This window comes from Ylistrum balloti, unplaced genomic scaffold (genome assembly GCF_031769215.1).
Source record: "Ylistrum balloti isolate Yb309-2 unplaced genomic scaffold, AGI_CSIRO_Ybal_v1 Utg370564, whole genome shotgun sequence".
NCBI lineage: Eukaryota > Metazoa > Mollusca > Bivalvia > Pectinida > Pectinidae > Ylistrum > Ylistrum balloti.
This window is the reverse complement of record NW_026782354.1, coordinates 68,797-132,743: the sequence shown is the minus strand read 5'-3', so window position 1 is coordinate 132,743 and position 63,947 is coordinate 68,797. Positions and strand designations below refer to the sequence as shown.

Here is a 63,947-nt window from a genome sequence, read left to right as displayed (position 1 = left end):
TCAATGACATCAACCTGATGTATAACCTGTCTAATGCCTCCCTTCCTGTCCAGGAGAGTCAAACTGATATCAATGACATCAACCTGATGTATAACTTGTTTCATGTCTCCTTTCCTGTCCAGGAGAGATAAACTGATGTCAATCACATCAACCTGACGTATAACTTGTTTAATGTCTCCCTTCCTGTCCAGGAGAGATAAACTGATGTCAACCACATCAACCTTACGTATAACTTGTTTAATATATCCCTTCCTGTCCAGGAGAGTCAAACTGATATCAATGACATCAACCTGATGTATAACCTGTCTAATGTCTCCTTTCCTCTCCACGAGAGTTGATGCCAGTGACAATAACGTAGCGTACAACTGTTCTCTTCCTATCCAGGAGAGATAGCTTATATAAACTATACTACATTTACTATAAACAACCTTTACTTCTCCATCACCCTGTCTCTTGTATATTGTCAGCATTCGCCCAATTAATTATGTGTACTTATCGACCTCATTTATTAACTTATTAGTCAATAGTGTTTATTACAAATGCTTCATGGTGCAGAAATATTATGTATGTATAAAACATGAGATGAAGGCCGTGAACATTTTTTGTTCTCAGTCAGCTACAAATGGAAGTTATCAATAATTCACTTGATATATCTTGCCTGGTGTACAGCTTTGAGAAACAATTGTATAACAGGGATTGTCTGGTGCAAGTATATTTAACCGGATCTGACGTCATACCGTGATGCTTAGTAGTTCATTAAGTATGATATTATAGCATGACCCATACATATAAAAATCATCTATTGGCACTAACCTTATAACTCGTATGCAGTTTCTTGATTATTCCTATGATAAGCAATAAAAACTTAACCCACTGTTACCTCAATAAATACTTCAATGGGATCTTTGACATGTCAAAAAGTAGTATAAAAAGTGAGTTTCCCTATGGGAATCCGCTTATCCGGATGTCCGTATTTGTGAGCACGGGCATATAGTAACTGTAGTGCTGAAAATCACTTTCGTGAACCTGATCTAGAAATGACTTTAACGGACTTTTATCAATATCTTATAACGTGCTCTTTCTACTTAATTGTTTTCAAATGTTATATAAAAACATTATGAAACAAATAAAATATTTTCAGCGGCGTGAATGTTTCTTTTTATTTGTTTAGTTTCGTTGGAATGCGCGCGGTTGTCGGTCTATAATGAATTTACCTTTTCACGTGACTTCGTGACGTCAGACTAGCAAAACCAGCATGCCGAAAGTGTAAACAAAAGCAAAACAATTGAGGTAACGCATATCAGCTTTCGGAATTATTCGCGGGGAAGACTTAGACTTCGAAGAAATCCCCAGGCACATGGAAGTACTTCCATATCAGTTTGAGCCTAGATTGAACGGCGGTGCAGCAAATTCGGAAGACGTGAGGCCAAGTGACAGCGAGGAAGCGGCAGGCGAAGGTTCCTGGAGTCCAATGAAATATGACATAGCCGAAGTTGGTCGGAATGTGCTATAACTGATCTTCAGTACGATTGCTAGTCACATATCGATTCAGAATACTGATAGGCAGTTGACAGACCCTTGATATGTATATCATACGACTTCATCTTAGATAATTTAGGCATACTGCACCTCCTGTACAATGCAGGTATACTAGCTTAATGAGCTTCTCCTTGCTAGTCAGAAATCGGCGGGGAAAAGAACGCAGTTTATCTCATTTAGTGTGAAAATATTGAAAATAATAGAATCAATTCAACAGGGCTCTGTATTAGGTTATTGAAGTAATTCGTAAAATCGATTGTTTGAAATGAAATATTGGAACATATGTGTTCATTTCCATAACTACCACGAGACATACAATCATATTGCTTCACAGGTTCACAGATTTGCCCCCGAGACGAAAAACCTATATCAGATTATTAGTCTAATTTTTAAAATGCAGAGTGGTCTGCGTTATTCAAAATTTTCACCACAAATAATATTGATAATGCAGAAAGGTCTGTTTCTGTACGTTTAAACATGATCTATCATTACCAATGGCATGTGCTATTTCAAATCATCACCATCAAATAGAATATTTACGTTGCAAACTGATCTCCGCTTCTGCATGTTCATAAATATGTATTATACTATAACACTTAAAGAAAATATTGATTTGCGTTGCTCTCAACATCTATTTTAATTGGTCGTTTAAACAGGTGCGTTATCACGAACCTAGTATCCATTAGATCGTTACCATACCTATCTTGAGTAAAAGACTGAGCTGGTCGGCAGAGGAAGTATTCCCCAGGTACCGAATATGTACCATTACGAAATATAAGACCACGTTTTGACACGATTTGATTTCACTTATGGAAAAGATGGATGTAAAAGTGAGAAAACTTCGATTTTGGATTGACTTTGCCATGACATGGTGGAATTTATGCAACGTCATTGCGGGTAAGTGTTTTCTCCCTTTGAAAACGACTGAATCAGTTACACCTATAAGAAAATATCGTTTAACCTTAAGGAGTTGTTTGTTTGCTATGTTTGTTTTTAGTAATTACTTGTTTCATTTGTATTCCTTTTTTCATTGATTTGTTGAAGCTAGATTTACATTTTTGTTTTCCTTGTACATGCCAATACACAGTCTTTGCCTAAAAATCTCTATTGTTATGAATGTTAAGATTGTGCCATCATGACGGTTGCGATTTTCATAGCAGTTTTAAAATATTCTTTATAAAGGATTATCAATGTCAAAATGCCCTTTCAGTAAGCGGTGAAAATGCCAATATGACATATGCCTATCCTGTGTGAACCGCTATGCAATGTCTGTAGGTAGATTATGTTTATTAAGTGGAATACAACTTAAATGCGACAAATTTCCATTAACATCTTCCTTTATTTCTGATTACGATGAGTGATCATAACTGGTGTGTGTTTTTATGATATCAAACACACCATAATAGTTTTATTTTTATTCTGAGCTGGTAACATGCGATAAAAGAGTGGTCTGGGGAACTGCGGGTTGGATATTGATTTATAAGTAGTCTAGAATTATTTCCAAAGCCTATACAGGACATTGAAAAACTTTGGTATCTTTGGGTGTTTTGGTATAGATAAAACAACAGATTTGACTATCTGATCAGTTGAGAATATCCATTGAACCAAGCGACTTGGCGTTCTCCGATTCTTAAAAGAGCAATGAATGCATATATTTTAAAAGTTAAAGTTGCCGATTTATAAAATCTCATTATGGTTCAACTCGAGAGACCTCTTATATTCTTAAACACGATACTCATATTCTATCATACCGTTAGAATATGTATTTTTATCTCACATTGCCCGGAGGGCAGATTGAGCTTGTGGCATACCGTGGCGTAATGGATATTGCCAAAATTTGGAATGATGTATTTTAGGTGAATTGGAATCAATTGCCTATAATAGTTGTTCTTGAGCCTTGGGATCGCGAGGAACTTTGTCTAATAATGGAAATAGATCAGTTTCTTTTAAATCGTAATCCTCCTGTAACAATCATTTGATTCATTTTCCAAATTCGGTCTGAAGCATTTTTAGCTGAGTGAAATAAATTTTGTTTAAACCTTGGACCTAGGTTCCCTGGTGCGGGCCTGACAGAGGAAATAAAGCTAATTCTATGACATCTTACTCTTCTTGTAAGAATGATTGAATTTTGCCCAAATTTGTTTAAAGTATTCTCAGATAAAGGAAAATCACCTTTGTATCAACGGTAGCTCTCGGATCACTGAGGCAGGAGGGGCAGGGTCCTACAGGGTAAATTGAACAAATTCTTTTAAATCCCACGCTTCCTGTAGGAATGATTTGATTATGACCAAATTTGATGTGAGGCATTTTTAGGTGAGGAGGCATAAATTTCGCAAGGTAGGTGATAAAGGACTCTCGTCTTTTGCAACGAAATAATACGAAAATATGATTATTCATGATAATAAATTGGAGGCTAACTTGATAACATTAGCATTTTGGACATTTGAAGTTGTACTATGATGATATTGATAACGATTTTCATATGCATTGTATTTTGAGTATCAATGGGTTACAGTTTTATTTCCATGTAATCTATTGTTGTCAAAATTGTTGGGAAAATTAGCGGGAAAAAAGATTTATTGTCAATACAAATGATTGGACCGAAAGTAACTTCATCTCGGATATATTACAGAATTGTGATTATCAAATGCTTCACCGTGGAAAACCTACCAATGTATGTATGTATGCTTCGTTATTGATAATTGTCTAGAGTACACTACGTCTCACTTAGGGTCAGTAATATCCTTTAGTCAGGTGTTTATTTCAATCAATGCTTTAGTGTGTTTGTTCATTTCAATGTGTTGTCATTAGCTGCTGTTAATTTCTATATTCAAAGAAGTTATCAACGTGGAAAAACGTAGAATGAAGGTCACATTACGAACTTTCCGAAACGTGCTGAGACATATTGTTTTCCGGTGTCATTAAAAACTGTCAACACTATACAGAAGTACAGCAAAACTCGAATATAACGAACACGGTTTGTAGATTGTTTGTATACAACGAACTTGAGACAATTCCCCGCCTACACCACTCTATATCATTTGTTATATAACCACAGGTACAGCAATTTTTATAAAGAAATTTTGTTCATAAGGAACTCATTTTAAAACTCCCGTTACTTGTTTTTCAACGATTATATAATGAATCGCTAACTAACCACAACAATGTTCTTCACGCATCATTGAAATTTGTGTAACGATATAATGGGGCTCCCCATAGGGTAATATTGAAGAGTTTATTAAATGGATAAATTAGTAATACTCTCCAGTGTTGAATTGGGATTTCCTTGTGATACCTTTGTTTGCACGGGTAAATTATGCAAATTACAGTAATGACTTCGCCGTTGACACTGCGGATAAGGTACATGATAATTTTAGCCATTGATGAAGGGAGATAACATTAAAAAAAATACAGTGGTGATCACGAGGATGAGGGCAATCTCCCTTTAACAAGAATTCGATCCAGAAGCGAAGATATGAGAGTGAGAATAAACACGTGACTGTTTTTCAATGATCGATTTTGTCAGTGATGACAACACCCTAGTTAATACTGCTGAAATTTCTGAGGACGTTATCGTGACATCTGTTTTCAAACAGGATTTTGTGAGGAAGACGAAGAACAATAATCGTAGTTTGTGTGGTGGTAGTTTGCCGTGATTATAATTTCATTATATATAGTTATACTTCAAAAACTTAACGTAGCCTCATGTTCGAATACATTTGCAACAAAACTATTTTTGCCTTTTTTTTTTTTCCATTTCTATAACATAAACAAGATGTCGAGTGTTTTGGTGTTATACCTGTAATTGGTTTCGATTTTTTCTCAAAACATTTTGAAACACGGAGTCATTTCACACCAAAACGTAATTTTTAAAAAAAACCCACCAAATGTCCATCTCTGCTGACATTAACTATATGAAACACACCAGTAAGATGTGTTTCTTATGACTATGAAAGCTAAATAATCCATGTTCTGTTAGGTATTATAGTCAGTGATAGATTCGGTGAGTACTCGGTGAGGATGAAATCAATTCGGATGATGATATACCTTTGAACATTTAACACTAACGCTGGATATGTAGCTATCACAACGGATCACAGTTGATACACACATCCGAACCGAGTACAGCGGATGACGGAGCTGCATCACTGGACCGTTAACCGTGACACTGAGCAGAGAAAATCATAGCCATGAACGGGATGTGTTTTTAACGACTAAATTGTATATATATATATATATAGTGAAAATATGGTAAATTCTCCATGTCTAGAAAACATATAAAAACTTTAAAAAACCGGAAAACACGATGAGCTGTAAAACATAGGCCCTTTCATTTCTTCTTCAGATGTTTTACATTGTGTACATAGATTCAATTGTGACGTCATGAACAATGCTACTCAATAGTGACGTCATATTTATATGGGGGATAATAAATGTACAATAAGATAAGTCTAGGTTAAGCTATTTAGTTTGGAATTAAATGTTTTGATGAAATATTTTTTCTTCTTTTTTCTAACAATATGACTGTCTGACTAGACTTGATAAAATGTAAATATAAGAAAGTTCTTTTTTCCCCATATGTCCAAATGTTCGCTTAATTTAATCTGGCGATACTGTGGTACATTTATATGCAGTTTATGTACACGGACTCGAGCTTGTAATGTTTTACTAGTTTCTCCGATGTAAAAATCCTTGCAGCCTGGGCATGTTATCACATAAATAACATTTTTGTATAACATGTCATATCACAAGTTACGGTGAACTCTTTTGTTTCAAAACTATATGATTTTCCTTCCATCATGTAATCGCATGTACCACAGCGTGGATTTTTACACTTTGTGACTTTAAATTCCTGTTGTTCATCTGTGTGCCAAGAGTTATATAATCCCGCTGAAATATTTTAAACTAAATTATAAAATTCTGAGCAATCCTGAACAACACTGTTTAAATGTCATCAACTACAAGTAAAATTGTAGTTAGGCCTTCCCAATCTAATTTGCAAACAATTAATTATCTATTTTTGCTTGAAAAATAACTCCAATAATGCTCTTTCTAACGGCGACAGCATAAAACTTGTTTGTTAAACATATTTTTACTGACGTTTTCGGTGTCTCCGCGAATTTGTTGACAATGCATCTTTAATTATATATATATATATATATATATATATATATATATATATACTATACATAAAATATTATATATATAGAGATATATTTAAATGATTAATGAATCATACACTACTATGATATCATCACCAAATCAATGCGGTTATGACATAGTAAATATCGAAAATTTTGATTTTTTAAATATACACTTATACTGAGAAACAGAGAATTAGTAAAGTAGTTATCAATCTGCGGTGTCAATTGCTTCGTAGTGATTAAATCTGCAGCGCCATGATACTATTAATCCCCTCTGCGGCCCAGTTCATGAAGCACACACAGTTTCAAAATGATTATTTTTCTATCCATATTCATCTTTTGTCATGTATATAAAAATTCCTTGTATCCATAGAAAATGTGCAGTTATGGCATTTGAATGATGTCGATACATAGAACGACACTGAATGTGAAACTATTGGTGAAGCACATTCCTGAATATTTTACAAGACACAAGTGTATAATACCTTTTCATACGAATATTTTGTTCGTAAGACCAGGTAAATGTTAAGTTGAGGAACTTCAATCTAGATGGGTCTGCAACCAAACGTTGATTTTATGCGCTCTGATGAAGTTTGGGAATCTATTAAAAACAAGAAAGGTCTGTACCCGAATCATTATTTGTAAGTATAACTGAATGTTATTAGAATCAAAATTAGTGACTTGATTGAGAACTACTCTATTTCTGTGTGTGACATGAAGGTGGACGTATTTGAAGCTCGTTAGGTTGGTTATTGGTTCCGTTGATATATACCTTTTTCTCATTTGAGAACGTGACATTATTTGCTTGGATTGATGAAGGCTTACACAATAGGTGTCGTCACTGTAGCAGAAGACGCTTACTCTTTCAGAACATCTGGTATTATTATCCTTGTACTAGTTTCATTGAATTAGATTTTGAAGTATGATAATGTTGCCAAGTTGGTATTTTCTTGATGTTCAATGAATCATGATTTGCCAGTTTTTTCTTTGTTAATATTGAATAGTGAACAGGTATAGATTCCGCCATCATTGAGCCTTGTTATTTCTATTTGCAGGAAGTACAAAAATGACAATCAAGGATCAAATAATTAGATATCTTGTGTGTTGGAACAATCACAAAGGTTTTATGTAAATCTTGATGTATTAATTCAACACCAGGATCCTTCAGAACAGACTTGAGTTTATCTTTCAAGCTGCATATTCTTTTAAGAATGATATACTGTTTATATGTTTTCATCAACGCTCGGTTTACATTTACACATCATCATCATCATCATCATCATCATCATCATCATCATCATCATCATCATCATCAGTTTACATATACACATTATCACGGGGATTAGTTGCAGGGAACAGTTTATTTGTATTTCATTTTAAACGGTTCTGTTTGAGATATACAAGTGTAGCAGTTTGGTTATGAAAATACATCCTTACATGCATATATATTTATAAACTACATAACAATTACACTGATAGTAGAGAGATGAAATTGTTTAAATTTCTGACATGTGACTGTCATTGTTACCACCTCAACAAATGCTAATTTCAACCTGACACTACAGCTACAAATATATAGCAGGAATGGTTTTCTGAAGACCTGTTTTAAAATCAACAACAGTGTCATGGCAACAAACTACTCACATTTCAGCAAATTTCAACTCGGAAATCCTCCATAACATGACCACGTGTAAACAATATGAACATTTCAATTCCTCTAAAGCTAGCTTTTGGTGTGTAGACGTAGTTTCGAGACTGCTCTTATAGTAATCTCCAACACAATGGAAAAGTATAATTCTGAAAAAAATTACGAAGCGCCGCATTGTCCACTTCAACATGACATGACCAATTTTAGCAAGGATTTATTTTTCAAATTTTAAAATAATCTTTATAATGGTATAACCTAATGGACAAATATATCACCCTGGCCACACCGAGAAACTGTACTGCTACCAAGAGTGTTTACTATGTCTATATATTGGTACATTACCACATTCATCAGCATATTCATCAAGTGGCATATATACACATTATCATCATTACCATCATTTATACATAAACATACTCCTCTCTCTCTCTCTCTCTCTCTCTCTCTCTCTCACACACACACACACACACACACACACACACACACACACACACACACACACACACACATACACCATCACACATGCACACGCACACACACACCACACAAACACATACACACACCACACACCGCAACAAATACATAAACACACAAATGAATACCAAATAGCGAAATACAGAGAGACAGAGAGGCTAGACTAGGAATGAAACGCACAAGGAGGCAAATTCCTCATATTACCAATTTATCATCGGAAGTAACCTAAAGAATCCTAGTAAACTGTGAAAATTTGTAAGGGATCTTGACCCGAAAAAGAATATTTCAACACCTGGCATGGTCCTGAACGGAAATTGTGAAATATTTTAGAAATGTGAAATAGCTGAAACGTTTAACCATTTTTTCACTACTATTGCTAGTAAATTAACAGAATCCCTTTCTTAAGTTTCGTCAAAATTTGTAAAATTTACTGAGTTTATGAAAGAAAAACAGCATATTTTCTATCCCACTAATTACTGATCAATTTGTCCAAAACTTTCTTAAAGGTCTTGACGAGCATAAGTCCGTTGGTCTGGATGGAATTAATTTTAAAGTACTCAAATTATCAAATGCTCATGTTTCTAGGCCTCTTACATATATTTGTAACCTGAGTAAAAAGTCTGGTAAGTTCCCTAGTGATTGGAAACTTGCAAAAGTTTTACCAATTCAAAGAAGTGAATCTAAATCAGAAGTGTCCAATTTTAGACCCATATCTGTCTTAAATGCATTATCTAAGATTCTTGAGAGGCATGTATACTGAATTTTACAAATATCTATGTGCAAATAACCTGTCGGTGTCCCCTCAATCTGTTTTTAGAAAAGATCACTCCTGTGCAACTGCCTTATTGAATATTGTTAACTCGTGGACACAGGAAGTTGCTCAAGGTTATATAAATGGTGTTGTATTTTTAGACATTAGAAAAGCGTTTGACTGCGTAGATCAGTTTTAGTCCAAAAGTTGAAACTCTACCACAGCAATGATTTAGCGGTGAGCTGTTTTAAATCCTATCCCACCAATAGACTACAAAAAGTAAGTATTTCAGGTGAATTGTCCCAAAGCCTGACTATTACTCATGGAGTCCCTCAGGGATCTATATTGGGACCTGTTTTATTCTTAACTTTATTTAATTATCTTCCCTTAGAAATACAGTGTAAAACTGATATGTACACACATGATACAACTCTATCAGCTTCTGATTCTTCTATTTTAAATGTCAAAAATAAATTACAATGTGACCTAAATGCAGTCGAAAACTGGTGTACAGAAAATAGAATGATTATTAATGCTGACAAAACAAACTGTATGGTTATAATCACAAAGCAGAAACATAGTAGAAATGATTACGTCTTAGATCTGTCTTTAAACAATACAGAGCTTGACCAGGTACGGTCTGCTAAAATACTGGATGTAAAAATTGATAAGTGTTTATGCTGGGAAGATCATGTCAAATATGTATTAGGAAAAATGTGTGTGTGTCTGTTGAGAAGAATTAAGGGAATACCTGCTAAGGAACGCTAGAATCAAATATTTTAATGTATGCGTTTTCCCCCACTTCCTGTATTGTTCAATAGTCTGGAGCGGAGGTTTAAAAAAATCTGTCACAAAAGTTCAAAAGCAGGTAGCAAGGGTAATTTTAGATGTACCATAGAACACTCCATCTGCTGATTTGTCTTGTGTTTTAAACTGGTTACATTTAGCTGATTTTTATCGTTACAAGATAAGTTCAATGGTATACAAATATGTTCATCATCTTGTTCCTGTTGATGTAGTTTGTTTGACTTAAAGTCTGATATCCATATCAGTTGTACAAGATCAAGCCATAACAATATTTTACATATTCCTAAACATCGTACCAAGTTTTATGGGAATAATTTTGTAGTTGCAGGAAGCCAACTCTGAAACAATTTGCCGAATTAGGTAAGGACGGCAACACGTTTTGCCTTCTTTAAACGTTCCCTCAGCAATCACCTCATGGAGCATGGATGAACAGATCTCATGATAAAATTATATAAAGAACGTTTTAAAGTGTATTCAATATTTTAGCATATTATTATCCTACTGTCTTACCTATCAAATTTTAACCCATAATCAACTGTTTATCATCCAGAGTATTTCTTGTATCAACATTGTAAACACACATTATTATTGTATTTGGTATTTTCTTATGTCATTTTATTCTTTGCTACATTATTATATATATGTATAATGTTGGAGCTGTTTAAATTGATTAAATATTATGTATGATATTTATGCATCCTGTGATATTCCAATCCAAATTGTTATCTGTGATATCTTGCTTTCTTACTACAGGTTTACTATGTATATACCATATGTAACTTTTAACTAGCACATGTATAATGTATTTTACTAACAAGAGGACCATATGGAAGATTAGCCGTTGGCTAAGTATGTAATCCTCAGAAAATAAAGTTTATTATTATTATCAAAACGACAGCAAAACGACGCTTACCGCACGCCGCGTTCATGAAGCTAACGTATATAGCATAGTGTTATACCGTTTCCACTCGCTTTCTTCATGTGTTAGTATATACCAATGAATTATAGTTTATTTGTAAGTTTGTTGTCACCTTTACATCCCTTGATGCAGTCATGTTCCATAAAAAAATCGATAATTTGAAATGAAATATTGAAATATATATGTATCTTTCCATTACTACTTAGAGGAATAGAATCAGGTTACTTCATGGGATCATCAGCGGATATTTCCCCCGAGAAGAAAACTCTATATCAGAATATTAATCCTTAAAATTCTGATTAATCTGCGTTCATGCTTGTTCATTGAGATTAGCTATACTATAACAATTATAAAAAAAATATTTATTTGCGTAGATTTCATCATTTATTTTACGTGGATCGTTTAAACAGGTGCGTTATCACGAACCTAGTATCCATTAGATCGTTACCATACCTATCTTGAGTAATCGACTGAGCTGGTCGGTTGAGGTAGTTTTCTCCAGGTGCCGAACATTTACCATTACAAAATATAAGACCACGTGTGACACAATTTAATTTCACTTATGGGAAAGATGGATGTAAAAGTGAGAAAACTTCGATTTTGGATTGACTTTGCCACGACATGGTGGAATTTATGTCACGTCATTGCCGGTAAGTGTTTTCTCCCTTTGAATGATGACTGAATCAGTTACAGCTATAAGAAAATATCGTTTAACCTAAAGGTGTTTTCCAGTTTGTTATGTTTATTTTAGTAATTACTTGTTTCATCTGTTTTCCTTTCTCCATTGTTTTGTTGAAACTAGATTTACATTTCTATTTTCCGTTTACATGCCAATACACAGTGTTTGTCTGGAAATCTCTATTGTTGTCAATGTTAAGATTGTGATATGACGGTTTTAATTGATATAAATGACTTATACTAATCTATCTACAGTAAATGTTTGCTAAACCCTTTCGTCCGTCTAATGTGCGCATGACTAGTTATCTTATATGTTCCTATATTATCCTACATACAGTTATAGATAAATTGCAGATTCTTCATATTAAGAAATTAAATTCAAATTCCTTCTGATCAGATCCTATATTTGTTTCATGTTACTCTTTACAATATATATATTTTTTTGTACATCCAATATTTTTTTCTGTTTTACTGGACATGCAACTGTGAACATACAACACAAATACAACAGCAAAAATGACATTTGATGAAAAAAGGTTCAGGGAACGAAAGTTACACTGCTTGAGATATCTTACAATGGAACAATGTTTTCCGGCACAATAAAACGCCAGCGCTTGCTTTGGGAATTATATTTTCTTGTATTTTCTCTCTGTTTTGTTCTAGACCAGACAGTCTGTTCGGAATACCTTGTGTCAGGATTCTATGGCGTGGATGATTCGGCTTTAAATGCATCATCTTCAAAGCCTTCATTTTATGGCGGTATTCTCAGTCCACAAAATGCCAGGCTTTATATTGATGGAAAGCTCTCTGCTTGGTGTCCGAACGAAGAGGATACTCAACCGTATATACAGGTATCGCTTTTGATATGAAAAGGCCAAGCCTGAAAAAGGCATGATATTTACCAGCTTAATACACGTGTATTCATAATTACTACAACAGCGGTATCGGACTGAAATAACTCATAGGTATCTGTAACGATATGAGGAAACAAAAAAAGAAAGCTGGTGTCATGTAGCGAATAGGCTCGAGAAACATAGGACCAGGTATCGTCAAAAGTAAAAGACTTCTTTATCGGTATGACGTCATGTTTAAGTAATAATGGGTTAACAACAACATAATAATCATGCATAAAAGACTTTGATTAAGGTATTATATCAGGAGTATTGAATAGTATAAATAAGTTTTTTGAAGGTAGTTTCATAATGACTATAGATTCAAAGGTATTAATACGAAGATTTATATACTGGGCACACTATTGAAAAATAAATATTTGTATCAAAGGGTAAAAATATTTAAGATATGAACACCGGAGAGAAGCTTAACAAAAACAACACAATTCTGACCCACTTTTTATCAGTATCATTCATGTGTGTCGTGTATGATGTCACAAAAGGTTCATAACCCTCTAAAACAAAGTGAAAGGCCCACTGGCGCTGAAAATTCAAAATGTTTCACTGGGTTCAGCAATATTATCAATAGTGAGTATGTTATCGATTGGCCCCAATAATTGCACGACATCGGTTTGGCATGTTGCGAATCAGGAGCCGTATAGTTGTTTGTGGAATCCATGAACATTTATGACGGATATCCATAGCAAGCTCTTGTATGTTGACATGAAGTCGTGGACGATCGTTAATGCGTTGCTGTAACATGTCCCACGAATGCCAGATCAGTTAAGGTCGGATGGAGATTAGGCCAGTCCATAAGCGCGATATCTGTCGTCGATCACACACACACACGTTCATGTGATAAATAGTTAGTTACTAACATTATATCATCCACATGACCACTTCGGCATTGATTTGAGTTCCATTAAGGGAAACCACTCGCTTCACCTCCCTCATAGGAGACTGGTCTCTTGATGATGTAGGTGGGGGAGTCGGAGAACTTGACCGACTTGGAAATTTTCCGTTAGGTTCAGGGAGCATGAAACGAAATCTCCCTGTTTATGGAACTCTGATCTTTCAGATACAGTGGTATGGACGGTGATATCAGGTACCTACATGTATACGTGACATGACTTTCTTAACTATTTCGCTACTTGTTGAAGTGCTTTTTATTGTTTCTCTTTCATTATGACAATATAAAACTGAATGGGTGTCGGACTCGAGATTCAAACAAGGCTCAGAGGTTAGCTACCGATGCTTAAAATACTTATTAAATACTTATTCATTGTTTTAGTATTTATTTCTATGCACACGTTGTGCTGGCATCTTTTCTCTACAGCCCTCAAAGATGTTTCTGCATCAAGCTGGTCCTATGTGGTGTTGTTTGTATGAGCAATAGCATATAGCAAAGTCTGTATTCGCTGTGCAAACTCGGCTAAACTCTCTGTTTCCTCCTGTTTATCACATTAGATTTCCCGATGGGTCACTACAGTGAGATCTTTATTACTAAATGTCTTTTTTATTTTCTGTTTCAATATTTCAAAGGATTGCATCACCAACATAACAGTAAACAAATTGAGTAATTCTTTAAAGGCTCCATGCGTTTTCCTAAATTATACAACCTAACTTGATGGCAAATTGCTTTCATCTTCCATTCCCTGACTACATGGCCATATTTACACCTGTGTCAACGATGATCGCCCATCCGTCCAACATCAGGGCTGTCATTTCTCGTACATTACGTGACTACTCCGGCCCCCCTAAGTTAAGAAATCGCATGAGGGTTACTACTTGAGGGACTTGTACGTCTGCCTCTAAAAGTAGTTTGATATTGGTCACATGAACGACTTAAACCTGTGTCTCGTCAGTCAACCGGGCCGTGTCACGAGTTATGATAGTCAACATTTATTCTACTCTCTGTCAACGCCTATATCCCTATTGGGTATGGATGGTAGGGTTCAGTCTACTAGTGGAACCGATGTTCAGTAACCCTATTATTAGTTCTAGCTAACTGTACTTCATCATGATTGAATTCCGTTTTTAACATTGTTTTGTCAGTCCTGGCTGATAATGTTGACACGTGTACTTTACAGTCGAGTTTAATGGTTTACATGTATTCCTACATCTGATAACCGTGTGTGGTCAGTTGGTGGATGTCACACCTGGTTGTACCTATTATCCTAGTGTGTCCCTATCCAAGGGAGCTGAATTACCAACTTGGATATCACAACCCTGTGCTTTTGGTAATAAAGTGTTAACCGACGGACTCTTGGGTTGAAACTCTACCCCGTAAATCACAAAAGTCTGCTTCATGTTTAAATCCCGATTTACTAGCCATATGTTCAGCACCTAATAATGTTGACACATGTGTACTTTGTTCCCTCACATACCTGCCATCCCTAGGCATGGCCTGTAGTTTGAGTCCAAAACAGTTATCAACCTCCTCACACTGTGATAAAGTTGTTGATGTCTGTACCTTAGTAGCAATAGACTAATGCGGTGTACGGAACCCTGAGTGTGCACATATTGACTTCTCCGAGACGTTGGCCATGCGACATTTCCTGGGTTTGAACCAACATTTGTGTCTGACCTAATTAAGGGCATCGGTGTACTTGTCAACATCAATTACTTTGAACTCCTTCTGCAGTTCACTGAAACGGTACTTCGTTTCCATGAAGTCCATATTCAATTTGCCAGTTGTTCCATTACTACGGAGGGACATAAAATTGTAGAACTAGTTGTTTTCAGGCACTATTTAAATGCCTATAACAACTCTTTCTGAAAGCCATCCCTGCTATGTATATCCATACCTATATCAGCTGCAAGGTAACGTCCTCACTCCGATTAACAGTTATTTTCTTACAAAACACAGGAAAGAAAGGTAATATCTTTTTAAGGCCCTTAATGGCACACCCGGCCTTTATTTGGCAGTAATTGAAAAAACGCGTAAGAAGCGGAAGGTTTGTTCAAAACTACCTACGGCTAATCATGATAAAAAAGAAATTCTAAACTAGCACGTTTGAGAACAGGCATGGTCTGAATGCGCAGTTTGGAAGTTAGAAGTCAAGAGAGCGCCGTCGTGCAGGTTCGCGCCAAACTTCACAGGGGTTCTACGATAACTCGCGTCGTCCATGTCACTTTGTCAGTAGTAACAACCAGGGGAGATAGTTTCCCCCGGGTTTTCATACTGTTTTTTAGGATCTGATAACATGGTGTCAAATGCAGAAAAGAAAATACAGCATTCTGATCGTTCAAAGTTGTGATGTGTTTCACAAATTACATTTCATAAATGAAAGGGAAAATAAACATTCCCCATACAAGTTATAAAGGTATAAATTCCCATTTACTTGTTCAAACCATTTTTTATTAACCAAACGCCAGTTAATAACAATTGACTGATATATCGGCATGTTTTAGGTTCGGTTTCCGAGAGAGACAGTTGTTGACACGGTGATATTACAGGGCCGAGGAGGTAACCTGGATTGGGTCAAGACATATTACATTTCGTACAGCATTGATGGCAACACATGGACTATAGTGACTTCACAAAACAACCAACCGAAGGTACGCTTGACTTCAGCAGTGAACACAGAAGATTAGTGTATTTGTTTTCACAAATTGATACTGAATATCATGAAATAAAAGTATTTTCTTATAGACTATATTACAATAATAGGTAAGATTGTCATTGATTTTTGATCACGATAAGTTTTAGCTCACCTTAGCTTATTTCAGTTGTCAGTTCCAAGGACATAAATGTGTATTAGTATCATTTAATATAACCTCATATAACCTTATATAGAGAGATTTGTATTTCAGCATCAAATTCCTGTATCTGAGGATGTGTTTCGTCTTCTCTATGTTAACTCATAATTTTTTCACAGATAATACAACATATGTACATAAGTTTTAGTTTGCGGTTAGGGAAAATGCGGTATTCTGAACATGTTATGTTATGCCATACGTGCAAGCTATACATATCATGCGACACGTGTCTAGTAACACCGGTGTGACCTCATTAAGAAATTACGTCATGATGAATACGTACCGTTTGTGTCGAAATAAGTTTGTCTTTTAAGAAGATTTTTATGTATTTATTCAAAAAAATCTTACAAATGTTCGTGTCGATGTAATATTAAACTCATCAAAATTGTCAAATAATTTGATGTCTATTCCCGTAAGGCTCATGATATATCCATTTTTTATTCGTGTGATGAAGTCGGTATTCTGTATCGACACTCTTTCTTTTTCAAAATGGGATTAGCAGAAGGATAATTTTAAGCATATTTGTCACATTACAATATAAAATGAATTCCAACATAACGTCTGACACTTTTGTGTTCACATACACTTTTTGTATACTTTGTGTCAACCAGTCTATTTAAATGACGTTTTGAAGAAATTTCGCTTGTGGTTTTCATTTTCATGATGTAGTTGACAGCATGATCTGGTAATTTTTAACGCACTCTGGTTGCTAAGGTCACCACTTATCACAGATTTCAAACTCATCTATTATCTTCTTGAAAACTTTTAGGGTGTCAAAAAGTAGAGATAAACAATCTTTCTAATTTTGGCAAAATCTGTTAAAATGTCTTCAATAATACAATATTACAAACCTGGTCAAATAAATGGTTTATATCATATTTGAACTTTTAATTTTCTGGATGCTTTGCAGTATCAAGCTCGTTAAATAAAACGAAAAATTAACATTTTAACAATATCTGCTTCTTAAAATACAATCTGTTTTGATTTGTTGCAATAGTATCAAACATCATGTTACAGTCTATAAGCATGTGTTCTGCGTCGGGTACATATATTAGTATTTTTGTTTCCTATTTTTGTTTTCTTGTAAAACGGTAGATATTTACCGGAAACTATGATAACAATACCTTGGTGAAGTCGAACCTTGTTTCCAATATCACTGCTCGGTACCTTCGAATCTTTCCCCAAAGCAAGAATTCACGCAATTGTCTTCGATTTGACCTCAGTGGTTGCTACAAAGTTATGGAATCAGGTATTGAACATCATCGCTAATGAATTATTTTCCTTTCTCAATATAAGATGTAAGATATAAGATATACATGATTTTTTATATAATAGCAAACCACAAACACGAAAAATCTATCCTTTGGACCTTGGTACCTTGAAAACTGAAAAGAAATTAATTACTTTTTTAAATTGCGATTTCTATAACTTTCTCTAAAAATATTTGGATATTACATGCTTTGTTTAGTATATACATCTGTCGTTACCAGACGGCAACAGATTGAATTCTTTGATAACTCACAGAGAAAATAAGGTATTATTGTCAATTATTCTATTATCGTTACCTTCAATATCCCTGCAATAGAAAATAACTTGCTTATTTTTGAAATATAATTCTTTATTGCAGAGCGAAATTCAGATTTCATCAGGGTGCCAGTATTACCAACTCCAGATTATAAACAGCGTGTTGTGCTTCAGACAAAGTCAAAAAACCTTCCAGCGTGCGGTAAACTATGCCACATGGACAAGGAATGTCGTTTCTTCAACTTTGATATGATCCAGAAGAAATGTAGTATGTTCTCCTCAATGCATACAATATACACAGCATTTTCTGCCGAAATGACGCCATTCTTTGTCAACAAAGGTTAGCTATATATATGATTGAACATGAATCTTCATCAATCACCACAAATGTACAAAGTACCCGTTTTTATGGATTAAATGGCAAATGAAATTTCCATATAATAACGGTGGAGAGACGTTAGGTTTAATGATTATCAGGAACATGCTTCATATGCTGTTCCACATTAAATAAAGATGTTAAGATATTCACGTGTAAAAGTCCTTTGAAAAATTTATTTATAAATCAAACTATACTTGATATGTAATGAAGGGTTCTAAAAGATATTTTTGAAATGGAATCATGAAGGGCGTTCAGTTAGTTTGAGTAATTGAGAACTTCCTATATTTCTGGTTTGTTTTAAAGCCACCAAATAATTTTCAGTATCTTCTATGATATTCATGTCACAATGTAAGGGGAATGTGATGCTTATGAGGTGTTTGGGATATTATGTTATTTCTTGCAAATATAAACTATTTTCTTCCTAGCAGTAGTAATATTGTATTAGTAAAATCATTAAACCTTATAAGTTACAGACGAATTGATGAACTTAATCAACAGTAATACTGCTTTGTGATTTTTTAGCCATAGTTTATGATATTGCCTACCACTGAAACATGGCAGGCGTCGTTCAACATACACTGGGTTATGTACAATATCATTGCTGTTTTCCAAAGATTCAAACAACCAGTTTCTCCAATACAAAATTGATTTAATCCGCTAACAGAACAAAAGCTCCTGATCCGTAACTAGTTTCTCAGCCACTTCTTGCATTCCATGAAATTATCCATTATCATCAAAGTTAATGCAGGCGATACCTTGCTGATGAATATCGCACCAGGTCCAAATCCCCGATGGAGACAATTTTAATCAATAGTGTTACAGGATCATCATTTTTAACCAAGATTTTGATTGAATCTCTGATTTCAACTTAAAGGTAAATATACGCCACTTGGCTACCGTCAAATTCAACAAGGAAGGTTCATGTATAAAGTGAACGAAGTCAGAATGAATCAGGAGAGTGCTTCCAAGGAGTGTATGCAACAACATTCATGGCTGATCAAGATCGACTCCGCATCCGACATGTTGAGTCTACAGAATGTCATCGCCGGAAACGTTAGACTGGGTAGGAATAGACTTTAACTTTTAATCAATTTTCGTGTTTGACATATGGATGATATTTGATAGTTTTTTCGCTTGATATCATAAATCTCGAAATGACAGTTTATATACTTTTTCATCAATGTTAAGTACGAGTAAAATATATAAATATCGAGTTTCTGGTTTGCATATCGTTGTGGCAATATCTTCAACAGACCAATCTTTAGTGTTTCTAACCCTTCTGTTCCCTGGTTTAATTTATGAATGAGCTTATCGAAACAGGTCACAAAGTCAGTGAAAAGTCTCCAGTTTCACCATCACATGTACTAATGATGAGTTGGAAATCGACCTCTTATATCCATCTTTATCAATAACGAAACCACCATTGATAGCTTTTCACTAAGCTTTATAACAAGTATGATAACTCCAATTTCCTTTGGTGAATTTCCTTCCCTAGATAGCAATAGTCCAATATCTCTAACTTATTGTTTGAACATGTCGAAGTTTATTCAATAGCTTATTCCAGTGTCAGGATTTTATTGCAAAATGTCCTTACACAAACTTGTAATACAGGGTTTCCATGGATACAACACTGATACCACAGAAATGTCATTGAGAGATGTTCTTCGTTTTTGTGTGATACGAAGTTGGACATGTTTGAAGCTTCCTATGTTGTCTATTGGTTGTTGTATACGTAGCTTTCGTTTGCGAATACGACGTGACCAGTTATTTCGGAAGGGTAAGCGTCGTCTGCTTCATCTTTGACACCCGCCACGTAAACCTTGGCCAATCCAAGGAAGTAATGTCAAGTGTTCTCAAATGAGAACAAGGTATGCAACAACGGAACCAACAAGCCAACTATCGAACACCAAACACATCCAGCTTTTACATCACATAACTTCTCCATAATTTTCATCAACCTGCATGTTTGAACACCTAAGTTGAATTATTTGTATCTGTTTATGGATTAATCGACATATAAATACAGTTGTTTTAGGCTCCTCTGACGACAATTGCCAAGCAAAACATGGTAAGTATTGGTCAATCAACATTTAAGTGGGAAAAGAAATTACCCACAAATCCTAAACCGCGGTAAGAGATATACTGTCATTCCTAAACTGATTGAAGTATTGGTCAATCATTTCTTAACCGATGTAAATACTGGTCAATCATTGGTTTCGTTAAGGAATTAAAGTTCACGAAATTAAACCCAACATATATGTTTACATTATAACAATTTATTAACAACAAATTCTACATTAAAGTTACAATTATTATGATGGTGTACAGAGCTAGCCACTAATAAATCAAAAGTCAGAACTTATCTTTCGGTGGAAATCCTCCAAATCCAGTAGAATTCACAATATATTGTCAAAAACACCCAAGGATAACTATAGAATGATCCAAGAATGGTTTCCTCACTGGGTATTTATAAGTCCACAAGACACTATTACTGAATCACTGTTAAAGTCTACATTTCCAAGACTGAAGTCTCAAAGTAAACTCACTCAAGGCGTTAATACTTCAAAAGGCTGCTCAGGCTCAGTTCCGTCATGTTTATATATACTAAAGGTTTCTAGAAAGTTCCTTTCTGGATGATTCTAGACTAGTAAGTACCTAGCTTGGTAACATGTGTCTAAGGAAACTTCCGCAAATGCCCTGGTATTTCTAATAACCAAATCTTCTAGATTTAGAAACTTCCGGAAAAACACAAGTCATTCTTGTAACGAGCTTTCTAAAAAAAATATGCCAAGCACTATCTACACAAATAATCATAAACAGGTTTTTAGGTAAACAATCAATATGATACAATGGATGTAAACCCACACATCTGAATTTGGATAAAAACACATTAATATACAACACATTTCTAAACCGAGGTAAGTATTGGTCAATCATTCCTTAACCGCGGTAAGTATTGGTCACTCTGTCATAAGCAGAGGAAAGTATTGGTCAATCATTCCTTAACTGCGTTAAGTATTGGTCACTCTGTCATAAACAGAGGAACGTATTGGTCAATCATTCCTTAACCGTGGTAAGTATTGGTCACTCTGTCATAAGCAGAGGAAAGTATTGGTCCATCATTCCTTAACTGCGTTAAGTATTGGTCACTCTGTCATAAACAGAGGAAAGTATTGGTCAATCATTCCTAAACCGAAGTAAGTATTAGTCAGGCAGTCCTAAACCAAGGTAAGTATTGGTCAATCATTCTTAAACCGAGGTAAGTATTCGTCAGTCAGTCCTAAAACGAGGTAAGTATTGGTCAATCAATCCTCTGACCTAGATAAGTATTGGTCACTCAGTCATAAACAGAGGTAAATAATGATAAGTAAATTCTAATGATATGATATTCCTAGATCGAATTCTTTGTTCATGAAACTATCATGTTAGGCAGGTGAATTGCCAGTCAAATATATTGGTTAGTTTTAATGGCTTTTTTATATCTCATACTGTTTATTTTATTTTAATGACATTCTAGAACTAATTGTTTAAAAGATATTGTTCTGTATCAAAACATGAAACATGACACAAATATTTCCTTCTCATTTTTGCAGAACTTGGCTACTCTCACTTGTTTGTGTCCGGTAGATATTTGTCCATGAAATGGCAGCACAATGACGGTTCAGCCATTAACAGCTCCCTCTGGTCGCCAGGCAACCCTGACCCAGGTCAAGGTCACTGTGTGGTGATGACACCGAATGGCCTTGTCAGCGCTTATTGTTTGGAGAAACATTTCTCTGTTTGTGGTTTTTAGAGCAAATCACTCTGAGAAAACGCTATAGAATGAAATTACATAGTGGATTAGAATATCATACACAATCCAAGTACCACATTGTATGTTTAGTGTAATATTGAAGTTATTTGTAAAAAAATCAATTAAGTCAGGATCTCTGAGTATTATTCCTGAAATCAAAATATGTAGCAAAGAAGACTATATATGATCAATGGAGTAATAACGACAGGACAGACAAATAAACAACAGATAGATCAAAATATTACTTAAATTTGTTTATTAGAATACAGAACTAATATTGGACCACACTGTCGATATAACATACAATATATATATATTATATTCATGCATTGAGTTTACTTAACCGATGAATATCGTATTGACAAGTTAAACCTTTATATATGTAAAACATACATATCTATTTTCAACTAATATAGTTGACTTTTAGTCCAACAAAGAAATTTCTTATATAACGTTGTAGTGGTAGTTTGAAAAATGCTTTTTTTAATTGTTTTTTAGCATTTTTTTTTTAATTTTTAAACTACTCTACCTGATATATCCGACATTACCAATAATTTCAGGAAAAATTCAAATAAGCTGTTTCCCGCTACCTTATTTTTTAACTAATATACATAATATACAAATAATATACAAATGTTAACAAGTTTATAAATATTCCCGAAATCCTCATTAGTTACTGTATTTGTGACTTCTAGTTTTATGATGTGTAAAATTGATGCTATCGGGGTGAAATATTTGCAAACATCACGAACCTTTTTCAGAAAAAAATATGCATGGAAAGAGATACGATCCATTACGAAAAAACCGTAAAGATTCAAGAGTTGTCGTTCTTTACAGTCACAAGGTAGTACAACATTTCTACTAGAGTTGTTGTTCTTAACAATCACGATGTAGGTTACCACAACGCACTCTTGGATAGATTAAACCAGTCATACATTTTTTCAGAAGTGAAAGACGATACATTTCTACGATTGGGTTAAAGGGACCATTTTATGACCCTTGTATTAACTAAATGTTTTGTGGCAATGTGTGTATTATTTTTGAGGCAACTGTGTTAATTGTAGCAATGTGTGTGTTGTTTTATAGCAAATTTGTGTGTGGTGTGGTATTTTTGACAAATGTGTGTTTTTGTAGCACTTGTGTGTGTTGCTTTTGTGGGAACTATGTGGATTGTTTTTGTGGCAATGTGTGTGCTGTTATCTCGGCAACTTTGTGTTGTTTTTGTGGCAACTATGTGTGTGTGTTTTTTTTCAACTGTTTAACCAAGCCATTGTCGAATCTTCTTACCATTGTTCGTACTTTCAAATCAAGGTCTTATTGTGATAATGATTATTTTAGAAGGAAGTGGAATTAATGTTAAGTAGATTTTTAAGAACTCAAAAAGAGATTTTGACAAACTGCCAACACCCTTCTATAAACATATTTGATTTCCCCACTCTGTACACCACGATACCCAATCCTAATTGAGATATCGCCTTTCACTGCTTTCGACAACTTTCCTTTCCAAGAAAGGTAAACGGTGGTGCAAATATATGGTTGTGAATTCTACGGACACGTAAAAGTCCAAATCAAAGCAAAACATATACGCAGGACGCATTCATACAAATGCAGGAGTTTCTGCCCAACTACATATTCGTCAACAGCATAATGATATACCTATGAAAAATTTTGTTTATCAAAATCAGATCAAAGACTTTGCAAGGTCCTTCAATTGCACCATCATATATATTTTGTTGGTGACTTATCCTTAAAAAGTCAGGGTCACTGTATATTCTCCTACAATAGCCAATTTCCGTGATCATTTCCTATACTGAAACCAACAAGGGCAGCTTTCAATAAAGTTGTATGAGAAGCGTACATCACAGACAAACATGGAGTATTTTTACACATGACATATCGCGATCTAATTGATAAATATTTTATTTTGTATGTGATATGAAGCTTTACGTGTTTGAGGCTCGTTCCTTTACTTTTTGACATTGTATTTGCCCTGCAAAAGATTAATTTCAATCATCATCGCATTAATTTTCTTTGTGCTTCATCTTAACATCTTTGTACTGCCTCACTTTTATTTGAAATGATTGATCGCTTTACAAATTCGTATTCATATGTTCAAATCAAAGCTTTAGTCAAGTTTATTTGTCAGTTAGATAAATGGTTATTCTGCATTGAAATGAATGATTACTAACTTAAGGGACTAAATGGTAGACACTTTAGGGAATGCCGACCAGGGTTAGTTTGACGCTGACAATCTTTATCAATCAATTTATTTCCATAAAGTGCTTTAATTTGGTGAATAGTCTACTTTTAGGTATCATAACGCTTGCCCGATATAAAACGCATGAACAAAATAACGAAATATAACCATTTAGTCCCTTTAAGTTGTTTATGTTTTGTTGAATACATTGTACAAGTATACAGATGTATTTCATCAATTTTATCCGTAACAAATAGGAGTTTAATGTCTAGATCTTGTATTTGGCAATGACGCATACAACAGCTAGTTTGATTCTGTTGTGTTAGATATCGTTTGTATGTGTATAATAAATAAGGACAAAATACACATGAGTTTTTTCTTGTTATGTCAGCACAAACGCAGATACCGTAAAATCAGTAACCAGTTCTCCACCGTCATTGTGTCATCAACGCAACTAAGGAAACCTGAGGACACAGTTGTTTGTGCAGTATTAGACTGGTGTCGGTCATAAGAAAGATACCATAGGACAGATGCAATGTGGGCACAGCGGCTGACTACATTAGCACCAACCTTACATTGACAATACCCGCCTGATATTGGGATCATTCCATTAGAATATTCAATCAAAAGATTGTACACTGTTAACGTGGAACGAGCGTCGGTCAGCGATCCGGGAAATGAACACCGAAAAGATTGATTGCAATGACAAATGTTTATTTACAATGATGACAATAAAGAGATTAAATAAAAAAAACCTATAATACCCACACGTCACACTCACTAATTCACTCATTCACAAACACAATTATTACAAGTTACAGTCTGTAGCTACACACACAACGACGAATGGGATCCTGGTACAGTTCCGGTGCAAGACGGTCGCTAACCTGCAACCACGCTCAATCCAGAGCCAAGAGGTATAAACACATCAAGCAGCACCATGCTTGCTTGAAACGCCCAAATTGGCAAACTCACTGGTGTCCAAGACACGACAGGAAAGCTGGGATGTACACTCTAGTGTCCTTGACACGACAGCCATCCCAATAGTAGATATACTGTGACTCAGCCTCCAAGCAAGTCGCTGACCCTGGCCTACGTAACGACCCAACACATGTATTCCATGCTGACCTTGACCCTGGTGAAGAGAACTCATCCGGTCGGTCCTGACACTGGAATCACAATGAGTTGGCACAGCTGACTGGTCCTGGCTTGATAGCTGAGACTCCTAGTCCGTCATGTGAAGCTACAATAATACATAGTTGAAAATAATGCTGTAGTCACACAGATTCACTCTTACCTGGCATACTAATTAACTAATAATTAATTATCAATAATATAAATATTCATTAATATATTGTAAATATACGTAAATCAATATAATAAAGATAAAGGGATAAGTGTGCGGCTCCAAATGGCTATAAAAACACGACTCAGCACAATTCATAGAAGTTGGCGTCTCACGGCTTCCATACTTTTTTTACCCAGTGCGCGTACACACTCCAACTAACGCTATAGCTCTAGCTCAGGGCTTCCATAGAATTTTTAAACGGACAAGAACCCTATATTTATTAAATAATTCTACACACAACAATTTATTATGTTTATATTATCTAAATACACCAGAAATCGATAGGAAGTATGAAATTATAATGATATAGCAGAAACACACCACAAAACAAGTGTACTACATGTATCAACAATAGTTACGCATGATTGGAGCGCACCGACACCTCGATTGCTTGACCCGATAGATTTGACGGCATGGATAAAATAATGGCAGAAAAAAGAACATATGGAAACGGAAGAAAGAAACATAACTTACCGCAGTCTGTCGTCTGTGCCTTGTTCACAATATCGGAAACAGCTATATTTACATATCGGCTACACGAACTCACAAAACTGTGGACCGTAAACAAGTGTCCATTCCGTGCACCACCGGTCAAGCCCGTGACGTATATCCGCCCAGTGGTGCGGACAATTAAGAGTCCTTACACCGCAAAACAAACTCAAATTAAAACTTACCATTTATAGACAAACTATACATGCTTACGTGACATACACCTTCGCAGAAACATGTCGTGAACGAATCTGAACTTTGATCTAGTCAGGTTTCTCCCTACATAGCATAAGTTTATACTGACCATCTTCAGATAAGTGCTCTTTGGTGTAGGATTTTGCTTGTTTCAGCTGATATACAGCCATGGTAAGATCTCTCAACTCTGGTTCTGATAACTTTGGGAAATCAGGCAAACTGGCCTCATCAAGCTTTACCCAAATAGACCGCTTCCTTGTTAACCCTTCTGCCTCAAGACGAGTTTGAAGTTTGTTAGGTGTTTTGGACAATGCTATCATTCTCTCGGCAATTACAATGCCATTAGGAAAATTCGAAGCAAGTGGGAGCGAAATAAACTCCCCTGAAATAGCACATAAAAAATGCAAAAGGCCGATAGGGTCTGAATTATTATAGAATTTGTGACATTTACTGAGGGTATAAGGTAAGGTTCAGAAATGGCTCCATAACAAGACATAACTACTTATTTTGTTCATTGGCATCTATTTGTCAATTTTAGAAACATTATTTGTCAAATTTTGCATAAGAAAAAAGTTACGATCAATTAAATAAAGAAAAATGTGATTTTTTTCTTGATTTTTAGAACAAAGTTTGATCTTAGGAGGAGTGTTTAAACTCTTCTAATTGCAGTGCACCCAAGCGCTTTTAATATAATTTGGCCCATTATATTTGCTGTTCTTAGCCAAAAACTTGAAAAAATTCATGACCGGTAAGTTTGTCAATTAGTAGCTTAATTGCGTAGAGTCAGAGTCTCGAAAGTGAGGTCATGTGATTGATACGATGTTGTGATATATTTCTTATCTTTGTTTTTGTTCTTCAAAATATGAAATAGGGATAAAGAATGTTTAGAGATAACACTGGATAAAAAACATCTTTGCAAGTAAAGCTCTAGTCTCAACTCATCTTATATTAAAGCTCAAGAATACAACTAATGCACGGAAGAATTATTATAATGTAAAATTGATTTGAAATATTTTTTTCAATCAGTATAATTCAATATTCATTTTCATTCACCGGAATATGATAGTGACTGGGGCTCTTGCACTTTAAATTGTAACTAGTCTATTTAAAAGGCATGCCTCTCTTACCCTGACTGTAACTTCTTCATTGCTTTAATTCATGCAAAATATTTCAAATAAAAACACTGTACGTGATAAACGTATTGTTTATAGATGCATTAAGACAAAAAACGGTGCTCAAGTGTGGCTTAATTAGTAATTAGGTCACTTAATTACCGTGACCTACTTTTCAACAATGGCATATTTTTTTGGTCATTTTTTCTAATGAAGGTTTTAAAATATATCATCAAATGACATTAAAGAGAAAAAAAACTAAAAAAAATATTTAGTTGCATAATCATTGCAATAATTATGAATTTGATCTCCCACTCGTCCCCCCTATAACAACTGAACAGCCTTGAGCTGACATTAGATTAATGCCATGTCATTACCGCGTGATATACAAAAATTATAGACAAAATATAAAAAAAGTATTCGTCATGGCCATCAGAAGGCCCAAACTAGCACTCTTCCTTTCACGCCACTTATTTTTGTTGGTCTCCACAGAAAATGAGTAAATAGGTTTAAAACAGAAAATAAAATTACATTGGTTTTAAGGAACGTGATATTCATCCCTGAATTTGGCATGTGGAATAAACCCTGGTACATGGCATGTGTTAATGACTATAATAGAATAAAATAGATTCATAAAAAAGGAAATTGGTCATGTAGTGTCAAATTATCATACCTAGGAAGGGCAGGTAATTCTGTTTCTCTCTTACAAGTAATGGATTCTTTCTTGAGCTTTACAATACCATATGGTGAATCTGTTATCTACTATCAGTATTTTAGAGTTTGTACATCTTGTAAGTCATGTCTGGAAGTATTTTTGTGGGCTCGATTCATACAACGAATAGGTATAAACTTGATAAAGGGATATACTGTGTCAGTTTAAAAAATTGGATGTTCTGTACCTTTTAACAACTCTAATGACTTATAAAACTATTATTAGCATTAGAATATCTCTCCTTCTGGAACTAAAAGGTCACTGGATCTTAGATTTTATGTGGCGTATTGGGTAAATGATAAGTATGTCAGTAAAGCTTTCCCTACAGTGATTACAATTTGATACATCATTAGGTTTATTTTCTGCTAATTTTATAATGTTCACAAATATTTACTTATTACTAAGCAAACATGTTTTGCTGCAATCAGGGTGCCTGAACGTTTGGAATTTGATCTAACTAGGTCTATAAAGAATTTGTGTAAATTGAATATTGTTTGTTTGCGTAAATGATAAATTTGAGGTTTAGAATTTTCGTACAGACAAAGTGTTAATAAAGGATTATCTTTAAAAGCAACTTATGAAATCTTAGCTTGTGCGGAATGTTCATTTGATACTTTGGAAATTGTTGTTACTCTTGTTTTATTTGAAGAACTCTCCATTACTTTGTCAAGTTAATGATAATGGGCATCATATCAAAATACCTGTAATCAAACTTTTTGTGTTTACAGATTTGGAGAGAGACATCCATCTTCAGGATAAAATTCTGTTACTAGGTGCTAGCTTTCTAATTGATTACAACTTTTTTGAGCGTCAACAAAGGACATGTTGCTGACCTATAATTATATATCATTTTCCTCCTTCGGAAAGAAAGGGAATTCCAAGATTAAACAAGAAAAGTCTGACAGACAGGAAATTTCTATTATGTATGGGTCTAAGCTGATTCTGTTTAAACATTTTCAAAAATAGCCTTTGATCTTTTATATATTTTTAATATTATTCTTATCAGTCTTGCACTTAAACCTTTGATGCTCCATGTTTTGTCATATATACCTTCATTATAGTACCTACATTTACACAATGTTGAAGGAAGATACATTTCTAATATTCTTTAACCAATAATGTTTTGGAAAAAAACTCCTTTGCATTCTACTACTATGCATACTGCCATATATTAAGCTTCTTATTACAAGCATTCTGTGATATATATTTCCGTACTTAGATATTTTTAAATCCTTTGATACAATTTTATATTTTGTGTGTTTGTAATGATCCAGATTTTGTTCATTGTGTCACTCATCCTTGATGCTCTATAAGTTACCATTAATTTCACTCTCTGCACCCCTAGAGCATTAGAGTCCTAAGCAATGTTTTTTGATTGGACAAAAATTAAACAGAACTGACCAATCAAACACTGATTGAAGAATACAAAGGAGTGACACACAACATCAAAACCAGTACAACATATATTTGTACCCTGCATCAAAGGATTAATTAAATTTAATCCTATCCACAAGGTGTCACACATGGAACTTCAATTTTGCTGTGAAATGTTCAAGAGATGTAAAAAGCAATACTGAGTGTAACCATTGTATTATCAAGGATGGTTCCAGAGGTGTAGGGAGTAATAGTAAGCATAACCCGTGGAGTATCAAGGATGATTGCAAGGGTGTAGCCAACGATAATGAGAATAACTCCTGAAGTATCATGGATGAACTTAGGGGTACAGAGAGTGATGGTGAGCATAACACCTGAAGACCTGAGGATGGTTGTAGGGAAGTATTGAGTTTATAGGATGGTTCTAGGGGTGTAGAGAGTGATAGGTAGTGTAACTCCTGGAGTATCGAGGATGGTCCCAGGGTTGTAGAGAGTGATAGTGAGTGTATCCCCTGGAGCATCGAGGATGGTTCCAGGGGTGTAGAGATCGATAATGAGTATTGAAGATGACATGTTCATAAGACAAAATGTGTATGTATAGAATCATTGACATTATATACAGTGTAAAAATGTTAAAAAATAAATATTTTCATAGAGTTGAGGATATTCATTCTCATTTCTTCCAAAGATCTATGAAATGAAAATATTAAGACAAAAATGTTTGATATACAGTTACCAAGTAACAACATATGCATATAGATTTTTTTTCATTTGTTGGGTTTGTCATCAAGGAAACAAACAGTACTGTATTCAAGCAAATTTGCCTCTTCACTGGACTTTGTATGGAAGGTCCGTCACTTGTTATCCAAAGCTATTTTAGGAATATTTTCTCTTCTAAGGACAGAATAGTAAATGATGGAATCAATAAAGAGAACTGATACTGATAATAATTGGAGAGAATTCTATTTCCGGTATCATGCTGAATTTCATCCACGTTTCACTTAAATTAAGCAAGAGATACAATTCAATCGATAATGCTGGGACATGTATAAGCGATGCACAATGTGCCTTTATGAAAAAAGAAAGTCATTAATAGACTCTAGCGCTCCAGATCCTTACTTCTCAAGTTTGTTATTCCTATGGGACCACATCTGTCGTGCATCATCCTCTGTTCGTCGTAAACTTATTTTGACCAATGTTAATGAAATTTCATGTAATTGATCATTCCTCTACTGATAAATTTAGGTCCAAGGTTTTGAGATTGAAGATGAACACCATCTTGGTAATCAATTTTGAAATACAAAAGATATTATTGAAACTTGATAGGATTTTTCAGTATATGTTTGTGGGCAAATTATGTTAATAACTTGTTGCGCAGAAGGAACATGTGTCTGTTAGGCAATAATCGGTAAATGAAATGTTTCATAAATTCGTGTCTGGAAAATATATTTTGAGACTACGTTCCGGCCATCTTGGATTTTGACAATGGAATTTCTTATTGTTTTTCACATGAAGGTTCCTCTTGTATCTATTATTATCATTTTTCATTTTGCTGATCGGATAATCAAAAAACAAAATTATAGCTGACAGTCAGCCATCTTCGATTTTGCTAATTGAAAACTGTTGCCGCTAATTCTTGGACAACACTGCATGAAATTTTCTCAAATATCATGTGTGTGTTCCTCGTGGTCCCTGTTACGCCCATGCTATTTTGGAACTTAACAAAAGGAAATCCGACAGGCAACTACCCTTTAGATTTGACAGTGAAACTTTGTTATCGCGTTTTCTTGAAAAATGCCGGATGGCTCATTTCGAATTTCATATATTATATATATTTGATTTTTACTATGATAAAAGTTAATATAAGTCATCAATTCTTATCAATAGTGTATACTTTTCAACGAATAGCACATTTGATACAAAAACACGACTCAGGTCAATACATCTGTGATCTAAGGTCAAGGTCACGATTCAAATTCGTCATCGAGTTTTATTGATATTTTATACATTTTGAGACCTGGTGAATGAAACGGTAAAGCAAGCAAAAGGTCAATAGAAAGGTCAAAGGTCAACCAATTCATTTCAAAATCAGAGAATAGAGTACATGTATACTATTTTATTTTCGAACATCATATTATGTCAAAGGTCAATACATAGGTAATCATAGATAAAAGGTCAAATAAGTCAATGATGTTAATCATATAAAATATATTTGATTTTCAGATCTGTTTGAGTACAATTCATTGAATGTATACCGTATTGATAAGCAATATATCAGTGACCTTTGTTGACCTTTGTAGTGATATGTTTCACCACCAAGTACAGGTTGACAAGTGACATCTTCTAGATTAAAGTTTCTTGGTTGATTTACCGTAGAGGCAGTAAAACACTTTTAGTCAAAGGTTTCAACCTATAGACAGACAGACCTTCATATATCTGAAAACACTATCAAAAGAAATCTGATGTTTCTACAAAGAAGAGTCTCCGGGAAAGCCAGAATATATGATTTTACGGTATCTGCGTTTGTGCTGACATAACAAGAAAAAACTCATGTGTATTCTGTCCTTATTTATTATACACATACAAACGATATCTAACACAACAGAATCAAACTAGCTGTTGTATGCGTCATTGCCAAATACAAGATCTAGACATTAAACTCCTATTTGTTACGGATAAAATTGATGAAATACATCTGTATACTTGTACAATGTATTCAACAAAACATAAACAACTTAAAGGGACTAAATGGTTATATTTCGTTATTTTGTTCATGCGGTTTATATCGGGCAAGCATTATGATACCTAAAAGTAGACTATTCACCAAATTATAGCACTTTATGGAAAGAAATTGATTGATAAAGATTATCATCTTCAAACTAACTGTCGGCATTCCCTAAAGTGTCTACCATTTTGTGCCTTTAATTAGTAATCATTCATTTCAATGCAGAATAACCATTTATCTAACTGACAAATAAACTTGACTAAAGCTTTGCTTTGAACATATGAATACGAATGTGTAAAGTTATCAATCATATCAAATAAAAGTGAGGCAGTACAAAGATGTTAAGATGAAGCACAAAGAAAATTAATGCGATGATGATTGAAATTAATCTTTTGCAGGGCATGGCAAAATTTTAAATTGTACCGATAAAATAAGTTAATGTTTTCATTTGTTTCAAAAGTATTGAAGACTGATTTAAGCATGATCGACTCGATATTGTAATTTTCGTTCGACCATTTGAAATTATATAACTATTTCGCATGAATTGAAACTATTGTTAAACACTCTATACATTAACTCTACAATGAGAACCAAGAGAACAAAATCATGTTAAAATCATCTTATACTTTACTCAAATGGGATGAAATCGGGGCAAAACATGAAAACAAAAAATTACACCGAGACTCCTGATAAATAATTGGAGATAAAAAACATATTCCAGAAAAGTGTCTTCTGCTTCATCGATGACACCCGCCAGGTAAATCCTGGTTTATACACGTATGTAATGTTACATTCTAAAAATAGAACAGGGTACACAAATACAATATCAAGAGGAAAACGAACGAGCATCAACACGTCAAGCTTCATATCACATACAAAATAAAATATTTATCAATGAGTGAAAGTGGCAATTGTAGGAGAATATACAGTGACCCTGACTTTTTAAGGATAAGACACCAACAAAATATATATGATGGTGAAATTGAAGGACCTTGCAAAGTCTTTGATCTGATTTTGATAAACTTCGATAAATTCAGCCTTGTTCTAAAACAAATTTTTTTTTATAGGTATACCATTATGCTGTTGGCGAATATGTAGTTGGGCAGGAACTCATGCATTTGTATGAATGCGTCCTGCGTAAATGTTTTGCTTTGGTTTGGACGTTTACGTGTCAGTAGAATTCACAACCATATATTTGCACCACCGTTTACCTTTCTTGGAAAGGAAAGTTATCAGGAGTAATCAAAGGCGATCTCCCAATTAGGATTGGGTATCGTGGTGTACAAGTGGGTAAATATGTTTATAGAAGGGTGTTGCCAGTTTGTCAAAATATCTTATAGTTCTTAAAAATCTACATAACATTAATTCCACTTCCTTCTAAAATAAGCATTATCACAATAAAACCTTGATTTGAAAGTACGAACAATGACAAGGAGATTCGACAATGGCTGGGTTAAACAGCTAGACAAGCCAGCATATATGGATTCATATTAAGTTTCCGAATCCAATATAAAAGAAGGAGGTCTTTGTTATACTCCATTAAACAATATGTACTATGATAAGAGAATATAGAAATTATGTGTATATAACTGCAGATTTACTTCTTGAACTGTTATTTAATCATAATCTTCCTGACGCTCTAAACGTCCGGGTTAGAGGATGGAACAATTTACAATTATTACCGGCCTTCAGTGGTCTAAAGCGGGTGGGTATGTTAGCTCTGTTTTCTTTAGTTTGCATATACTTATTTAATATCAGTGTCATATTTTATTTGAAAAGAGTGAGGATAAAAAGTAATTAGCAATGAAATACATTCCAAAAAGCGTAGGGTAGACAATTCTTTCGAAATTAATGACATTTCCGTCACCTGACACCTATCACCAATATAATTTAAGGCTTAATGAAATTCACAATATTGTAGGTAATACAATCTGTATCACACAATACACAGTTGAAAAAACACACACACACATATAATTGCCACAAAAACAACACACAATTGCCGAGATAACAGCAAACCCATTGCAACAAAAACAACCCACACAGTTGCCACAAAACAACACACACAAGTGCTACAAAAACAACACACACATTTGTCAAAAATACCACACACACTTGCCATAAGAACGGCACACACGTCACCAGAAACAAAACACAGTTGCCAGAAAAACAGCACACACACACACATTGCCTCAAAACATTCACTTGATACAAGGGTCATAAAATGGTCCATTTAACCCAATCGTAGAAATGTTTCGTTTTTTACTTCTGAAAAAAATTATCACTGGTTTAATCTATCCAAGAGTGCGTTGTTGTGCCCTACATCATGACTATAAAGAACGACAACTCTAGAAATGTTGTACTACCTTCAATCTCTACGGTCTTCTCGTAGTGCATCGTAATTCTTTTTCCATGCATATCTTTTTCTGAATATTTCACCCCAAAAGGATCAATTTTACAGATAATAAAACTATGTCACAAATACAGTAAGTAAAGAGGATTTCAGGAAGATTGATGAATATGTTAACATGCGTACATTATTTGTTAAAATCTTTACAAAGATTATGTATATTAGTAATGAAAAGATATTAAACAGTGAAAGCACAGTCGTAAAACAACCTATCAGATTTACGTGGACTGAGTAATATCTATGTGTATGCATTAAAAATAAGGTAGCAGAAAACAGCTTATTTGAATTTTTCCTGAAATTATTGGTAATGTCGGAGATATAAAGTAGTAGTTTGAAAATTAAAATAAAATGCCAAAAATGCAACAAAAACAAAACAAAAAACTGCGTTTTTCAAACTAACACTACAACGTTACAGAGGAAATTTATTTCTGAACACCTCTCTTAAAATTAACAACACTGTCATTGTAACAAACTACTTACATTTCAGCAATTTCAACTTGAAAATCCTTCACAACATGACCACGTGTAAACACTATGAAAATTTCATATCCTGTGAAGCTAGTTTTTGGCGCTTAGACACAGGTTCGAGACTGCCCAAATAGTAATCTCGAACACAAGGATAAAATATCATTCTGAAAAGAATGAAAACTCACTTCAACATAACAAGACTGATTTTAACAATGATCTATTTAAAACATAGTTAAAACCTTTATTATGTGATAATGTAATGAACAAATAAATCACCAATGACAACACTGTGTACTGCTACCTTTAGCTAGTTCCATTCATTACTACATGCATCATCATTGCTTTGAGAAAGAAAATCCCACGATAAATAAAAATGTAAATATTTTATCAAAATTAAGAAAAAAAAATTAAAGCGAATTTTATTTCAAATTAAAATCATATTGTACATTTTACAGAACTTCACACTAAAGGGATACTAATTATACAAAATGCAAAAGAGGTAAAATAAAAAATATATAGTATTTTTTATTTGTTTGATTATCAAATATACTAATGTATAAGATAAAATGAATTATGCAGCCAATAAAAACGGATCAATTCAGATATTAAAGAGACCTGCTTAGAATACACAATTATTATTATATTTTTGAATGACATTACCAAAACTCCATTCGATAATATCCTATCACCAAGACATGGAACGTTTTTTGCAGAAGTTCAAATAGTATTTTGAAGAAATAATCTGAATAGTGGTATATGGATAGAAACATTACAGAAACAAATTGTCACTAGTTTCAGTATCTGTAGAATAACTCCATGTACAAGAAATGAAAAAAGAACAGTCAATACGAAATTCATCAGTTAGACACGTAAAAAGGTAAACTCAACGTATGAATATAAAATCTATATATAGTATGTTATATCGACAGTGTGTATCCTTATAAACAAATATAAGTAATATTTTATCTACCTGTTGTTTATGTGTCTGTTTTGTCGTTATTACTCCATTGATCATATATAGTCTACTTTGTTACATATTTTGATTTCAGGAATAATGCTCAGAGATCCTGACTTAATTGATTTTTTTACAAATAACTTCAATATTACACTAAACATACAATGTGGTACTTGGATTGTGTATGATATTCTAATCCACTATGTAATTTCATTCTATAGCGTTTTCTCAGAGTGATTTGCTCTAAAAACCACAAACAGAGAAATGTTTCTCCAAACAATTAGCGCTGACAAGGCCATTCGGTGTCATCACCACACAGTGACCTTGACCTGAGTCAGGGTTGCCTGGCGACCAGACGGAGCTGTTAATGGCTGAACCGTCATTGTGCTGCAATTTCATGGACAAATATCTACCGGACACAAACAAGTGAGAGTAGCCAAGTTCTGCAAAAATGAGAAGGAAATATTTGTGTCATGTTTCATGTTTTGATACAGAACAATATCTTTCAAACAATTAGTTCTAGAATGTCATTAAAAGAAAATAAACAGTATGAGATATCAAAAAAGCCATTAAAACTAACCAATATATTTGACTGGCAATTCACCTGCCTAACATGATAGTTTCAGGAACAAAGAATTAGATCTAGGAATATCATATCATTAGAAGTTACTGATCATTATTTACCTCTGTTTATGACTGAGTGACCAATACTTATCTCGGTCAGAGGATTGATTGACCAATACTTACCTCGTTTTAGGACTGACTGACGAATACTTACCTCGGTTTAGAAATGATTGAGCAATACTTACCCTGGTTTAGGACTGCCTGACTAATACTTACTTCGGTTTAGGAATGATTGACCTATACTTTCCTCTGTTTATGACAGAGTGACCAATACTTAACGCAGTTGAGGAATGATTGACCAATACTTTCCTCTGCTTATGACAGAGTGACCAATACTTACCGCGGTTAAGGAATGATTGACCAATACTTTCCTCTGTTTATGACAGAGTGACCAATACTTACCGCGGTTAAGGAATGATTGACCAATACTTTCCTCTGTTTATGACAGAGTGACCAATACTTACCGCGGTTAAGGAATGATTGACCAATACTTTCCTCTGTTTATGACAGAGTGACCAATACTTAACGCGGTTAAGGAATGATTGACCAATACTTCCCTCTGTTTATGACAGAGTGACCAATACTTACCGCGGTTTAGGAATGATTGACCAATACTTACCTCGGTTTAGAAATGTGTTGTATATTAATGTGTATTTATCCAAATTCAGATGTGTGGGTTTACATCCATTGTATCATATTGATTGTTTACATAAAAACCTGTTTATGATTATTTGTCGCAATATGTGTAGATAGTGCTTGGCATATTTTTTTAGAAAGCTCGTTACCAGAATGACTTGTGTTTTTCCGGAAGTTTCTAAATCTAGAAGATTTGGTTATTAGAAATACCAGGGCATTTGCGGAAGTTTCCGTAGACACATGTTACCAAGCTAGGTACTTACTAGTCTAGAATCATCCAGAAAGGAACTTTCTAGAAACCTTTAGTATAAATAAACATGACGGAACTGAGCCTGAGCAGCCTTTTGAAGTATTGACGCCTTGAGTGAGTTTACTTTGAGACTTCAGTCTTGGAAATGTGGACTTTAACAGTGATTCAGTAATAGTGTCTTGTGGACTTATAAATACCCAGTGAGGAAACCATTCTTGGATCATTCTATAGTTATCCTGGGGTGTTTTTGACAATATATTGTGAATTCTGCTGGATTTGGAGGATTTCCACCGAAAGATAAGTTCTGACTTTTGATTTATTAGTGGCTAGCTCTGTACACCATTATAATAATTGTTATTTTGATGTAGAATTTGTTGTTAATAAATTGTTATAATGTAAACATATATGTTGGATTTAATTTCGTGAACTTTAATTCCTTAACGAAACCAATGATTGACCAGTATTTATATCGGTTAAGAAATGATTGACCAATACTTCAATCAGTTTAGGAATGACAGTATATCTCTTACCGCGGTTTAGGATTTGTGGGTAATTTCTTTTCCCACTTAAATGTTGATTGACCAATACTTACCATGTTTTGCTTGGCAATTGTCGTCAGAGGAGCCTAAAACAACTGTATTTATATGTCGATCAATCCATAAACAGATACAGATAATTCAACTTAGGTGTTCAAACATGCAGGTTGATGAAAATTATGTGATATAAAAGCTGGATGTGTTTGGTGTTCGTAAGTTGGCTTGTTGGTTCCGTTGTTGCATACCTTGTTCTCATTTGAGAACACTTGACATTACTTCCTTGGATTGGCCAAGGTTTACGTGGCGGGTGTCAAAGATGAAGCAGACGACGCTTACTCTTCCGAAATAACTGGTCACGTCGTATTCGCAAACGAAAGCTACGTATACAACAACCAATAGACAACATAGGAAGCTTCAAACACGTCCAACTTCGTATCACACAAAAACGAAGAACATCTCTCAATGACATCTCTGTGGTATCAGTGTTGTATCCATGGAAACCCTGTATTACAAGTTTGTGTAAGGACATTTTGCAATAAAACCCTGACACTGGAATAAGCTATTGAATAAACTTCGACATGTTCAAACAATAAGTTAGAGATATTGGACTATTGCTATCTAGGAAAGGAAATTCACCAAAGGAAATTGGAGTTATCATACTTGTTATAAAGCTTAGTGAAAAGCTATCAAAGGTGGTTTCGTTATTGATAAAGATGGATATAAGAGGTCGATTTCCAACTCATCATTAGTACATGTGATGCTGAAACTGGAGACTTTTCACGGACTTTGTGACCTGTTTCGATAAGCTCGTTCATTAATTAAACCAGGGACCAGAAGGGTTAGAAACACTAAAAATTGCTCTGTTGAAGATATTGCCACAACGATATGCAAACCAGAAACTCGATATTTATATATTTTACTCGTACTTGACATTGATGAAAAAATATATAAACTGTCATTTCAAGATTTATGATATCAATCGAAAAAAACTACCAAATATCATCCATATGTCAAACACGAAAATTGATTAAAAGTTAAAGTCTATTCCTACCCAGTCTAACGTTTCCGGCGATGACATTCTGTAGACTCAACATGTCGGATGCGGAGTCGATCTTGATCAGCCATGAACGTTGTTGCATACACTCCTTGGAAGCACTCTCCTGATTCATTCTGACTTCGTTCACTTTATACATGAACCTTCCGTGTTGAATTTGACGGTAGCCAAGTGGCGTATATTTACCTTTAAGTTGAAATAAGAGATACAATCAAAATCTTTGTTGAAAATGGTGATCCTGTAACACTATTGATTAAAATTGTCTCCATCGGGGATTTGGACCTGGTGTGATATTCATCAGCAAGGTATCGCCTGCATTAACTTTGATGATAATGGATAATTTCATGGAATGCAAGAAGTGGCTGAGAAACTAGTTACGGATCAGGAGCTTGAGTTCATCAATTCGTCTGTAACTTATAAGGTTTAATGATTTTACTAATACAATATTACTGCTGCTAGGAAGAAAATAGTTTATATTTGCAAGAAATAACATAATATCCCAAACACTTCATAAGCATCACATTCCCCTTACATTGTGACATGAATATCATAGAAGATACTGAAAATTATTTGGTGGCTTTAAAACAAACCAGAAATATAGGAAGTTCTCAATTACTCAAACTAACTGAACGCCCTTCATGATTCCATTTCAAAATTATCTTTTAGAACCCTTCATTACATATCAAGTATAGTTTGATTGATAAATAATTTTTTCAAAGGACTTTACACTTGAATATCTTAACATCTTTATTTAATGTGGAACAGTATTTCAAGCATGTTCCTGATAATCATTAAACCTAACGTCTCTCCACCGTTATTATATGGAAATTTCATTTGCCATTTAATCCATAAAAACGGGTACTTTGTACATTTGTGGTGATTAATGAAGATTCATGTTCAATCATATATAGCTAACCTTTGTTGACAAAGAATGGCGTCATTTCGGCAGAAAATGCTGTGTATGTTGTATGCATTGAGGAGAACATACTACATTTCTTCTGGATCATATCAAAGTTGAAGAAACGACATTCCATGTCCATGTGGCATAGTTTACCGCATGCTGGAAGGTTTTTTGACTTTGTTTCAAGCACAACATGCTGTTTATAATCTGGAGTTGGTAATATTGGCACCCTGATGAAATCTGAATGTCGCTCTGGAATAAAGAATTAGAATTCAAAAATAAGCAAGTTATTTTCTTCTTCGGGGATATTAAAGGCAAAGATAATAGAATAATTGACAATAGTACTTTATTTTCTCTGTGAATTATCAAATAATTAAATATGTTGCCGTCTGATAACGACAGATGTATATACTAAACAAAACATGTAAATCCAAATATCTTTTAGAGAAAGTCATAAAAATTGCAATTTTAAAATGTAATTAATTTTCTTTTCGGTTTTCAAGTTACAAAGGTCCAAAGGATAGATTTTTCGTGTTTATGATTTGCTATTATATAAAAATCATGTATATAAGTAGTTTACTTTCTTTTATTGAGAAAGGAAAATAATTCAATAGCGATGATGTTAAATACCTGATTCCATAACTTTGTAGCAACCACTGAGGTCAAATCGAAGACAATAGCGTGATTTCTTGCTTTGGGGATAGATTCGAAGGTACCGAGCAGTGATATTGGAAACAAGGTTCGACTTCACCAAGGTATTGCTATCATAGTTTCCGGTAAATATCTACCGTTTTACAAGAAAACAAAAATAGGAAACAAAAATACTAATATATGTACCCGACGCAGAACACATGCTTATAGACTGTAATATGATGTTTGATACTGTTCCAACAAATCAAAACAAATTGTATTTTAAGAAGGAGATATTCTTAAAATGTTAATTTTTCGTTTATCTAATGAGCTTGATATTCCATAGTAACCAGAAAATTAAAAGTTCAAATATGATATAAGCTATCTTTTTAACCAGTTTTGTAGTATTGTATTATTTAAGACATTTTAACAGATTTTGCCAAAATTAGAAAGAGTGTTTATTTTTACTTTTTGACATTTTCACCCTAACAGCAAGTTTTCCCGAAGATAAAAAACAAACTGAAATATTTGTTTTGTGTGCAAAGATTCCAGGAAAGTTGGAATAGATGAGTTTGAAATCTGTGATAAGTGGTGACCTTAGCAACCAGAGTGCGTTAAAAATTACCAGATCATGCTGTCAACTACATCATGAAAATGAAAACCACAAGCGAAATTTCTTCAAAACTTCATTTAAATCGACTGATTGACACAAAGTATACAAAAAGTGTGTGTGAACACAAAAGTGTCAGACATTATGTTGGAATTCATTTTATATTGTAATGTGACAAATATGATTAAAATTATCTTTCAACTGATCAAATATCGAAAAGGAAACAGTGTCGATATAGAATACCGATTTCATCAAACGAATAAAAAAATGGATATATCATGAGCTTTACGGGGATAGACATCAAATTATTTGACAATTTTGATGAGTTGAATATTACATTGACACGACGATTTGTAAGATTTTGTTTAAAAAATACATAAAAATCTTCTTAAAAGACAAACTTATTTCGACACAAACGGTACGTATTCATCATGACGTAACTTGTTTATGACGTCACACCGGTGTTACTAGACACGTGTCGTATGATATGTATAGCTTGTCACCATGTTTTTTTTTTGTATATTACAAAAACAAGCGTTTCATGATCCAGAATAGTGCATTTTCCCTAATTGCAAACTGAAGCTAATATGCATACGTAGTACTTTTTGAGACAAATTATGATTTGATATTGACAGCACGAAACCCTTCCTCAGATTCAGCACCTTGATGCTGAAATACACATCTCTCTATATAATTTACAAGTTATATGGGGTTATATTAATTGATAGTAATACACATTTATGTCCTTGGGGCTGACAACTGCCAAGGTGAGCTAAAACTTATCATGATCAATAATCAAGGACACACTTACCTTTGACTGTTATATAGTATGTAAGAAAATAAATGTCATGAAATCTGGTACCAACTTGTGAAAAAAAAAAAACTCTAAACACTAATCCTCTGTGTTCAGTGCTGAAGTCAAGCGTACCTTCGATTCGTTGTTATGTGAAGTTACTACAGTCCATGTGTTGCCATCAATGCTGTACGAAATGTAATATGTCTTGACCCAATCCGGGTTACCTCCTCGGCCCTGTAATATCACCGTGTCAACAAATGTCTCTCTCGGAAACCGAACCTAAAACATGCCTATATTGGTTTGAACAAGTAAATGGGAATTTATACCTTTAGAACTTGTATGGGGAATGTTTGTTTTCCCTTTCATTTATGAAATGTATTTTGTGAAATACATCACAAATTTGAACGATCAGAATGCTGTGTTTTCTTTTCTGTAATTGATATCATGTTATCAGATCCTAATTATCTCCCCTGGTTGTCACTACTGACAAAGTGACATGGACGACACGAAATATCGTAGAACCCCTGTGAAGTTTGGCACGAACCTGGACGACGGCGCTCTTTTGACTTCTAACTTTCAAACTACGCATTCAGACCTGACCTGTTCTCAAGTGTGTTAGTTTAGAATTTATCATTTGATCATGATTAGCCGTAGGTAGTTTTAAACAAACCTTACGCTTTTTTTTCAATTACTGCCAAATAAAGGCCGGGTTTGCGTCTTTTGGACCGTTAGGGGCCTTAAAAAGATATTACCTTTTTTTTCCTGTGTTTGGTAAGAAAAAAACTGTCAATCGGAGTGAGGACGTTATCTCGCAGCTGGTATAGGTATGGATATATATAGCAGGGATGGCTTCCAGAAAGAGTTGTTACAGGCATTAAAAAAGTGCCTGAAAAGAACTAGTTCTACAATTTCATGTCCCTACGTAGCAATGCAACAACTGGTAAACTGAAGATGGACTTCATGAAAACAAAGTACCACTTCAGGGAACTGCAAAGGACTTTAAAAGAATTGATGTTGACAAGTTCATCGATGCCCTTAATTAGGTCAGAGACTGATGTTGGTTCAAACCCGGGAACTGTCACATGGCCAACGTCTCGGAGAGGTCAATATGTGCACACTCTGGGTTTCGTACACCGCATTGATCTATTGTTACTAAGGTACAGGCACCAACAACTTTATCACAATGTGACGACGTTGATATCTGTTTTGGACCCAACTTACAGGCTGTGCCTAGGAAATGCAGGAATGTGAGGGAACAAAGTACACGTGTCAACATTATCAGGTGCTGAACATAAGGCTAGTAAATCGGGATTTAAACGTGAACAGATTTACAGGAGAGAGTGTCAACCCAAGGAGTCAGCCAAAAGCCCAGGGTTGTGAAATCCAAGTTGGTAATTTAGCTCCAGGCACTATTCTACTCATGGATAGGGACACGCCCTAAGATACTAGGTACAACCAGGCCAACATCCACCCACAGACCACAATCTCTTTTTAGATGACAGGAATACATGGGCCCAGGTACATATACAATATGTGATCAAACCCAGATTATCCACTCTGCTAGCGTGCATTAACTCTTGTAGATTGAACCCTGCCTTCCATGCCCAATAGGGGTATAGGCGTTGACCGAGAATGAATGTTGACTATCATAAGTCGCGATGCGGCCCGGTTGACTTACGAGACACAGTTTTAAGTCGTTCCTGTGACCCATATCAAACTGCTTTTAGAGGCAGACATACAAGTCCCTCAAATAGTAACCCTCATACGATTTCTCAACTTAGGGGGAGGGGAGTAGTCACGTAATGTAGGAGTAGTGACAGCCCTGATGTTGGACGGATGGGCTATCATCATTGTTACAGATGTAGATATGGCCATTTAGTCAGTGAAGAGAAAATGGAACCAATGTGCCCTCAAGTTTGGGTGTATATTTTAGGAAAACGCATGGTACTTTGTTTACTGTTAAGTTGGTGATGTGATCCTTTCGAATATTGAAACAGAAAATAAAAGAGATTTAGTAATAAAGATGTCCCTGTAGTGACCCGCCGAGAAATCTAATGTGATCAACAGTAAGTATTTTAAGGCATCGGTAGCTAACCACTGAAATCTTTGAATCTCGAGTCCGACACCCAGTCAGTTAAAAAGAATTTTAAAAAAACCACTTCAACAAGTAGCGAAATAGTTAAGAAAGTCACTTATACATGCAGGTACCGGATATCACCGTCCATAGTTACTACCACTATATCTGAAAGAGCAGAGTTCCATAACACATGGATAGTATTAGTATATAACTTTTCGTATTGATACCTTTTAATCTATAGTCATAATGAAAATACCTTCAAAACTTATTTATACTATTCAATACTCCTAATATCATACCCTAATCAAAGTTTTTTATACATGGTCATTATGTTGTTGTTAACCCATCATTACTTAAACATGACGTCATACCGATAGATAAGTCTTTTACTTTTGGCGATACCTGGTCATTTGTTTCTCGAGCCTTTTCGCTACATGACACCTACTTTTTGTTTTCTCATTTTGTTACAGATACCTATGAGTTATTTCAGTCCGATACCGCTGTTGTAGTAATTATGAATACATGTGTAATAAGCTGGTAAATGTCATCATATCAAAAGCGATACCTGTATATACGGTCGAGAATCCCCGTGTTTCGCACACCAAGCAGAGAGGCTGCCATTATTATAAAGCCTGGCATTTTGTGGACTGTGAACACTGCCGTACTCTGACATCCTTGAAGATGATGCATCTAAAGCCGAACCATCCAAGCCATAGAGTCCTGACACAAGGTATTCTGAGCAGACTGTCTGGTCTAAAACAAACCAAAGAGAAAATAGGAAAACATAATTCCCAAAGCAAGCGCAGGCGTTTTATTGTGGCGGAAATCATTGTTCCATTATAAGATATCTCAAGAAGTGTAACATTCGTTCCTTGAACATTTTTTTCATCAAATGTCAGTTTTTCTGTTGTATTTGTGTTGTATGTTGACAGCTGCTTGTCCAGTATAATAGAAAAAAAAATATTGGATGTACAAAATAAAATATATTGTAAAGAGTAACATGAAAAATATAGGATCTGATCAGAAGGAATTTGAATTGCATTTCTTCATATGAAGAATCTGAAATTTATTTATAAATGTATGTAGGATAAATATAGGAACATATAAGATAACTCGTCCTGCGCACATTAGACGGACGAAAGGGTTTAGCAAACATTTACTGTAGACAAATTAGTATAAGTCATTTATATCAATTAAAACCGTCATATCACAATCTTATCATTGACAACAATAGAGATTTCTAGACAAAGACTGTGTTTTGGCATGTAAGCGGAAAATAAAAATGTAAATCTAGTTTAAAAAAAAAATGAAAAAAGGAAAACAGATGAAACAAATAATTACTAAAATAAACATAACAAACTGGAAAACGCCTTTAGGTTAAACGATATTTTCTTATAGCTGTAACTGATTCAGTCATCATTCAAAGGTAGAAAATGACTTACCCGCGATAACGTCACATAAATTCCACCATGTCATGGCAAAGTCAATCCAAAATCGAAGTTTTCTCACTTTTACATCCATCTTTTCTATAAGTGAAATCAAATCTTGTCAAACGTGGTCTTATATTTTGTAATAATAAATACTACTTATCCCGACCAGCTCAGTCGATTACTCAAGATAAGTAGGACAAAGATATAATGGATACCAGGTTTGTGATAACTCATTTGTTTTTAATAAAGCACGTAAATAACTGATGACAGCTACGCAAATAAATAATTTCTTTAATTGTTATAGTATAACTAATTCATATGACCAAGCATCAACGCAGATCATTCAGCATTTTAAAGATTAATATTCTGATATAGAGTTTTCGTCTCGGGGGAAATATCCGCCGATTATCCCATGAAGTAGTATGATTCTATTCCTCTCAGTGGTGATGGGAAGATACATATATATTTCAATATTTCATTTCAAATTATCGACTTTTTATGGAACATGACTTCATCAAGGGATGTAAAGGTGACAACAAACTTACAAATAAACTATAATTCATTGGTATACATATTATAGTGAGATTATGATTAGTACAGTACAATACTAACACACGAAGAAGGCGAGAGGAAGCGGTATAACACAATAATATATACGTGAGCTTCATGAACGCGGCGTGCGGTAAGCGTCGTTTAACTGTCGTTTAGATAATAACAATAAACTTTATTTTCTGGGAATTACATATTTAGCCAACGGTTAATCTTCTATGTGCTCCTCTTGTTAGTAAAATACATTATATATGTGTTAGTTAAAAATTACATATTGTGTATACACAGTAAACATGAAGAAAAAAAGCAAGATATCACAGATAACAATTTGGATTGGAATATCACAGGATGCATCAATATCATACATAATATTAAATCAATTAAAACAGCTCTAGACTTATACATATATATAATAGTGTAGCAAAGAAAAATAAAAATGACATAAGAAAATACTAATAATATAAAAACGTGTGTTTACAATGTTAACACAAGAAATGCTCTGGATGATAAACAGTTAATTATGGGTTAAACATTTTATAGGTAAGACAATAGGATAATAATCTGCTAAAATATTGAACACACTTAAAACGGTTCTTTAGATATTTTTATTATGAAATCTGTTCATCTATGCTCCATGAGGTGATTGCTGAAGGAACGTTTAAAGGAGGCAAAACGTGTTGTCGTCCTTAACTCATTCGGCAAATTGTTCCAGAGTTGGCTTCCTGCAACTACAAAATTACTCCCATAAAACTTTATACGATGTGTAGGAATATGTAAAATATTGCTATGGCTTGTACATCTGGTATGAATATCAGACTTTAAATTAAACAAACTACATAGATATTCTGGAACAAGATGATGGACACATTTGTATACCATTGAACCAATCCTGTAACGATAAAAATCAGCTAAAGGCAGCCAGTTTAAAACACAAGACAAATCAGCAGATGGAGTGTCACATGGTATATCTAAAATCACCCTTGCTGCCTGTTTTTGAGCTTTGTAAAGCTTTTGTGACCGATTTTTTTTAAACATCCGCTCCAGACTGTTGAACAATACAGGAAGTGGGGGAAAACGTATACATTAAACTAGTTGATTCTAGCGTTCCTTGGAAGGTATTTCCTAATTCTTCTCAACAGACACACACCTTGATTTATTTTTCTTAATACATAATCGACATGATCGTCCCATAAACACTTATCAATTTTTTCACCCAGTATTTTAGCAGACTGTACCTGGTAAAGCTCTGTATTGTTTACAGACAGATCTGAGATATAATCACTTCTACTATGTTTCTGCTTAATGGTCATAACCATACAGTTTTTTTTTGTCAGCATTAATAATCATTCTATTTTCAGTACACCAGATTTCGACTGCATTTAGGTCACATTGTAATAATGTTTGGACATTTAAAATAGAAAGAAGAACCTAATAGAGTTGGGTCATCAGCGTTCATATCAGTTTCATACTGTTTTTTTTAAGGGAAGATCATTTATAAAAGTTAAAAATAAAAGAGGTCTCAATATAGATCCCTGAATAATAGTAATGCTTTGGGGCAATTCACCTGAAATACTTACTCTTTTGTAGTTTATTCGTGAGATAGGATTTAAACCAGCTCACCACTAAATCATTGCACTGGTAGAGTTTCTTTTGGATTAAAACTGATCTACGAAGTCAAACGCTTTTCTTAAGTCTAAAAATTCAACACATTTATATTACCTTGATCAACTTCCTGTGTCCACGAGTTAACAATATTCAATAAGGCAGTTGCACAGGAGTGATCTTTTCTAAAAACAGATTGAGGGGACACCGACAGGTTATTTGCACATAGATATTTGTAAAATTCACAATGTACATGCCTCTCAAGAATCTTAGATAATGCATTTAAGACAGATATGGGTCTAAAATTGGACACATCTGATTTAGATCCACTTTTATGAATTGGTAAAACGTTTTGCAAGTTTCCAATCACTAGGGAACTTACAGAGGCCTAGAAACATGGTCATATCATAATTTACGTACTTTTAAATTAATTCCATCCAGATCAACGGATTTATGCTCGTCAAGACCTCTAAGAAAGTTTTGGACAAATTTATCGGTAATTAAGTGGGATAGAAAGTTTTTCTTTCACAAACTCAGTAAGTTTTACAAAGTTTGACGAAACTTTAGACAGGTATTCTGTTAATTTACTAGCAATAGTAGATAAATAATGGTTAAAAGTTTCAGCTTTTTCTCATTTGTAAAATGTTTCTTAATTTCCGTTTAGGACCATGCAAGGTGTTGAAATATTTTTTTTGTGGAGCAGGATCCCTTACAAATTTCCATAGTTTACTAGGATTGCCTAGGTTACTTTCGGTGACCGATTGGTAATATATAGTTTGCCTCCTGAATCATAGATGTAACCCTGTTACGTTGAACACGGTAGTTTGCTATGTCAAGAGCGTCCTTTAAACCGTATACCTTGGGTTATTTCATCAGACATCCATTCGGGTTGGGTAGATGATGGGGTTGGATTGATAATTTCATGTGAAGCACGACAACTAAGCAAACATGTGTCATTTACAATATGAAAAACTTTTGTTAAATTTCATACACGAGAGATAAACTGGCTACTACATACTGGCTACTGCCTTGGGCATTTTAATTGGTCTTAAGGACGCTTGAGACATTGCTCACCAACACGCTAGACATAGGTAAAATGTCAGCATGAACTGACTTCATCTTAGAGAAAAATCGTTTCCCTAATTATGGATATAAGTAAGTCTATATGAGCCGGTGAAGTAAAATTAGAGACTACCATAAAAAGCACAAGTCATGTTAACTAATAAAACAGAGTTCCTCCTTGGTTTTTAACAAATGTTTAATTGCCTTACCTCAATAATGTCGATATTTCTGTATCAGAACCAAAATGTGTATATAAAGAGAGAGTTAACTGATGTCAATAACATTAACATGGTGTATAACCTGTCTATTGTCTCACTTCCTATACAAGAGATTTGATGCCAGTGACAATAACGTAGCGTACAACTGTTCTCTTCCTATCCAAGAGAGATAGCTTATCGCTAAATCTCAAACCATTTTACGTCACCTGGCCCTCAGAGGTGGAAGATATAGAGTTAATACTACATTTACTATAAACAACCCCTACTTCTCCATCATCCTGACTCTTGTACATTGTCACCATTCGCCCAATTAATTATGTGTACTTATCAACCTCATTTGTTAACTTATTAGTCAATAGTGTTTATTACAAATGCTTCATGGTGCAGAAACATTATGTATGTATAAAACGTGAGATGAAGGCCGTGAACATTTTGTTCTCAGTCAGTTCGAATGGAAGTTATCAACAATTCGCTTGATATATCTTGCCTGGTGTACAGCTTTGATGTAACAGAATGGATAGTGAAAGTACATTTTGGGTCAGAAATTAAAGTACAAAAGGTATCTCAGGGAGCAGTAACAACAGGTGTCATAGGTCAGGCACCGGACCAGGCTTAACGACCTGTGATGGACAGGCAGTGTGTTAGTCCTGAGATACCTAGGGTGTGCCTCAGGTGCCTAGCCACGGTAGCGAGATAGCTGGGGAGGGATCACTGATTTGAGTAGATAGAGTGCTGGACTGGAAAGTTTATCTAGATCCCTGCCGCCAGGTGAGATAAGGTCACCTGAGAGCGCACGTGCCTTGATAATTATATTCTCCGAGGGTTGGGTTATTGTCATCCAATCGGGGCTCGGCTAGAATGGAAGTGTTAGGTATTATTAATACTAAGACGATTGTGAGCAGGGGAAAGTTGTTGGGTAGTGGCCGGGGAGAGAAGTTGGAGCCTAGGGCTCGCGACTCCAAGGCGAGTAGAGACTTAAGCGGGAGATGGGGGAAGGACTTAACCAGTAACTTTTGTAACCACAATGCCAAATAAAACTGAACTCAAATACCACGTGTCGGATTAATTATTGTGCAACATTGAACAACAATTGTAACAAGGATTGTCAGGTGCAAGTATTTTTAACCGGAATTAACGTTATACCTTGATGCTTAGTAGTTCATTTAGTATGACATTATAGCATGACCCATACATATAAAAAATCATCTATTGGCACTAACCTTATAACTCGTATGCAGTTTCTTGATTATTCATATGATAAGCAATAAAAACTTAACCCACTGTTTCCTCAATAAATATTTCAATGGGATCTTTGACATGTCAAAAAGTAGTATAAAAAGTGAGTTTCCCTATGGGAATCCGGATGTCCGTATTTGTCAGCACGGACATGTAGTAACTGTAGTGCAGAAAATCACTTTCGTGAACCTGATCTAGAAATGACTTTAAAGGACGTTTATCAATATCTTATAACGTGCTCTTTCTACTTAATTGTTTTCAAATGTTATATAAAAACATTATGAAACAAATAAAAATATTTTCAGCGGCGTGAATGTTAGTTTTTATTTGTTTAGTTTTGTTGGAATGAGCGCGGTTGTCGATCTATAATGAGTTTACCTGCCACGTGACTTCGTGACGTCAGACTAGCAGAACTCGCATGCCGAAAGTGTAAACAAAAGCGGAACAATTGAGGTAACGCATATCAGCTTTTGAAATGATTCGCGGTGAAGACTTAGACCTCGAAGAAATCCTCAGGCACATGGAAGTACTCCCGTATCAGTTTGAGCCTAGACTGAACGGCGGTGCAGCAAATTCGGAAGACGTGAGGCCAAGTGACAGCGAGGAAGCGACAGGCGATGGTTCCTGGAGTCCAAGGGAAGATGATATAGCCGAAGTTGGTCGTCTCCAAAATACAAACTGGTAAGAATGAGCTATAACTGATCTTCAGTAGATTACAAGTCACATATCAATTTAGAATATTGATAGGAAGTTGAAAGACCTTTCATATGTAAATTTCACGACTTCACCTTAGATAATTTAGGCATACTGCACATGCTGTGCAAAGCAGGTAAACTAGCTTAATGAGCTTGCCCTTGCTAGTCAGAAATCGGCGGGGAAAAGAACATAGTTTATCTCATTTAGTGTGAAAATATTGAAAATAATAAAATCAATTTAACAGGGCTATGTATTAGGTTATTGACGTATGTTTGTTGGAGAGATACCGTTTGAGACGTGAACCCTGCAGTTTAAGATTAGAATAAGAATTTGGTTATACTTCTCTGTCAAGTTTTTCTTTATAAATTACGATATGTTTTAACATAACATAATTTGTTTTTGTAAAGACATGTGCATTGTAAAACAATGGTATCAGAACTATAGAACAAGAAAAACTAGTACAATGTTATTGCTATTGCCTATTTATTTTCAGGACTTAGCGCCATGCAGCTACCGGGGGTTTGCTTTTGGATATGGCAACGTCTAAGTCGGGAAAATAGAACAATTCTTTCAGCTTGCGTTGTTACTAAAATAAGACATACGTTCCCTTCGGATCAATACACAGGATTTAAATATTCCAGACCAAAATAAGACCACATCCAAAATAAAACAAAAATAAATACCAATAATTCTGCTTTCCTCCTACGATGTCTTCTTTACTTCTTGATCAATAGAATAATATTTTGTTAAATTTCACCTGACAAGGCATTTTACTCTCCCATAATTTCGAGTAATATCTGTGTTGGGTAGGGAAAGATCAATCTGTCTTTATTAGGGTAGATAAGATATATGGCACACACTGGGATGATCCTAAGTAATTGGATGATGTCATCACTTCTTGTTGTGTAAACACGCCACCAATCAATGGTGTCAATTTCATGGCATTTTCCGTGGACCATATAGGAGAGATCCTCTAAAGCATGGAAGAAAAAATACCCATCACCTCTGTAATTTGAAGACAGGGATATCTCAACCCCTGGGGTAATTTTCTAGCTCTATAAACTTTTTAAAAGATCACCTCTCGAGTTGAGAAATTCCAGTCTACAAAACACAGGGGTGAAATACCACTGAAATATCATTTTATTAGTGTTGAATATCAATGTCTTAAATCTTTGACAACTGGACGATTTAAAACTAAATAATTGGGTTCAAAACAGATAGCTGAATTTAATGATAAACGTTACCACAGTGTAAAGATGGAAGCAAACTACTCCTATATGTCTAAGCAAAATGATGACATGTCGAAGATAACTGTGATGTCATGGCTCCATTATTTTGGACGTTAGCAAAACGTGACCGACGCTGTAAAATCAGTGTTATTTTGTCAACGTTTGGAAAAGAACTAGTCACAGCTGGAGGTTTATATCCAAGGAAGGTGTTGGCTTCCCGAATGGCTTACTGGTAGCATGGAAACAGTTGTCTCCTTTCCATCAACGACTTTTCCTTCATTTTTGTCAAAACATTACAAGTATAAAAGTGTGCTGGTAAAATTTTCTCCTCATAGAACTATGTATTTTGTTGAAAATTGTGATGCATTTTCTCTTTACCATAGGTGACAGCTGTTCTGTTTGGTTTCACTACAACCGTTTCGCCGTTTTCCCCTTTGGGATAGCTTACTCGCCAGCAAAGATGTCCATCCGGAGTAGTTGCCTGGCGTCGCTTTCCATTTTCATTGAAATGAAGTGCAGCAATATTGAGTCTATAACAATGAAGTAAAGAATCTAAACAACAAAGAAAGACATTCTAAAGGCTTTCATATACTTGTTCTTGAGTATTTTTTTCTAACTTTACCTGGCCACCTTAGCAGGGTAATCGAAGTGAGTGGTTTTTGGTGCAAAGCTGTTGACTACGCTGTGAAATACCTCCAGTCCATAGGTCTGATGCACTGGAGAAAGCTTTGGTATGTAACGTAGAGGAACTTTGCTTTCCACCACCTCTCGGAGCATTTTATGTGGTCTAGAACCCAGTCAAATGATAAAAGACAGGAAATAATACATTACAAGCCTTCAATTTTCACGTAGCCTTGTTTATATTCGAGATAATTTTGTAAGCATTTGTAAGCAACTACAAAAAATATTTGATATAGAGATTAACGAAATCAAATGATAAATCTATAACAGGTTAGCTTTCTATGATAGCTATAGTAAAAATGATTATGGAAGACAACAACTATCATAATAATGATAATATTAAACAAATACCTTCTTCTTTCAACCATATTCTCTCTATTGTGATAGGTCCATGATGACGGGAAACATATTTCCAGTCTTAGTCATGGTGGTTGGTCATATGGTTCGAGACAGATTTCCAGAACCCAAGTTTCATGTCAGAATTGTATCCACAGAAAGCAGACACCCAGTAGCAATGGTTAGCCACGCTTTTTATCCAAGGGCGGATACTCTCACACTCTTTTTTCGCTGCTGTCTCCAACGTTTTTGATACACCTGATGATTTAAGAAAATGTAAAACCAATAATGTAAACCATTGAATTGTAGAATTTTAATTCAGAAATATTTTAGGTTTCCCACTAATACAAAAACGAAGAAAAACCAAATAGAGATCGAGAGATAAATATAAAGATATATGCTGCTTGATAATAACTTTATACCTTTAGCAACATGTCAGACATCAAAATAGAGGCTGATTTCAGGCCATGTGGTTCTCATATACCACTTCACCATCTGATGCCGGTCAGTAACAAGATCTTGTTCCTGGATGAAGAAAGGTTAGGCCCCTTTTTAGTCCTTCCTTCTCCATGTGGGGTAATCCCTTTACTTTATTACTCTGTTAACAAAATAGTCACTTCTACATATCCTGTAGTATTTTACAACATATTGGATTATAAATTTCTATATTCTGTGTACTTTATTTTGATATAATTTAATATAACTTAACATCCTATTAACAGCCTTGGTCATTTATGGTGGCCCCCCAATGTCATGCAAAGTGACTGTATACAATTTAAAATCAACAACAAATTAGACTGAATTTCTAAATTCTGATACGATTTGAAATAAGAATTTGATTTTTTTATAGCTAACAATAACAAGGTCAATATATCATCCTAAACTATTATAGTTTTTAAACTTGACAAAAAATAAGATTTTAACTCCATACCTGTAATAACTGTACATCCAGTGTCTTCTTGATCTCCTTGTCCATCAGTGTGTAAGAACCATATTTGGCACTGTAACCTGGCGAGTCACATCCTGCATCAACACTAACGGAGAGAGTTCTTCCTTGAAAATTCTCCAGGAGTTCCTGCTGACTAAACTCCCAGGATCGAATAGCAGCTGGCACAATATATGCTGGTTGTAAACGAGCATATGTTGAAGCAGACATCATTTGAAGATGCATATGTTTGAACAATCTTAAAGTCTTTGAAATATTATTTCCACTATAAAGAATTGCCCCTGCAACGATGAGATTTGATACTGGCATACCACGATGAGTTTTCCGATTTTCAAACATTTGTGCGTGTCCATTTACACATTTTATTGTAGCTGAAAAAAGAGTTCCCTTGTAAACTTAATTAAAGGCTCACATTTGAAGCCATAAATGTGACATACAGATAAAAGTTTGTGTAACTGTGTTTCTGATACCAAGAACTGTCTCTCATCTTCAGGATCAACATCATTTCTGATAACAACTGCCTCCTTAGTCTCGTCATCTTAATCTAAATCACTTTCATCACAAACCATCTTATCATAATCTTCAGGATTAAAATCTGGGTCATCAGTTGTGTTGTCATCTTTCCATTCTAGTTCACTTTTACTTTCACTGCTTTCACTGTCATCAGATTCATTTACTTTTTCTTTCAGGAAAAAATCATCTTGACTTTTTAACAATGTATACGGCACTCCTACTGAGCACATTACAGTTTTCTGCAGAGAAAAGTCCAACAAATATGGTGCTCCTACCTGTATCCGCATTGTTCATTGTTTATTGTTTACATTAGCCTGACACTTCACCGACTTCATTTGAACTGAACATGTTATTGTTTGTGGCACATATGATGGTTCACTAACTTGGTCTTGAGAGGCTATCATAGGCTGAAAATCAAGTTGATTATCATCACACTCTGAGATCTCATCGTCAGTAGTACCATGAGTTGTCTCTTGTAGGACTTGCTTTATTACCCGTAAAAAATCATCACAACAATACAGATACTATCAATAAACAATAGAAATCAAATTTTACAAAACAGAACTTCCTACAATGTATTTCTATTGCAAAGAATAAGGTTTTATCTATTTCAATAATCGATTCTAATTATTTTTGAGGGGGTGGATAAAATAAAGAAATGGGAAGCAGACAGACAGTATAGGAACTGATACAATGAGGCAATGAGAGCATCAAATCTCTTCCGGTCCCTTCAATGTACCTTTAGCAGAAGACATTTCCATTTTGTCGCCTCCTACAAACACACAGTAGAGAGCAACAGTCCCTATTCCCGTGCTTTCCAATATCTTCAGAAGGCACAACTGGTTTTCAAGTGAAAACGGATACCAATAATCAGCAGCCACAAAACCCAGTGACATAAAGTTGGTAAATCGGTTATCTGCCCCTGTCCGGGGGGTGGGGGGCTTTAACAGAGGAAACTGTTTCTATGTTATTTTTCTTGATGAAATGTCCTAGGCTCGGTTATAACCGGAACAAGAAAAATGTTACTTTTAACGCACGGGTGAATTCAATTTTTACGTAATCGATTTTGGAAATAGGATTTAGCATAAGTTAGATGAAATCCATTCAGGTAAAAGACATAAACATATTTATTAATAACAGATAAAAGAGACGGCGTAGAGACTATCAGATTACATTAAAACAGGGAATATCAACTTGTAAACAACAATAAATCAACAGGAGTTAGGGGGATATCACCACTGCTGAAGCTCCACACTATTGATAAATTTGATGATATTTATTGAATCGTGATGTTTAACTTATCTTGTTCTAGTTAGATTGTCATTAAGTTAATATATTGGTTAATTTACATTGGCAAATAAACAACTTACAATACACATCAGTAAATTATAGGAAGTCTTATGTTACAATGCACGAGAATAATCCTCAAAATATTTCTCTTTTTCTTTAATAAAGTTGAACGCCTTCAAAATGATACATTACATAAGAATTCTCATTGCCATCCGGATACTCAATATATACATGGTTTCCGTGTGACAATGATAGCAACATAGTTACAGACACTGAATTATAGATACTATTTGACGCAGGCGCATGCAGGACACGAACTCTCTCCCTGTCAGCCTTAACAAAGAGCAACATTTGGTCACCTGAACTGACCGACCATACAGACAATGTAAACAGGTAAACTCCAGGTACATCACAGGTAAAAAAGCCTGAGGTGTTGTAGTTATTTCCATCGTTCCAGATTACTTGATTCAAAATTTCATTCCACTTGTTTGTGTGGTTCCTAAGCAACGTCTCCACAGAAAATGAGATCTTCTGAGTTGAAGAAAACAGGTTTTGAACTAAAAATTACTTTTTTTATGGGAACATGATACAAATCATGGAACTTGGCACGTGACATAAACCCTGGAACTTAGCACGTGATATAAACCCTGGAACTTGACGCGTGATATAAACCCTGGAACTTGACGCGTGACATAAACCCTGGAACTTGGCACGTGAATTGTATATATGTTGTGCTAGTATCCAATTATAATAGTTAATCATTCATATTTTGTGTATATTTTTCTACATACAAGTTAGTATTCATATGCTAAACTGATATAAATGTTTTAAATGTTTATATGTGTATTTTAACGCATGTATGTAGGCGTTACGCACAAGTGTTTATACAGGTAAGCGCGATGCACTTTCTATATGACTACGGTAGCTATCCGTTAATCATGATAACTGGTATCATTGTCGTTAGTATTCTTCAAATTGACTTATATGCTTGGATATATGATCATTTGTCCGCATTATCTATGTTTATGAAACACATACACATGCTTTATTCTAAAGTCCATGTATTGTTGTAATTGTTTACTAGCTGTTTGTAAGAGGAGTTCGTATATATCTACATAAGTCATATTTGTGGTACTCAGACTAGTATGTAGTATTGAAGTTGTGTGAGCAAGTGTTAGTATGCATGTTTATTCTCTTATAGAAATCCATAGATGGGTTGGTAGGTGGATGAGTGGAAGTACTTACATATCTATTGTATTACATATGTTTATGTATTTGTATTGCTTTTGTGCCTATGACTAACGGCAAATAAAGAATCTAAATCTGGTTGAGGTAGCTGTGGATGAGACAACTGGTGCCGGACAGATTGGGCCAGTCCCATAGGTGATGACACCGAGCATTGTGCACGCCGACTTCAATCGTCATAGTCGTCATATTTCGTTATCCCGGTATCTCTTCCGAGCCGAAGGATATACATCCAAGCACATCAGTGCTATAGTCTTCTACCGATGGTGGATAGATGTGGTGATACCTATGCGGGGGTCACTGAGTGTCAGTTGTTGAGCAATCTACCCGACTTGAGTGACAAATATCATCCAGATAGTGTTGTGTTGGACATCAACCCAGGAATACGAACATTTAGTATTGAATGTGTGATTGTGTGGTAGAGTGTATGTATATTTCTATTGGGGTTTATTAATGTATCAATGTGTATATGTTTTAAATCAATGTAAATACTGTATCACAAATTGTTCTGTGTTATCTCAGCTGCCGTCCGATCGTCCAACGTTACAGATATGATAAATCCTTTAATTTTGGACGTGATATAAAGCCTTCGTACTGGGACGTGATATAAAGCCTTCGTACTGGGACGTGATATAAAGCCTTCGTTCTGGGACGTTGTATAAAGCCTTCGCACTGGGACGTGATATAAAGCCTTCTTACTGGGACGTGATATAAACCCTTCGTACTGGGACGTGATATAAAGCCTACGTACTGGGACGTGATATAAACCCTTCGCACTGGGACGTGATATAAAGCCTTCGCACTGGGACGTGATATAAAGCCTTCGTACTGGGACGTGATATAAACCCTTCGTACTGGGACGTGATATAAACCCTTCGTACTGGGACGTGATATAAATCCTTCGTGCTGGGACGTGATATACGAACCCTTCGCACTGGGACGTGATGTAAACCCTTCGTACCGGAAAATGATATAAACCCTGCGTATTGGGACGTGATATAAAGCCTTCGTACTGGGACGTGATATAAACCCTTCGTACTGGGACGTGATGTAAAGCCTTTGTACTGGGACGTGATATACGAACCCTTCGTACTGGAACGTGATATAAAGCCTTCGTACTGGGACGTGATATAAACCCTGGAACTTGGCATGTGATATAAACCCTTTTTTACTGGGACGTGATATAAACCCTTCGTACTGGGACATGATATAAACCCTTCGTACCGGAAAATGATATAAATCCTGCGTATTGGGACGTGATATAGAGCCTTCGTACTGGGACGTGATATAAAGCCTTCGTACTGGGACGTGATATAGAGCCTTCGTACTGGGACGTGATATAAACCCTTCGTACTGGGACGTGATATAAACCCTGGAACTTGGCATGTGATATAAACCCTGGAACTTGGGACGTGTTATAAAAGTTGATCACAAGTAACACGTTACTATATAAAAGATGCTATCCTCGTCTGATTGTGGACATTGTGGAACTAAAATTGGGTGGTCGGGTGGCGCAGTGTTAACGCACTCGCCTTTCACCTAGCCGACCGGGGTTCGATTCCCGGAACGGACGTGAAAAGGTAAGTGGTCACCTGTCCGACCGCGTGGGTTTTCCCCGGGTACTCCGGTTTCCTCCCACAATAAGGCCCCTCGCGCGCTTACATCCGGGCCAACAAGAGTGATTAGTATAAGTTTAAATAACTTGTTTCGCAATTGTTGTAAAACAAATAAAGTTTATATTTATATATTTATATAACTAAAATTATATAAGGAGATGGAAAATCGTCACGTGATGATGAGCACTCCATGTTTTGAATTTTGGTCTCCAAAAGTCCATAACATCATACCCTTCTCTGTAGTATCATAAGATAAAGAGCCTGTGATAAGAACTAATTTGGATACATGTAACTACAAGTAGAGAAAATCTTGCAACACACATTCAGAATTAGATACTGTAGTATGAAATCATAAATTAATCACAAGGAAGATTTTCAATGCTGTTTCTATATTTACCTGATGCTCCTCTGTCCCCTTTCTGACCTGTAGGTCCAGTATTCCCAGAAACCCCAGGCTGCCCCTTTTGTCCTTTGGTACCTGGCTTTCCACTGTCGCCTTTAGGTCCTACAATGCCAGTTGCTCCGTTGTCTCCTTTCGGTCCTCGTAAGCCTGAGTCCCCCTTTTCATACTTTGATGCAAATGCTGTTTCACAATAAGTCATATATAGACGCTTAAGTACAGCTTTCGTTATCGTAAGTGTAACGTTTATCATCTTAAGTACAACTTTCGTCATGTTAAGTACAGTTTTCATCATCTTAAGTACAGTTTTCATCATCTTAAGTACAGCTTTCGTCATCAGAAGTACAACTTTCGTCATCAGAAGTACAACTTTCGTCATCTTAAGTACAGCTTTCGTCATCAGAAGCACAGCTTTCGTCATCAGAAGTACAACTTTCGTCATCTTAAGTACAGCTTTCGTTATCGTAAGTGTAACGTTTATCATCTTAAGTACAACTTTCGTCATGTTAAGTACAGTTTTCATCATCTTACTTTTCGTCATCAGAAGTACAACTTTCGTCATCAGAAGTACAACTTTCGTCATCTTAAGTACAGCTTTCGTCATCAGAAGCACAGCTTTCGTCATCAGAAGTACAACTTTCGTCATCAGAAGTACAACTTTCGTCATCAGAAGTACAGCTTTCGTCATCAGAAGTTCAACTTTCGTCATCTTAAGTACTATTTCCGTCATCTTAAGTACAGCTTTCGTCATCAGAAGTATAATTTTCGTCATCTTAAGTACAGTTTTAGTCATCTTAAGTACTACTTCCGTCATCTTAAATACAACTTCTGTCATCTTGAGTACAGCTTTCGTCATTTTAAGAACAACTTTCGTCATCTAAAGTTCATCTTTCGTCACCTTAAGTACAGCTTTGGTGAAAAACTCTTTCCGGGTTAATTTCTTTTTTCTATATTTGAAAATAGTTCAATTAAATTTGCTTCGTTTAATCAAATCGAATTAAGATATCTATTTTGTTGTTACTGTTAATATAAATTGTTTACCTTTCGATCCATTCCAGTGCGAAAACAAAGAAAATGAAGGTACGTAATCTGGAAAGAGAAACATTAAACACTGATTTTGTGTCTCCTCCTTCATAATGATATTAATCGAACAACGACATGTGTACATCGTATGTGTGCTTCTTCTACAAAACGCTTGAAATTATCTTTAATTATAAAGACTTTGCTAGGATCAAGATGATACCGCTATTTCAACCGATATGTTTAACATATAAAAACATATATAAACAATAAACTATTTTGACTTGGCATTCATCATCGTTATAAGTGACATAGCTTTTTATGCAACGTTTATATGTGTATTCTCTCTACATTTTAGTGTCCTCAATAGCTTGTTTGAAATTTAAAGAAAGGATTCTTTATCGACAGCGTAACCTGTCAACAGCTATTTTGACAGTGACGTCATCGCCTTTTCCAAGCCAACTACAATTACATTGGAATGGGCACGTGCAGAAGTCTTTAACGTACCGTCAATCATACTTACTATTATTTTGGTCAGTTTTTCATCATTACGATGTCAGGCATTGTAAATATGACTAATTTAAATAACATCTTTGACAGGTCATCACTGAGTAATAATCATAGTGTGACAGTTTAATGTAATGTCTGTCACATATTTTAGCAAAGCTGTAACTGGTAATATTACACATTGAAACGTAAATAACATATACATCTACGTGCTGTCACTAAATATAGATCATTACATTACATATTAAAACATTACCTCTTTTTCTTCTTGGTAATAAACCGATATCCTCGTTCTTTTTGCCCAAACTATGAGTTCCATCAATTTTAATAGGATTTTTTCTGTCCGTTGGCTGTCGTCTGTTTCTTTAGCAACGAATCAAAGATATATCATCATTAAAATGTATATCAGATTGTTATCCGTTTCTGTAAGCGAACATATATCAGCTGTGAATTTATTTAAGCGGTTTTTTCTCGTTACGCATATTGCGCGAAGATTGTGCGAATGGCAGTTTCTCCTGTCCTGAATATAGCTATGATTGCGAATGTGCGAGTTCATCATTGTGCTTACTTGTTCAAATTTAATATTGCTTTTAGATTTTATTTCGGCAAATAATGTTTGGTTAAAATATCATATATAATATAGAAAATACACCAACTATTCGACGTTCGACGAGGAGACATCACACATGAGAATTTGTGATCGTAAAATTTCATAGAAACTTACCTAGATTCACATACATCCTGACACATCTCATCCTGCTGTTTGCGAAATTTATCCAGTTCAGCGTGGATGTTGGATACCACTTCCTTCAGGTGTGAGACTTCAGCTTGAAGAACATCATACCTGTAATCTCGTTGACTGCTATAAGCAAACGCCACAGCCAAGACCATCACCAAAACAACAACAGTTGTCATCGTGTGTCAGTGATAGTCAGAAACTCTATCAAAACTTCGGCATATCTTTAGACAAGACATGTGACCTTACAGATTAGCAAGCTTAACGATGGTTCGACTTCATACAGCGGTATTAATACTTAGTACAACCAATGACAGAAAGTGGAAGAATTATATAGATTAATGTTATCGTTGTTGTTTTTTAGATTTATACATGTATATATATATATTAGGGTGAGAATTTTGAGGCTAGTATTTCGCCTCATGTAAGTTAACAATACACCAATATAATAAATTATCTTAAGAACTACGACATCAATTATTCTACTTTTGTATGAATTTTTATCTACCAAATCGCCTGATAAGATTTCACGGCAAATCAGATTAATACCACATTTTATAGACTAATATTCCAAACATCGAAAAGAATATTTCGGTTAGAATAAAAATAAATAGATATAAAAGAAATAGATAAAGGAATAAATAAACAAATCAAGAAAGGAATAAAGAATAAAGTTACAGACATCTTTATCATTATGTTGTTGTGCTATGTTAAGTCATGAGAGTGGAAACAGGACGCACTACATAAACTCGTGATACGCAGAAAATGTTAATATGGATTTGTATCGGTCGGAATGACGTTTGACAAAGCGGATGCCACGCGTGAAGCGGGACATTTCTTAACGGATACCTTAACCACAACTCATGTCCAGTGTGGCATTTATTGTTGAACGGAAACTGAAAAGCCATTACGTCCTACCGAGAAATCGAAACGCTTGCATAAAGCGTTTGATTGTACGGAACATAACCAGATATATCTCAACCGAGTTTATCATATTATATATATATATATATCTTCCTGTTCAACATTATCGGATTTATTTAATGATAGTTCATTTTTTCTTTATTAATATGAGCTAGAATGAAAGATGTGTTTTCACACCAACTGACTTATCAATGTAAATGATGAATGATTATTCAATCCTTGAATGATAATGTTTAGTAAATACAGACATTGATATTTGAAATGTGTAGGAAATTCGAGTTACTCCCCTTTGATTTATATTTCCTATAGACATTGACTCGTTTTGTAGTAGCAGTTTCCTTTAACATCGCATTTTTCCCCTCCAACTTATAGAGTCCATACATGTTTGAGTTCATCACTGAAACGAATAGAAACACGATACGTACAAATGGTAGTCATATGCTTACTATATATAAATAAAAAACGTGATTCCTTAAAGAAAAAAAAATATATATATATCCCCGTCTTTGTGCGGCATTGTAAATTCTGCCAGTTAAGTAGCTTAATGTAATCGGGGTTTGAGTAAAAGTCCTTTTATAACCTATATATAGGCGACTGATTTCATCAAATTTACAGTGCGGCAACGCTACAGTTGGATTAAATTAGCCAGCCAATGTCAAAAGTTAACCCGTTCATTTTCAAAAAATACTGTAATATCGGCGGAGGCGAGATTTGTGATATCGGTCACAAATATAGATAATTATCTCATATCTTCGCTTATAAAACGCCTTTTGTGAATGAATAGTATTATCACCTCTAAATACTACAACACATCTGTTTCATGTAAAGCATTACCAGATATGTCTAGAGGCGCAGTGTGCATGCACAGATTTCAAAATATATTAGAAACTGTAATCAGATTGCATTTTTAATATAAGAATTATCAATTCTCTGAGGTTGTTGAACGACAATACATATATCCATATATATGTCACCAGTTTCACCGATATCTGTGTACATTTTTTCTTGATACAGTCTGATCGTAACGCTACCCCTGTCATTCCCGGCATGCATTGCTACTTATCACTGTAGTCCTTATAAATACATCAGTGTTTTTTTTTTTTTTTTTTTCGAGCAGTTGACTGTTGTATTATAATTATTGAGAGAATGTCCTGAATTCCATACGAATCAAGAATGATTCTGTTTACGACAAGTATATTACACAGAGAAATAAATTACGTAATCAGTAGATCTGTGGTCTTTTACTGGTAGTATTGTGTCGTTTGTCCATGACAACAGCCGCGGGTTCTTCTGGAGCAAAAAAA

General features: G+C 34.9%; 2 protein-coding genes and 1 pseudogene across 2 annotated transcripts; 1 reads left to right on the top strand and 2 right to left on the bottom strand.

The window, feature by feature from the left end:
• The first annotated feature begins 11,853 nt into the window (after nucleotides 1–11,853).
• Nucleotides 11,854–22,308, top strand: LOC132556343 (uncharacterized). The gene is made up of 7 exons (XM_060220733.1): nucleotides 11,854–11,932; nucleotides 12,624–12,811; nucleotides 16,265–16,411; nucleotides 17,708–17,861; nucleotides 18,240–18,476; nucleotides 19,390–19,578; nucleotides 22,109–22,308. Exons 1-7 carry the CDS (start codon nucleotides 11,854–11,856, stop codon nucleotides 22,306–22,308), a joined length of 1,194 nt encoding a protein of 397 aa, XP_060076716.1.
• Nucleotides 22,309–52,766: 30,458 nt separating this feature from the next.
• LOC132556342 (uncharacterized) lies at nucleotides 52,767–54,422 on the bottom strand (annotated as a pseudogene).
• A 509-nt stretch (nucleotides 54,423–54,931) lies between these two features.
• On the bottom strand, nucleotides 54,932–61,898 carry LOC132556341 (collagen alpha-1(XXV) chain-like). The gene is made up of 4 exons (XM_060220731.1): nucleotides 61,708–61,898; nucleotides 61,240–61,346; nucleotides 59,454–59,639; nucleotides 54,932–55,074 (listed from the first exon to the last, which is right to left on the bottom strand). Exons 1-4 carry the CDS (start codon nucleotides 61,896–61,898, stop codon nucleotides 54,932–54,934), a joined length of 627 nt encoding a protein of 208 aa, XP_060076714.1.
• Nucleotides 61,899–63,947: the final 2,049 nt, after the last annotated feature.

Bases quoted from the DNA above. Each gene is read 5' to 3' on its own strand.
- LOC132556343 (XM_060220733.1), top strand. From the start codon at position 11,854: ATGGATGTAAAAGTGAGAAAACTTCGATTTTGGATTGACTTTGCCACG. The intron at 11,933-12,623 runs GTAAGTGTTTTC...GTTTTGTTCTAG, and splicing joins TTTATGTCACGTCATTGCCG to ACCAGACAGTCTGTTCGGAA. The intron at 12,812-16,264 runs GTATCGCTTTTG...GGCATGTTTTAG, and splicing joins ATACTCAACCGTATATACAG to GTTCGGTTTCCGAGAGAGAC.
- LOC132556341 (XM_060220731.1), bottom strand. From the start codon at position 61,898: ATGACAACTGTTGTTGTTTTGGTGATGGTCTTGGCTGTGGCGTTTGCT. The intron at 61,347-61,707 runs GTAAGTTTCTAT...TCGTTGCTAAAG, and splicing joins CAGGATGTATGTGAATCTAG to AAACAGACGACAGCCAACGG. The intron at 59,640-61,239 runs GTAATGTTTTAA...ATTGTGAAACAG, and splicing joins ATTACCAAGAAGAAAAAGAG to CATTTGCATCAAAGTATGAA.